Here is a 72,089-nt window from a genome sequence, read left to right as displayed (position 1 = left end):
GGACACACATCACAAAGAAGTTTGTGAGAATGCTTCTGTCTAGTATTTTGTATGACGATATTCCCTTTTCCAACGATATCGTTAAAGCAATCTAAATATCAATTTGCAGAATCCACAAAAATAGAGTTTCAAAGCTGCTCTGTAAAAAGAAAGGTTCCACTCTGTTAGCTGAGTACACACATCACAAACTTCTTTCTGAGAATCCTTCTGTCTCGTTTTTATGGGAAGATATTTACTTTTTCACCGTAGGCATCAAAGCGCTCCAAATGTCCACATCCAGATACTCCAGAAAGAGTGTTTCAAACCTGCTCTATGAAAGGGAGTCTTCAACTCTATGAGTTGAATGCAGACATCAGAAGGGAATTTCTGAGAATGCTGCTGTCTACCTTTTATTTGAATTCCCGCTTCCAACGAAATCCTCCAAGCTATCCAAATATCCACCTGCATTTTCCACAAAAAGAGTGTTTCAAACCTGCTCTATCAATAGAAATGTTCAACTCCTTTGGCTGGGTACACACATCACAAACAAGTTTCTGAGAATGCTTCTGTCTAGTTTTTATGGGTAGACATTCCCTTTTTCACCAAAGGAATCAAAGCGCTCCAAATGTCCACTTCCAGACACTACAAAAAGAGTGTTTCAAACGTGCTCTAAGAAAGCGAATGTTCAACTGTGTGACTTGAATGCAGATATCACAAAGTAGTTTCTGAGAGTGCTTCTGTCTAGATTTTAGATGATGATATTCCCGTTTCCAACGAAATCATTAGAGGTATCCAAATATCCACTTACAGTTTCTACAAAAAGAGTGTTTCCAAACTGCTGCATCAAAAGAGAGGTTCCACTCTGTTAGCTGAGTACACACATCACAAACTTGTTTCTCAGAATCCTTCTGTCTCGTTTTTATGGGAAGATATTTACTTTTTCACCGTAGGCATCAAAGCGCTCCAAATGTACACATCCAGATACTCCAGAAAGAGTGTTTCAAACCTGCTCTATGAAAGGGAATGTTCAACTCTATGAGTTGAATGCAGACATCAGAAAGAAATTTCTGAGAATGCTGCTGTCTACCTTTTATTTGAATTCCCGCTTCCAACGAAATCCTCCAAGCTATCCAAATATCCACTTGCAGATTCCACAAAAAGAGTGTTTCAAAACTGCTCTCTATCAATGGCAAAGTTCAACTCTGTTAGTTGAGGACACATATCACCAACAAGTTTCTGAGAATGCTTCTGGTCTATTTTTTATGGGAAGATATTTCCTTTTTCACCGTAGGCGTCAAGGCGATCGAAATGTCCACTTCCACAAACTACAAAAAGAGTGTTTCAAACCTGCTCTATGAAAGGCCATGTTCATCTCTATGAGTCGAATGGAAATATCCGAAAGAAATTTCTGGGAATGCTGCTGTCTAGTTTTTATACGAATTCCCGCTTCCAACGAAATCCTCAAAGCAATCCAAATATCCACTTGCAGAATCCACAAAAAGAGTGTTTCAAAACTGCTCTATCAATAGAAAGGTTCAACTCTTTTAGTTGAGTACACACATCACAAACAAGTTTCTGAGAATGCTTCTGTCTGGCTTTTATTGGAAGACGTTTCCTTTTCACCAAAGGCATCAAAGCGCTCCAAATGTCCACTTCCAGATTCTTCCAAAAGAGTGTTTGAAACGTGCTCAAAGTAAGGGAATGTTCAACTCTGTGACTTAAATGCAGATATCACCAAGTAGTTTCTAATAGTGCTTCTGTCTACATTTTAGATGATGATATTCCCGTTTCCAACGAAATCGTTAGAGCTATCCAAATATCCAGTTACAGTTTCTACCAAAAGGGTGCTTCCAAATTGCTGCATCAAAAGAAAGGTTCAACTCTGTTAGTTGAGGACACACATCACAAAGAAGTTTGTGAGAATGCTTTCTGTCTAGATTTTGTATGACGATATTCCCTTTTCCAACGATATCATTAAAGCAATCTAAATATCCATTTGCAGAATCCACAAAAATAGAGTTTCAAAGCTGCTCTGTAAAAAGAAAGGTTCCACTCTGTTAGCTGAGTACACACATCACAAACTTGTTTCTCAGAATCCTTCTGTCTAATTTTTATGGGAAGATATTTACTTTTTCACCGTAGGCATCAAAGCGTTCCAAATGTCCACATCCAGATAGTACAGAAAGAGTGTTTCAAACCTGCTCTATGAAAGGGAATGTTCAACTCTATGAGTTGAATGCAAACATCACAAAGAAATTTCTGAGAATGCTGCTGTCTACCTTTCATTTGAATTCCCGCTTCCAACGAAATCCTCCAGGCTATCCAAATATCCACTTGCAGATTCCACAAAAAGAGTGTTTCAAAACTGCTCTATCAATGGCAAGGTTCAACTCTGTCAGTTGAGGATACACATCACAAAAAGTTTCTGAGAATTCTTCTGTCTATTTTTTATGGGAAGATATTTCCTTTTTCACCGTAGTCATCAAGGCGATCGAAATGTCCACTTCCACAAACTACAAAAAGAGTGTTTCAAACCTGCTCTATGAAAGGCCATGTTCATCTCTATGAGTTCAATGGAAATATCAGAAAGAAATTTCTGGGAATGCTGCTGTCTAGATTTTATACGAATTCCTGCTTCCAACGAAATCCTCAAAGCAATCCAAATATCCACTTGCAGAATCCACAAAAAGAGTGTTTCAAAACTGCTCTATCAATAGAAAGGTTCAACTCTTTTAGTTGAGTACACACATCACAAACAAGTTTCTGAGAATGCTTCTGTCTGGCTTTTATTGGAAGACGTTTCCTTTTCACCAAAGGCATCATCAAAGCGCTCCAAATGTCCACTTCCAGATTCTTCCAAAAGAGTGTTTGAAACGTGCTCAAAGTAAGGGAATGTTCAACTCTGTGACTTGAATGCAGATATCACCAAGTAGTTTCTAATAGTGCTTCTGTCTAGATTTTAGATGATGATATTCCCGTTTCCAACGAAATCGTTAGAGCTATCCAAATATCCACTTACAGTTTCTACCAAAAGGGTGTTTCCAAACTGCTGCATCAAAAGAAAGGTTCAACTCTGTTAGTTGAGGACACACATCACAAAGAAGTTTGTGAGAATGCTTCTGTCCAGATTTTGTATGACGATATTCCCTTTTCCAATGATATCGTTAAAGCAATCTAAATATCCATTTGCAGAATCCACAAAAATAGAGTTTCAAAGCTGCTCTGTAAAAAGAAAGGTTCCACTCTGTTAGCTGAGTACACACATCACAAACTTGTTTCTGAGAATCCTTCTGTCTCGTTTTTATGGGAAGATATTTACTTTTTCACCGTAGGCATCAAAGCGCTCCAAATGTCCACATCCAGATACTCCAGAAAGAGCGTTTCAAACCTGCTCTATGAAAGGGAATCTTCAACTCTATGAGTTGAATGCAGACATCAGAAAGAAATTTCTGAGAATGCTGCTGTCTACCTTTTATTTGAACTCCCGCTTCCAACGAAATCCTCCAAGCTATCCAAATATCCACTTGCATTTTCCACAAAAAGAGTGCTTCAAAACTGCTCTATCAATAAATGTTCAACTCCTTTAGCTGGGTGCACACATCACAAACAAGTTTCTGAGAATGCTTCTGTCTACTTTTTAAGGGAAGACGTTTCCTTTTTCACCAAAGGCATCAAAGCGCTCCAAATGTCCACTTCCAGATTCTACAAAAAGAGTGTTTCAAACCTCCTCTAAGTAAGGGAGTTTTCAACTCTGTGACTGGAATGCAGATATCACAAAGTAGATTCTGAGACTGCTTCTGTCTAGATTTTAGATGATGATATTCCCGTTTCCAACGAAATCATTAGAGCTATCCAAATATCCACTTACAGTTTCTACAAAAAGAGTGTTTCCAAACTGCTGCATCAAAACAGAGGTTCCACTCTGTTAGCTGAGTACACACATCACAAACTTGTTTCTCAGAATCCTTCTGTCTCGTTTTTATGGGAAGATATTTACTTTTTCACCGTAGGCATCAAACCGCTCCAAATGTCCACATCCAGATACTACAGAAAGAGTATTTCAAACCTGCCCTATGAAAGGGAATGTTCAACTCTATGAGTTGAATGCAGACATCAGAAAGAAATTTCTGAGAATGCTGCTGTCTACCTTTTATTTGAATTCCCGCTTCCAACGAAATCCTCCAAACTATCCAAATATCCACTTGCAGATTCAGGAAAAAGAGTGTTTCAAAACTGCTCTCTATCAATGGCAAAGTTCAACTCTGTTAGTTGAGGACACATATCACCAACAAGTTTCTGAGAATGCTCTGTCTATTTTTTATGGGAAGATATTTCCTTTTTCACCGTAGGCGTCAAGGCGATCGAAATGTCCACTTCCACAAACTACAAAAAGAGTGTTTCAAACCTGCTCTATGAAAGGCCATGTTCATCTCTATGAGTTGAATGGAAATATCCGAAAGAAATTCTGGGAATGCTGGCTGTCTAGTGTTTATACGAATTCCCGCTTACAACGAAATCCTCAAAGCAATCCAAATATCCACTTGCAGAATCCACAAAAAGAGTGTTTCAAAACTGCTCTATCAATAGAAAGGTTCAACTCTTTTAGTTGAGTACACACATCACGAACAAGTTTCTGAGAATGCTTCTGTCTGGCTTTTATTGGAAGACGTTTCCTTTTCACCAAAGGCATCAAAGCGCTCCAAATGTCCACTTCCAGATTCTTCCAAAAGAGTGTTTCAAACGTGCTCAAAGTAAGGGAATGTTCAACTCTGTGACTTGAATGCAGATATCACCAAGTAGTTTCTAATAGTGCTTCTGTCTAGATTTTAGATGATGATATTCCCGTTTCCAACGGAATCGTTAGAGCTATCCAAATATACAGTTACAGTTTCTACCAAAAGGGTGTTTCCAAATTGCTGCATCAAAAGAAAGGTTCAACTCTGTTAGTTGAGGACACACATCACAAAGAAGTTTGTGAGAATGCTTCTGTCTAGTATTTTGTATGACCATATTCCCTTTCCCAGCGATATCATTAAAGCAATCTAAATATCCATTTGCAGAATCCACAAAAATAGAGTTTCAAAGCTGCTCTGTAAAAAGAAAGGTTCCACTCTGTTAGCTGAGTACACACATCACAAACTTGTTTCTGAGAATCCTTCTGTCTCGTTTTTATGGGAAGATATTTACTTTTTCACCGTAGGCATCAAAGCGCTCCAAATGTCCACATCCAGATACTCCAGAAAGAGTGTTTCAAACCTGCTCTATGAAAGGGAATCTTCAACTCTATGAGTTGAATGCAGACATCAGAAAGAAATTTCTGAGAATGCTGCTGTCTACCTTTTATTTGAATTCCCGCTTCCAACGAAATCCTCCAAGCTATCCAAATATCCACTTGCATTTTCCACAAAAAGAGTGTTTCAAAACTGCTCTATCAATAGAAATGTTCAACTCCTTTAGCTGGGTACACACATCACAAACAAGTTTACTGAGAATGCTTTCTGTCTAGTTTTTATGGGAAGACATTCCCTTTTTCACCAAAGGCATCACAGCGCTCCAAATGTCCACTTCCAGACACTACAAAAAGAGTGTTTCCAACGTGCTCTAAGAAACCGAATGTTCAACTCTGTGACTTGAATGCAGATATCACAAAGTAGTTTCTGAGAGGGCTTCTGTCTAGATTTTAGATGATGATATTCCCGTTTCCAACGAAATCATTAGAGCTATCCAAATATCCACTTACAGTTTCTACAAAAAGAGTGTTTCCAAACTGCTGCATCAAAAGAGGGGTTCCACTCTGTTAGCTGAGTACACACATCACAAACTTGTTTCTCAGAATCCTTCTGTCTCGTTTTTATGGGAAGATTATACTTTTTCACCGTAGGCATCAAAGCGCTCCAAATGTCCACATCCAGATACTCCAGAAAGAGTGTTTCAAACCTGCTCTATGAAAAGGAATCTTCAACTCTATGAGTTGAATGCAGACATCAGAAAGAAATTTCTGAGAATGCTGCTGTCTACCTTTTATTTGAATTCCCGCTTCCAACGAAATCCTCCAAGCTATCCAAATATCCACTTGCAGATTCCACAAAAAGAGTGTTTCAAAACTGCTCTCTATCAATGGCAAAGTTCAACTCTGTTAGTTGAGGACACATATCACCAACAAGTTTCTGAGAATGCTTCTGTCTATTTTTTATGGGAAGATATTTCCTTTTTCACCGTAGGCGTCAAGGCGATCGAAATGTCCACTTCCACAAACTACAAAAAGAGTGTTTCAAACCTGCTCTATGAAAGGCGATGTTCATCTCAATGAGTTGAATGGAAATATCCGAAAGAAATTTCTGGGAATGCTGCTGTCTAGTTTTTATATGAATTCCCGCTTCCAACGAAATCCTCAAAGCAATCCAAATATCCACTTGCAGAATCCACAAAAAGAGTGTTTCAAAACTGCTCTATCAATAGAAAGGTTCAACTCTTTTAGTTGAGTACACACATCACCAACAAGTTTCTGAGAATGCTTCTGTCTGGCTTTTATTGGAAGACGTTTCCTTTTCACCAAAGGCATCAAAACGCTCCAAATGTCCACTTCCAGATTCTTCCAAAAGAGTGTTTCAAACGTGCTCGAAGTAAGGGAATGTTCTACTCTGTGACTTGAATGCAGATATCACCAAGTAGTTTCTAATAGTGCTTCTGTCTAGATTTTAGATGATGATATTCCCGTTTCCAACGAAATCGTTAGAGCTATCCAAATATCCACTTACAGTTTCTACCAAAAGGGTGTTTCCAAATTGCTGCATCAAAAGAAAGGTTCAACTCTGTTAGTTGAGGACACACATCACAAAGAAGTTTGTGAGAATGCTTCTGTCTAGATTTTGTATGACGATATTCCCTTTTCCAACGATATCGTTAAAGCAATCTAAATATCAATTTGCAGAATCCACAAAAATAGAGTTTCAAAGCTGCTCTGTAAAAAGAAAGGTTCCACTCTGTTAGCTGAGTACACATATCACAAACTTGTTTCTGAGAATCCTTCTGTCTCGTTTTTATGGGAAGATATTTACTTTTCCACCGTAGGCATCGAAGCGCTCCAAATGTCCACATCCAGATACTCCAGAACGAGTGTTTCAAACCTGCTCTATGAAAGGGAATCTTCAACTCTATGAGTTGAATGCAGACATCAGAAAGAAATTTCTGAGAATGCTGCTGTCTACCTTTTATTTGAATTCCCGCTTCCAACGAAATCCTCCAAGCTATCCAAATATCCACTTGCATTTTCCACAACAAGAGTGTTTCAAAACTGCTCTATCAATAGAAATGTTCAACTCCTTTGGCTGGGTACACACATCACAAACAAGTTTCTGAGAATGCTTCTGTCTAGTTTTTATGGGAAGACGTTCCCCTTTTTCACCAAAGGCATCAAAGCGCTCCAAATGTCCACTTCCAGACACTACAAAAAGAGTGTTTCAAACGTGCTCTAAGAAAGCGAATGTTCAACTCTGTGACTTGAATGCAGATATCACAAAGTAGTTTCTGAGAGGGCTTCTGTCTAGATTTTAGATGATGATATTCCCGTTTCCAACGAAATCGTTAGAGCTATCCAAATATCCACTTACAGTTTCTACAAAAAGAGTGTTTCCAAACTGCTGCATCAAAAGAAAGGTTCAACTCTGTTAGTTGAGGACACACATCAGAAAGAAGTTTGTGAGAATGCTTCTGTCTAGATTTTGTATGACCATATTCCCTTTTCCAGCGATATCATTAAAGCAATCTAAATATCCATTTGCAGAATCCACAAAAATAGAGTTTCAAAGCTGCTCTGTAAAAAGAAAGGTTCCACTCTGTTAGCTGAGTACACACATCACAAACCTGTTTCTCAGAATCCTTCTGTCTCGTTTTTATGGGAAGATATTTACTTTTCCACCGTAGGCATCAAAGCGCTCCAAATGTCCACATCCAGATACTCCAGAACGAGTGTTTCAAACCTGCTCTATGAAAGAGAATCTTCAACTCTATGAGTTGAATGCAGACATCAGAAAGAAATTTCTGAGAATGCTGCTGTCTACTTTTTATTTGAATCCCCGCTTCCAACGAAATCCTCCAAGCTATCCAAATATCCACCTGCATTTTCCACAAAAAGAGTGTTTCAAAACTGCTCTATCAATAGAAATGTTCAACTCCTTTAGCTGGGTAGACACAGCACAAACAAGTTTCTGAGAATGCTTCTGTCTAGTTTTTATGGGAAGACATTCCCTTTTTCACCAAAGGCATCAAAGCGCTCCAAATGTCCACTTCCAGACACTACAAAAAGAGTGTTTCCAACGTGCTCTAAGAAACCGAATGTTCAACTCTGTGACTTGAATGCAGATATCACAAAGTAGTTTCTGAGAGTGCTTCTGTCTAGATTTAAGATGATGATATTCCCGTTTCCAACGAAATCATTAGAGCTATCCAAATATCCACTTACAGTTTCTACAAAAAGAGTGTTTCCAAACTGCTGCATCAAAAGAGAGGTTCCACTCTGTTAGCTGAGTACACACATCACAAACTTGTTTCTCAGAATCCTTCTGTCTCGTTTTTATGGGAAGATATTTACTTTTTCACCGTAGGCATCAAAGCGCTCCAAATGTCCACATCCAGATACTCCAGAAAGAGTGTTTCAAACCTCCTCTATGAAAGGGAATCTTCAACTCTATGAGTTGAATGCAGACATCAGAAAGAAATTTCTGAGAATGCTGCTGTCTACCTTTTATTTGAATTCCCGCTTCCAACGAAATCCTCCAAGCTATCCAAATATCCACTTGCAGATTCCACAAAAAGAGTGTTTCAAAACTGCTCTCTATCAATGGCAAAGTTCAACTCTGTTAGTTGAGGACACATATCACCAACAAGTTTCTGAGAATGCTTCTGTCTATCTTTTATGGGAAGATATTTCCTTTTTCACCGTAGGCGTCAAGGCGATCGAAATGTCCACTTCCACAAACTACAAAAAGAGTGTTTCAAACCTGCTCTATGAAAGGCCATGTTCATCTCTATGAGTCGAATGGAAATATCCGAAAGAAATTTCTGGGAATGCTGCTGTCTAGTTTTTATACGAATTCCCGCTTCCAACGAAATCCTCAAAGCAATCCAAATATCCACTTGCAGAATCCACAAAAAGAGTGTTTCAAAACTGCTCTATCAATAGAAAGGTTCAACTCTTTTAGTTGAGTACACACATCACAAACAAGTTTCTGAGAATGCTTCTGTCTGGCTTTTATTGGAAGACGTTTCCTTTTCACCAAAGGCATCAAAGCGCTCCAAATGTCCACTTCCAGATTCTTCCAAAAGAGTGTTTGAAACGTGCTCAAAGTAAGGGAATGTTCAACTCTGTGACTTGAATGCAGATATCACCAAGTAGTTTCTAATAGTGCTTCTGTCTAGATTTTAGATGATGATATTCCCGTTTCCAACGAAATCGTTAGAGCTATCCAAATATCCACTTACAGTTGCTACAGAAACAGTGTTTCCAAACTGCTGCATCAAAAGAAAGGTTCAACTCTGTTAGTTGAGGACACACGTCACAAAGAAGTTTGTGAGAATGCTTCTGTCTAGATTTTGTATGACGATATTCCCTTTTCCAACGATATCGTTAAAGCAATCTAAATATCAATTTGCAGAATCCACAAAAATAGAGTTTCAAAGCTGCTCTGTAAAAAGAAAGTTTCCACTCTGTTAGCTGAGTACACACATCACAAACTTGTTTCTGAGAATCCTTCTGTCTCGTTTTTCTGGGAAGATATTTACTTTTTCACCGTAGGCATCAAAGCGCTCCAAATGTCCACATCCAGATACTCCAGAAAGAGTGTTTCAAACCTGCTCTATGAAAGGGAATCTTCAACTACTATGAGTTGAATGCAGACATCAGAAAGAAATTTACTGAGAATGCTGCTGTCTACCTTTTATTTGAATTCCCGCTTCCAACGAAATCCTCCAAGCTATCCAAATATCCACTTGCAGATTCCACAAAAAGAGTGTTTCAAAACTGCTCTCTATCAATGGCAAAGTTCAACTCTGTTAGTTGAGGACACATATCACCAACAAGTTTCTGAGAATGCTTCTGTCTATTTTTTATGGGAAGATATTTCCTTTTTCACCGTAGGCGTCAAGGCGATCGAAATGTCCACTTCCACAAACTACAAAAAGAGTGTTTCAAACCTGCTCTATGAAAGGCCATGTTCATCTCTATGAATCGAATGGAAATATCCGAAAGAAATTTCTGGGAATGCTGCTGTCTAGTTTTTATACGAATTCCCGCTTCCAACGAAATCCTCAAAGCAATCCAAATATCCACTTGCAGAATCCACAAAAAGAGTGTTTCAAAACTGCTCTATCAATAGAAAGGTTCAACTCTTTTAGTTGAGTACACACATCACAAACAAGTTTCTGAGAATGCTTCTGTCTGGCTTTTATTGGAAGACGTTTCCTTTTCACCAAAGGCATCAAAGCGCTCCAAATGTCCACTTCCAGATTCTTCCAAAAGAGTGTTTGAAACGTGCTCAAAGTAAGGGAATGTTCAACTCTGTGACTTGAATGCCGATATCACCAAGTAGTTTCTAATAGTGCTTCTGTCTAGATTTTAGATGATGATATTCCCGTTTCAAATGAAATCGTTAGAGCTATCCAAATATCCACTTACAGTTTCTACAAAAAGAGTGTTTCCAAACTGCTGCATCAAAAGAAATGTTCAACTCTGTTAGTTGAGGACACACATCACAAAGAAGTTTCTGAGAATGCTTCTGTCTAGATTTTGTATGACGATATTCCCTTTTCCAACGATATCGTTAAAGGAATCTAAATATCCATTTGCAGAATCCACAAAAATAGAGTTTCAAAGCTGCTCTGTAAAAAGAAAGGTTCCACTCTGTTAGCTGAGTACACACATCACAAACTTGTTTCTCAGAATCCTTGCTGTCTACCTTTTATTTGAACTCCCGCTTCCAACGAAATCCTCCAAGCTATCCAAATATCCACTTGCATTTTCCACAAAAAGAGTGCTTCAAAACTGCTCTATCAATAAATGTTCAACTCCTTTAGCTGGGTGCACACATCACAAACAAGTTTCTGAGAATGCTTCTGTCTACTTTTTAAGGGAAGACATTTCCTTTTTCACCAAATGCATCAAAGCGCTCCAAATGTCCACTTCCAGATTCTACAAAAAGAGTGTTTCAAACCTGCTCTAAGTAAGGGAGTTTTCAACTCTGTGACTGGAATGCAGATATCACAAAGTAGTTTCTGAGACTGATTCTGTCGAGATTTTAGATGATGATATTCCCGTTTCCAACGAAATCATTAGAGCTATCCAAATATCCACTTACAGTTTCTACAAAAAGAGTGTTTCCAAACTACTGCATCAAAAGAGAGGTTCCACTCTGTTAGCTGAGTACACACATCACAAACTTGTTTCTCAGAATCCTTCTGTCTCGTTTTTATGGGAAGATATTTACTTTTTCACCGTAGGCATCAAAGCGCTCCAAATGTCCACATCCAGATACTACAGAAAGAGTATTTCAAACCTGCCCTATGAAAGGAAATGTTCAACTCTATGAGTTGAATGCAGAGATCAGAAAGAAATTTCTGAGAATGCTGCTGTCTACCTTTTATTTGAATTCCCGCTTCCAACGAAATCCTCCAAGCTATCCAAATATCCACTTGCAGATTCAGGAAAAAGAGTGTTTCAAAACTGCTCTCTATCAATGGCAAAGTTCAACTCTGTTAGTTGAGGACACATATCACCAACAAGTTTCTGAGAATGCTTCTGTCTATTTTTTATGGGAAGATATTTCCTTTTTCACGGTAGGCGTCAAGGCGATCGAAATGTCCACTTCCACAAACTACAAAAAGAGTGTTTCAAACCTGCTCTATGAAAGGCCATGTTAATCTCTATGAGTTGAATGGAAATATCCGAAAGAAATTTCTGGGAATGCTGCTGTCTAGTTTTTATATGAATTCCCGCTTCCAACGAAATCCTCAAAGCAATCCAAATATCCACTTGCAGAATCCACAAAAAGAGTGTTTCAAAACTGCTCTATCAATAGAAAGGTTCAACTCTTTTAGTTGAGTACACACATCACAAACAAGTTTCTGAGAATGCTTCTGTCTGGCTTTTATTGGAAGACGTTTCCTTTTCACCAAAGGCATCAAAGCGCTCCAAATGTCCACTTCCAGATTCTTCCAAAAGAGTGTTTCAAACGTGCTCGAAGTAAGGGAATGTTCTACTCTGTGACTTGAATGCAGATATCACCAAGTAGTTTCTAATAGTGCTTCTGTCTAGATTTTAGGTGATGATATTCCCGTTTCCAACGAAATCGTTAGAGCTATCCAAATATCCAGTTACAGTTTCTACCAAAAGGGTGTTTCCAAATTGCTGCATCAAAAGAAAGGTTCAACTCTGTTAGTTGAGGACACACATCACAAAGAAGTTTGTGAGAATACTTCTGTCTAGGATTTTGTATGACGGTATTCCCTTTTCCAACGATATCGTTAAAGCAATCTAAATATCAATTTGCAGAATCCACAACAATAGAGTTTCAAAGCTGCTCTGTAAAAAGAAAGGTTCCACTCTGTTAGCTGAGTACACACATCACAAACTTGTTTCTGAGAATCCTTCTGTCTCGTTTTTATGGGAAGATATTTACTTTTCCACCGTAGGCATCAAAGCGCTCCAAATATCCACATCCGGATACTCCAGAACGAGTGTTTCAAACCTGCTCTATGAAAGGGAATCTTCAACTCTATGAGTTGAATGCAGACATCAGAAAGAAATTTCTGAGAATGCTCCTGTCTACCTTTTATTTGAATTCCCGCTTCCAACGAAATCCTCCAAGCTATCCAAATATCCACTTGCATTTTCCACAAAAAGAGTGTTTCAAAACTGCTCTATCAATAGAAATGTTCAACTCCTTTAGCTGGGTACACACATCACAAACAAGTTTACTGAGAATGCTTCTGTCTAGTTTTTATGGGTAGACATTCCCTTTTTCACCAAAGGAATCAAAGCGCTCCAAATGTCCACTTCCAGACACTACAAAAAGAGTGTTTCAAACGTGCTCTAAGAAAGCGAATGTTCAACTCTGTGACTTGAATGCAGATATCACAAAGTAGTTTCTGAGAGGGCTTCTGTCTAGATTTTAGATGATGATATTCCCGTTTCCAACGAAATCATTAGAGCTATCCAAATATCCACTTACAGTTTCTACAAAAAGAGTGTTTCCAAACTGCTGCATCAAAAGAGAGGTTCCACTCTGTTAGCTGAGTACACACATCACAAACTTGTTTCTCAGAATCCTTACTGTCTCGTTTTTATGGGAAGATATTTACTTTCTCACCGTAGGCATCAAAGCGCTCCAAATGTCCACATCCAGATACTCCAGAAAGAGTGTTTCAAACCTGCTCTATGAAAGGGAATCTTCAACTCTATGAGTTGAATGCAGACATCAGAAAGAAATTTCTGAGAATGCTGCTGTCTACCTTTTATTTGAATTACCGCTTCCAACGAAATCCTCCAAGCTATCCAAATATCCACTTGCAGATTCCACAAAAAGAGTGTTTCAAAACTGCGCTCTATCAATGGCAAAGTTCAACTCTGTTAGTTGAGGACACATATCACCAACAAGTTTCTGAGAATGCTTCTGTCTATTGTTTATGGGAAGATATTTCCTTTTTCACCGTAGGCGTCAAGGCGATCGAAATGTCCACTTCCACAAACTACAAAAAGAGTGTTTCAAACCTGCTCTATGAAAGGCCATGTTCATCTCTATGAGTTGAATGGAAATATCCGAAAGAAATTTCTGGGAATGCTGCTGTCTAGTGTTTATACGAATTCCCGCTTCCAACGAAATCCTCAAAGCAATCCAAATATCCACTTGCAGAATCCACAAAAAGAGTGTTTCAAAACTGCTCTATCAATAGAAAGGTTCAACTCTTTTAGTTGAGTACACACATCACCAACAAGTTTGCTGAGAATGCTTTCTGTCTGGCTTTTATTGGAAGACGTTTCCTTTTCACCAAAGGCATCAAAGCGCTCCAAATGTCCACTTCCAGATTCTTCCAAAAGAGTGTTTCAAACGTGCTCAAAGTAAGGGAATGTTCAACTCTGTGACTTGAATGCAGATATCACCAAGTAGTTTCTAATAGTGCTTCTGTCTAGCATTTTAGATGATGATATTCCCGTTTCCAACGAAATCGTTAGAGCTATCCAAATATCCACTTACAGTTTCTACAAAAAGAGTGTTTCCAAACTGCTGCATCAAAAGAAAGGTTCAACTCTGTTAGTTGAGGACACACATCACAAAGAAGTTTGTGAGAATGCTTCTGTCTAGATTTTGTATGACCATATTCCCTTTTCCAGCGATATCATTAATGCAATCTAAATATCCATTTGCAGAATCCACAAAAATAGAGTTTCAAAGCTGCTCTGTAAAAAGAAAGGTTCCACTCTGTTAGCTGAGTACACACATCACAAACTTGTTTCTCAGAATCCTGCTGTCTACCTTTTATTTGAATTAACGCTTCCAACGAAATCCTCCAAGCTATCCAAATATCCACTTGCATTTTCCACAAAAAGAGTGTTTCAAAACTGCTCTATCAATAGAAATGTTCAACTCCTTTGGCTGGGTACACACATCACAAACAAGTTTCTGAGAATGCTTCTGTCTAGTTTTTATGGGAAGACGTTCCCTTTTTCACCAAAGCCATCAAAGCGCTCCAAATGTCCACTTCCAGACACTACAAAAAGACTGTTTCAAACGTGCTCTAAGAAAGCGAATGTTCAACTCTGTGACTTGAATGCAGATATCACAAAGTAGTTTCTGAGAGTGCTTCTGTCTAGATTTTAGATGATGATATTCCCGTTTCCAACGAAATCATTAGAGCTATCCAAATATCCACTTACAGTTTCTACAAAAAGAGTGTTTCCAAACTGCTGCATCAAAAGAGTGGTTCCACTCTGTTAGCTGAGTACACACATCACAAACTTGTTTCTCAGAATCCTTCTGTCTCGTTTTTATGGGAAGAGATTTACTTTTTCACCGTAGGCATCAAAGCGCTCCAAATGTCCACATCCAGATACTACAGAAAGAGTATTTCAAACCTGCTCTATGAAAGGGAAGGTTCAACTCTATGAGTTGAATGCAGACATCAGAAAGAAATTTCTGAGAATGCTGCTGTCTACCTTTTATTTGAATTCCCGCTTCCAACGAAATCCTCCAAGCTATCCAAATATCCACTTGCAGATTCCACAAAAAGAGTGTTTCAAAACTGCTCTCTATCAATGGCAAAGTTCAACTCTGTTAGTTGAGGACACATATCACCAACAAGTTTCTGAGAATGCTTCTGTCTATTTTTTATGGGAAGATAATTCCTTTTTCAGCGTAGGCGTCAAGGCGATCGAAATGTCCACTTCCACAAACTACAAAAAGTGTGTTTCAAACCTGCTCTATGAAAGGCCATGTTCATCTCTATGAGTTGAATGGAAATATCCGAAAGAAATTTCTGGGAATGCTGCTGTCTAGTTTTTATACGAATTCCCGCTTCCAACGAAATCCTCAAAGCAATCCAAATATCCACTTGCAGAATCCACAAAAAGAGTGTTTCAAAACTGCTCTATCAATAGAAAGGTTCAACCCTTTTAGTTGAGTACACACATCACAAACAAGTTTCTGAGAATGCTTCTGTCTGGCTTTTATTGGAAGACGTTTCCTTTTCACCAAAGGCATCAAAGCGCTCCAAATGTCCACTTCCAGATTCTTCCAAAAGAGTGTTTGAAACGTGCTCAAAGTAAGGGAATGTTCAACTCTGTGACTTGAATGCAGATATCACCAAGTAGTTTCTAATAGTGCTTCTGTCTAGATTTTAGATGATGATATTCCCGTTTCCAACGAAATCGTTAGAGCTATCCAAATATCCACTTACATTTTCTACAAAAACAGTGTTTCCAAACTGCTGCATCAAAAGAAAAGTTCAACTCTGTTAGTTGAGGACACACATCACAAAGAAGTTTGTGAGAATGCTTCTGTCCAGATTTTGTATGACGATATTCCCTTTTCCAACGATATCGTTAAAGCAATCTAAATATCAATTTCCAGAATCCACAAAAATAGAGTTTCAAAGCTGCTCTGTAAAAAGAAAGGTTCCACTCTGTTAGCTGAGTACACACATCACAAACTTGTTTCTGAGAATCCTTCTGTCTCGTTTTTCTGGGAAGATATTTACTTTTTCACCGTAGGCATCAAAGCGCTCCAAATGTCCACATCCAGATACTCCAGAAAGAGTGTTTCAAACCTGCTCTATGAAAGGGAATCTTCAACTCTGTGAGTTGAATGCAGACATCAGAAAGAAATTTCTGAGAATGCTGCTGTCTACCTTTTATTTGAATTCCCGCTTCCAACGAAATCCTCCAAGCTATCCAAATATCCACTTGCAGATTCCACAAAAAGAGTGTTTCAAAACTGCTCTCTATCAATGGCAAAGTTCAACTCTGTTAGTTGAGGACACATATCACCAACAAGTTTCTGAGAATGCTTCTGTCTATTTTTTATGGGAAGATAATTCCTTTTTCACCGTAGGCGTCAAGGCGATCAAAATGTCCACTTCCACAAACTACAAAAAGAGTGTTTCAAACCTGCTCTATGAAAGGCCATGTTCATCTCTATGAGTCGAATGGAAATATCCGAAAGAAATTTCTGGGAATGCTGCTGTCTAGTTTTTATATGAATTCCCGCTTCCAACGAAATCCTCAAAGCAATCCAAATATCCACTTGCAGAATCCACAAAAAGAGTGTTTCAAAACTGCGCTATCATTAGAAAGGTTCAACTCTTTTAGTTGAGTACACACATCACAAACAAGTTTCTGAGAATGCTTCTGTCTGGCTTTTATTGGAAGACGTTTCCTTTTCACCAAAGGCATCAAAGCGCTCCAAATGTCCACTTCCAGATTCTTCCAAAAGAGTGTTTCAAACGTGCTCAAAGTAAGGGAATGTTCAACTCTTTGACTTGAATGCAGATATCACCAAGTAGTTTCTAATAGTGCTTCTGTCTAGATTTTAGATGATGATATTCCCGTTTCCAACGAAATCGTTAGAGCTATCCAAATATCCACTTACAGTTTCTACAAAAAGAGTGTTTCAAAACTTCTCTATGAAAAGAAAGGTTCTACTCCTTTAGTTGAGGACACACATCACGAGTAAGTTTCTGAGAGTGCTTCTGTCCAGATTTTGTATGACGACATTCCCTTTTCCAACGATATCGTTAAAGCAATCTAAATATCAATTTGCAGAATCCACAAAAATAGAGTTTCAAAGCTGCTCTGTAAAAAGAAAGGTTCCACTCAGTTAGCTGAGTACACACATCACAAACTTGTTTCTGAGAATCCTTCTGTCTCGTTTTTATGGGAAGATATTTACTTTTCCACCGTAGGCATCAAAGCGCTCCAAATGTCCACATCCAGATACTCCAGAACGAGTGTTTCAAACCTGCTCTATGAAAGGGAATCTTCAACTCTATGAGTTGAATGCAGACATCAGAAAGAAATTTCTGAGAATTCTGCTATCTACCTTTTATTTGAATTCCCGCTTCCAACGAAATCCTCCAAGCTATCCAAATATCCACTTGCATTTTCCACAAAAAGAGTGTTTCAAAACTGCTCTATCAATAGAAATGTTCAACTCCTTTAGCTGGGTACACACATCACAAACAAGTTTCTGAGAATGCTTCTGTCTAGTTTTTATGGGAAGACATTCCCTTTTTCACCAAAGGCATCAAAGCGCTCCAAATGTCCACTTCCAGACACTACAAAAAGAGTGTTTCAAACGTGCTCTAAGAAAGCGAATGTTCAACTCTGTGACTTGAATGCAGATATCACAAAGTAGTTTCTGAGAGGGATTCCGTCTAGATTTTAGATGATGATATTCCCATTTCCAACGAAATCATTAGAGCTATCCAAATATCCACTTACAGTTTCTACAAAAAGAGTGTTTCCAAACTGCTGCATCAGAAGAGAGGTTCCACTCTGTTAGCTGAGTACACACATCACAAACTTGTTTCTGAGAATCCTTCTGTCTCGTTTTTCTGGGAAGATATTTACTTTTTCACCGTAGGCATCAAAGCGCTCCAAATGTCCACATCCAGATACTCCAGAAAGAGTGTTTCAAACCTGCTCTATGAAAGGGAATCTTCAACTCTATGAGTTGAATGCAGACATCAGAAAGAAATTTCTGAGAATGCTGCTGTCTAACTTTTATTTGAATTCCCGCTTCCAACGAAATCCTCCAAGCTATCCAAATATCCACTTGCAGATTCAGGAAAAAGAGTGTTTCAAAACTGCTCTCTATCAATGGCAAAGTTCAACTCTGTTAGTTGAGGACACATATCACCAACAAGTTTCTGAGAATGCTTCTGTCTATTTTTTATGGGAAGATATTTCCTTTTTCACCGTAGGCGTCAAGGCGATCGAAATGTCCACTTCCACAAACTACAAAAAGAGTGTTTCAAACCTGCTCTATGAAAGGCCATGTTCATCTCTATGAGTCGAATGGAAATATCCGAAAGAAATTTCTGGGAATGCTGCTGTCTAGTTTTTATACGAATTCCCGCTTCCAACGAAATCCTCAAAGCAATCCAAATATCCACTTGCAGAATCCACAAAAAGAGTGTTTCAAAACTGCTCTATCAATAGAAAGGTTCAACTCTTTTAGTTGAGTACACACATCACAAACAAGTTTCTGAGAATGCTTCTGTCTGGCTTTTATTGGAAGACGTTTCCTTTTCACCAAAGGCATCAAAGCGCTCCAAATGTCCACTTCCAGATTCTTCCAAAAGAGTGTTTCAAACGTGCTCAAAGTAAGGGAATGTTCAACTCTTTGACTTGAATGCAGATATCACCAAGTAGTTTCTAATAGTGCTTCTGTCTACATTTTAGATGATGATATTCCCGTTTCCAACGAAATCGTTAGAGCTATCCAAATATCCAGTTACAGTTTCTACCAAAAGGGTGTTTCCAAATTGCTGCATCAAAAGAAAGGTTCAACTCTGTTAGTTGAGGACACACATCACAAAGAAGTTTGTGAGAATGCTTTCTGTCTAGATTTTGTATGACCATATTCCCTTTTCCAACGATATCGTTAAAGCAATCTAAATATCAATTTGCAGAATCCACAAAAATAGAGTTTCAAAGCTGCTCTGTAAAAAGAAAGGTTCCACTCTGTTAGCTGAGTACACACATCACAAACTTGTTTCTGAGAATCCTTCTGTCTAGTTTTTATGGGAAGATATTTACTTTTCACCGTAGGTATCAAAGCGCCCCAAATGTCCACATCCAGATACTACAGAAAGAGTGTTTCAAACCTGCTCTATGAAAGGGAATCTTCAACTCTATGAGTTGAATGCAGACATCAGAAAGTAATTTCTGAGAATGCTGCTGTCTACCTTTTATTTGAATTCCCGCTTCCAAGGAAATCCTCCAAGCTATCGAAATATCCACTAGCATTTTCCACAAAAAGAGTGTTTCAAAACTGCTCTATCAATAGAAATGTTCAACTCCTTTAGCTGGGTACACACATCACAAACAAGTTTCTGAGAATGCTTCTGTCTAGTTTTTATGGGAAGACGTTCCCTTTTTCACCAAAGGCATCAATGCGCTCCAAATGTCCACTTCCAGACACTACAAAAAGAGTGTTTCCAACGTGCTCTAAGAAAGCGAATGTTCAACTCTGTGACTTGAATGCAGATATCACAAAGTAGTTTCTGAGAGTGCTTCTGTCTAGATTTAGATGATGATATTCCCGTTTCCAACGAAATCATTAGAGCTATCCAAATATCCACTTACAGTTTCTACAAAAAGAGTGTTTCCAAACTGCTGCATCAAAAGAGAGGTTCCACTCTGTTAGCTGAGTACACACATCACAAACTTGTTTCTCAGAATCCTTCTGTCTCGTTTTTATGGGAAGATATTTACTTTTCCACCGTAGGCATCAAAGCGCTCCAAATGTCCACATCCAGATACTCCAGAAAGAGTGTTTCAAACCTGCTCTATGAAAGGGAATCTTCAACTTTATGAGTTGAATGCAGACATCAGAAAGAAATTTCTGAGAATGCTGCTGTCTACCTTTTATTTGAATTCCCGCTTCCAACGAAATCCTCCAAGCTATCCAAATATCCACTTGCAGATTCCACAAAAAGAGTGTTTCAAAACTGCTCTCTATCAATGGCAAAGTTCAACTCTGTTAGTTGAGGACACATATCACCAACAAGTTTCTGAGAATGCTTCTGTCTATTTTTTATGGGAAGATATTTCCTTTTTCACCGTAGGCGTCAAGGCGATCGAAATGTCCACTTCCACAAACTACAAAAAGAGTGTTTCAAACCTGCTCTATGAAAAGCCATGTTCATCTCTATGAGTTGAATGGAAATATCCGAAAGAAATTTCTGGGAATGCTGCTGTCTAGTTTTTATACGAATTCCCGCTTCCAACGAAATCCTCAAAGCAATCCAAATATCCACTTGCAGAATCCACAAAAAGAGTGTTTCAAAACTGCTCTATCAATAGAAAGGTTCAACTCTTTTAGTTGAGTACACACATCACAAACAAGTTTCTGAGAATGCTTCTGTCTGGCTTTTATTGGAAGACGTTTCCTTTTCACCAAAGGCATCAAAGCGCTCCAAATGTCCACTTCCAGATTCTTCCAAAAGAGTGTTTGAAACGTGCTCAAAGTAAGGGAATGTTCAACTCTGTGACTTGAATGCAGATATCACCAAGTAGTTTCTAATAGTGCTTCTGTCTAGATTTTAGATGACGATATTCCCGTTTCCAACGAAATCGTTAGAGCTATCCAAATATCCACTTACAGTTTCTACCAAAAGGGTGTTTCCAAACTGCTGCATCAAAAGAAAGGTTCAACTCTGTTAGTTGAGGACACACATCACAAAGAAGTTTGTGAGAATGCTTCTGTCTAGATTTTGTATGACCATATTCCCTTTCCCAGCGATATCATTAAAGCAATCTAAATATCCATTTGCAGAATCCACAAAAATAGAGTTTCAAAGCTGCTCTGTAAAAAGAAAGGTTCCACTCTGTTAGCTGAGTACACACATCACAAACTTGTTTCTGAGAATCCTTATGTCTCGTTTTTATGGGAAGATACTTACTTTTCCACCGTAGGCATCAAAGCGCTCCAAATGTCCACATCCAGATACTCCAGAACGAGTGTTTCAAACCTGCTCTATGAAAGGGAATCTTCAACTCTATGAGTTGAATGCAGACATCAGAAAGAAATTTCTGAGAATGCTGCTGTCTACCTTTTATTTGAACTCCCGCTTCCAACGAAATCCTCCAAGCTATCCAAATATCCACTTGCATTTTCCACAAAAAGAGTGCTTCAAAACTGCTCTATCAATAGAAATGTTCAACTCCTTTAGCTGGGTGCACACATCACAAACAAGTTTCTGAGAATGCTTCTGTCTAGTTTTTATGGGAAGACGTTCCCTTTTTCACCAAAGGCATCAAAGCGCTCCAAATGTCCACTTCCAGACACTACAAAAAGAGTGTTTCCAGCGTGCTCTAAGAAAGCGAATGTTCAACTCTGTGACTTGAATGCAGATATCACAAAGTAGTTTCTGAGAGGGCTTCTGTCTAGATTTTAGATGATGATATTCCCGTTTCCAACGAAATCATTAGAGCTATCCAAATAACCACTTACAGTTTCTACAAAAAGAGTGTTTCCAAACTGCTGCATCAAAAGAGAGGTTCCACTCTGTTAGCTGAGTACACACATCACAAACTTGTTTCTCAGAATCCTGCTGTCTACCTTTTATTTGAATTCCCGCTTCCAACGAAATCCTCCAAGCTATCCAAATATCCACTTGCATTTTCCACAAAAAGAGTGTTTCAAAACTGCTCTATCAATAGAAATGTTCAACTCCTTTGGCTGGGTACACACATCACAAACAAGTTTCTGAGAATGCTTCTGTCTAGTTTTTATGGGAAGACGTTCCCTTTTTCACCAAAGGCATCAAAGCGCTCCAAATGTCCACTTCCAGACACTACAAAAAGAGTGTTTCCAACGTGCTCTAAGAAAGCGAATGTTCAACTCTGTGACTTGAATGCAGATATCACAAAGTAGTTTCTGAGAGGGCTTTCTGTCTAGATTTTAGATGATGATATTCCCGTTTCCAAAAAAATCTTTAGAGCTATCCAAATATCCACTTACAGTTTCTACAAAAAGAGTGTTTCCAAACTGCTGCATCAAAAGAGAGGTTCCACTCTGTTAGCTGAGTACACACATCACAAACTTGTTTCTCAGACTCCTGCTGTCTACCTTTTATTTGAATTCCCGCTTCCAAGGAAAATCCTCCAAGCTATCGAAATATCCACTAGCATTTTCCACAAAAAGAGTGTTTCAAAACTGCTCTATCAATAGAAACGTTCAACTCCTTTAGCTGGGTACACACATCACAAACAAGTTTCTGAGAATGCTTCTGTCTAGTTTTTATGGGTAGACATTCCCTTTTTCACCAAAGGAATCAAAGCGCTCCAAATGTCCACTTCCAGCCACTACAAAAAGAGTGTTTCAAACGTGCTCTAAGAAAGCGAATGTTCAACTCTGTGACTTGAATGCAGATATCACAAAGTAGTTTCTGAGAGGGCTTCTGTCTAGATTTTAGATGATGATATTCCCGTTTCCAACGAAATCATTAGAGCTATCCAAATATCCACTTACAGTTTCTACAAAAAGAGTGTTTCCAAACTGCTGCATCAAAAGAGAGGTTCCACTCTGTTAGCTGAGTACGCCCATCACAAACTTGTTTCTCAGAATCCTTCTGTCTCGTTATTATGGGAAGATATTTACTTTTCCACCGTAGGCATCAAAGCGCTCCAAATGTCCACATCCAGATACTCCAGAACGAGTGTTTCAAACCTGCTCTATGAAAGGGAATCTTCAACTCTATGAGTTGAATGCAGACATCAGAAAGAAATTTCTGAGAATGCTGCTGTCTACCTTTTATTTGAATTCCCGCTTCCAACGAAATCCTCCAAGCTATCCAAATATCCACTTGCAGATTCCACAAAAAGAGTGTTTCAAAACTGCTCTCTATCAATGGCAAAGTTCAACTCTGTTAGTTGAGGACACATATCACCAACAAGTTTCTGAGAATGCTTCTGTCTATTTTTTATGGGAAGATATTTCCTTTTTCACCGTAGGCGTCAAGGCGATCGAAATGTCCACTTCCACAAACTACAAAAAGAGTGTTTCAAACCTGCTCTATGAAAGGCGATGTTCATCTCTATGAGTTGAATGGAAATATCCGAAAGAAATTTCTGGGAATGCTGGCTGTCTAGTTTTTATATGAATTCCCGCTTCCAACGAAATCCTCAAAGCAATCCAAATATCCACTTGCAGAATCCACAAAAAGAGTGTTTCAAAACTGCTCTATCAATAGAAAGGTTCAACTCTTTTAGTTGAGTACACACATCACCAACAAGTTTCTGAGAATGCTTCTGTCTGGCTTTTATTGGAAGACGTTTCCTTTTCACCAAAGGCATCAAAGCGCTCCAAATGTCCACTTCCAGATTCTTCCAAAAGAGTGTTTCAAACGTGCTCGAAGTAAGGGAATGTTCTACTCTGTGACTTGAATGCAGATAACACCAAGTAGTTTCTAATAGTGCTTCTGTCTAGATTTTAGATGATGATATTCCCGTTTCCAACGAAATCGTTAGAGCTATCCAAATATCCACTTACAGTTTCTACCAAAAGGGTGTTTCCAAATTGCTGCATCAAAAGAAAGGTTCAACTCTGTTAGTTGAGGACACACATCACAAAGAAGTTTGTGAGAATGCTTCTGTCTAGATTTTGTATGAAGATATTCCCTTTTCCAACGATATCGTTAAAGCAATCTAAATATCCATTTGCAGAATCCACAAAAATAGAGTTTCAAAGCTGCTCTGTAAAAAGAAAGGTTCCACTCTGTTAGCTGAGTACACACATCACAAACTTGTTTCTCAGAATCCTTCTGTCTCGTTTTTATGGGAAGATATTTACTTTTCCACCGTAGGCATCAAAGCGCTCCAAATGTCCACATCCAGATACTCCAGAAAGAGTGTTTCAAACCTGCTCTATGAAACGGAATCTTCAACTCTATGAGTTGAATGCAGACATCAGAAAGAAATTTCTGAGAATGCTGCTGTCTACCTTTTATTTGAATTCCCGCTTCCAACAAAAACCTCCAAGCTATCCAAATATCCACTTGCAGATTCCACAAAAAGAGTGTTTCAAAACTGCTCTATCAATAGAAATGTTCAACTCCTTTCGCTGGGTACACACATCACAAACAAGTTTCTGAGAATGCTTCTGTCTAGTTTTTATGGGTAGACATTCCCTTTTTCACCAAAGGAATCAAAGCGCTCCAAATGTCCACTTCCAGACACTACAAAAAGAGTGTTTCAAACGTGCTCTAAGAAAGCGAATGTTCAACTCTGTGACTTGAATGCAGATATCACACAGTGGTTTCTGAGAGTGCTTCTGTCTAGATTTTAGATGATGATATTCCCGTTTCCAACGAAATCATTAGAGCTATCCAAATATCCACTTACAGTTTCTACAAAAAGAGTGTTTCCAAACTGCTGCATCAGAAAAGAGGTTCCACTCTGTTAGCTGAGTACACACATCACAAACTTGTTTCTGAGAATCCTTTCTGTCTCGTTTTTATGGGAAGATATTTACTTTTTCACCGTAGGCATCAAAGCGCTCCAAATGTCCACATCCAGATACTCCAGAAAGAGTGTTTCAAACCTGCTCTATGAAAGGGAATCTTCAACTCTATGAGTTGAATGCAGACATCAGAAAGAAATTTCTGAGAATGCTGCTGTCTACCTTTTATTTGAATTCCCGCTTCCAACGAAATCCTCCAAGCTATCCAAATATCCACTTGCAGATTCCACAAAAAGAGTGTTTCAAAACTGCTCTCTATCAATGGCAAAGTTCAACTCTGTTAGTTGAGGACACATATCACCAACAAGTTTATGAGAATGCTTCTGTCTATTTTTTATGGGAAGATATTTCCTTTTTCACCGTAGGCGTCAAGGCGATCGAAATGTCCACTTCCACAAACTACAAAAAGAGTGTTTCAAACCTGCTCTATGAAAGGCCATGTTCATCTCTATGAGTCGAATGGAAATATCCGAAAGAAATTTCTGGGAATGCTGCTGTCTAGTTTTTATACGAATTCCCGCTTCCAACGAAATCCTCAAAGCAATCCAAATATCCACTTGCAGAATCCACAAAAAGAGTGTTTCAAAACTGCTCTATCAATAGAAAGGTTCAACTCTTTTAGTTGAGTACACACATCACAAACAAGTTTCTGAGAATGCTTCTGTCTGGCTTTTATTGGAAGACGTTTCCTTTTCACCAAAGGCATCAAAGCGCTCCAAATGTCCACTTCCAGATTCTTCCAAAAGAGTGTTTGAAACGTGCTCAAAGTAAGGGAATGTTCAACTCTGTGACTTGAATGCAGATATCACCAAGTAGTTTCTAATAGTGCTTCTGTCTAGATTTTAGATGACGATATTCCCGTTTCCAACGAAATCGTTAGAGCTATCCAAATATCCACTTACAGTTGCTACAAAAACAGTGTTTCCAAACTGCTGCATCAAAAGAAAGGTTCAACTCTGTTAGTTGAGGACACACGTCACAAAGAAGTTTGTGAGAATGCTTCTGTCTAGATTTTGTATGACGATATTCCCTTTTCCAACGATATCGTTAAAGCAATCTAAATATCAATTTGCAGAATCCACAAAAGTAGAGTTTCAAAGCTGCTCTGTAAAAAGAAAGGTTCCACTCTGTTAGCTGAGTATACACATCACAAACTTGTTTCTGAGAATCCTTCTGTCTCGTTTTTATGGGAAGATATTTACTTTTTCACCGTAGGCATCAAAGCGCTCCAAATGTCCACATCCAGATACTCCAGAGTGTTTCAAACCTGCTCTATGAAAGGGAATCTTCAACTCTATGAGTTGAATGCAGACATCAGAAAGAAATTTCTGAGAATGCTGCTGTCTACCTTTTATTTGAATTCCCGCTTCCAACGAAATCCTCCAAGCTATCCAAATATCCACTTGCAGATTCCACAAAAAGAGTGTTTCAAAACTGCTCTCTATCAATGGCAAAGTTCAACTCTGTTAGTTGAGGACACATATCACCAACAAGTTTCTGAGAATGCTTCTGTCTATTTTTTATGGGAAGATATTTCCTTTTTCACCGTAGGCGTCAAGGCGATCGAAATGTCCACTTCCACAAACTACAAAAAGAGTGTTTCAAACCTGCTCTATGAAAGGCCATGTTCATCTCTATGAGTCGAATGGAAATATCCGAAAAAATTTCTGGGAATGCTGCTGTCTAGTTTTTATACGAATTCCCGCTTCCAACGAAATCCTCAAAGCAATCCAAATATCCACTTGCAGAATCCACAAAAAGAGTGTTTCAAAACTGCTCTATCAATAGAAAGGTTCAACTCTTTTAGTTGAGTACACACATCACAAACAAGTTTCTGAGAATGCTTCTGTCTGGCTTTTATTGGAAGACGTTTCCTTTTCACCAAAGGCATCAAAGCGCTGCAAATGTCCACTTCCAGATTCTTCCAAAAGAGTGTTTCAAACGTGCTCAAAGTAAGGGAATGCTCAACTCTGTGACTTGAATGCAGATATCAACAAGTAGTTTCTAATAGTGCTTCTGTCTACATTTTAGATGATGATATTCCCGTTTCCAACGAAATCGTTAGAGCTATCCAAATATCCAGTTACAGTTTCTACCAAAAGGGTGCTTCCAAATTGCTGCATCAAAAGACAGGTTCAACTCTGTTAGTTGAGGACACACATCACAAAGAAGTTTGTGAGAATGCTTCTGTCTAGATTTTGTATGACGATATTCCCTTTTCCAACGATATCATTAAAGCAATCTAAATATCCATTTGCAGAATCCACAAAAATAGAGTTTCAAAGCTGCTCTGTAAAAAGAAAGGTTCCACTCTGTTAGCTGAGTACACACATCACAAACTTGTTTCTCAGAATCCTTCTGTCTCGTTTTTATGGGAAGATATTTACTTTTTACCGTAGGCATCAAAGCGCTCCAAATGTCCACATCCAGATACTCCAGAAAGAGTGTTTCAAACCTGCTCTATGAAAGGGAATCTTCAACTCTATGAGTTGAATGCAGACATCAGAAAGAAATTTCTGAGAATGCTGCTGTCTACCTTTAATTTGAATTCCCGCTTCCAACGAAATCCTCCAAGCTATCCAAATATCCACTTGCAGATTCCACAAAAAGAGTGTTTCAAAACTGCTCTCTATCAATGGCAAAGTTCAACTCTGTTAGTTGAGGACACATATCACCAACAAGTTTCTGAGAATGCTTATCTGTCTATTTTTTATGGGAAGATATTTCCTTTTTCACCGTAGGCGTCAAGGCGATCGAAATGTCCACTTCCACAAACTACAAAAAGAGTGTTTCAAACCTGCTCTATGAAAGGCCATGTTCATCTCTATGAGTTGAATGGAAATATCCGAAAGAAATTTCTGGGAATGCTGCTGTCTAGTTTTTATATGAATTCCCGCTTCCAACGAAATCCTCAAAGCAATCCAAATATCCACTTGCAGAATCCACAAAAAGAGTGTTGCAAAACTGCTCTATCAATAGAAAGGTTCAACTCTTTTAGTTGAGTACACACATCACAAACAAGTTTCTGAGAATGCTTCTGTCTGGCTTTTATTGGAAGACGTTTCCTTTTCACCAAAGGCATCAAAGCGCTCCAAATGTCCACTTCCAGATTCTTCCAAAAGAGTGTTTGAAACGTGCTCAAAGTAAGGGAATGTTCAACTCTGTGACTTGAATGCAGATATCACCAAGTAGTTTCTAATAGTGCTTCTGTCTAGATTTTAGATGATGATATTCCCGTTTCCAACGAAATCGTTAGAGCTATCCAAATATCCACTTACAGTTTCTACCAAAAGGGTGTTTCCAAATTGCTGCATCAAAAGAAAGGTTCAACTCTGTTAGTTGAGGACACACATCACAAAGAAGTTTGTGAGAATGCTTCTGTCTAGATTTTAGATGATGATATTCCCGTTTCCAACGAAATCGTTAGAGCTATCCAAATATCCACTTACAGTTTCTACAAAAAGAGTGTTTCCAAACTGCTGGATCAAAAGAGAGGTTCCACTCTGTTAGCTGAGTACACACATCACAAACTTGTTTCTCAGAATCCTGCTGTCTACCTTTTATTTGAATTCCCGCTTCCAACGAAATCCTCCAAGCTATCCAAATATCCACTTGCAGATTCCACAAAAAGAGTGTTTCAAAACTGCTCTCTATCAATGGCAAAGTTCAACTCTGTTAGTTGAGGACACATATCACCAACAAGTTTCTGAGAATGCTCTGTCTATTGTTTATGGGAAGATATTTCCTTTTTCACCGTAGGCGTCAAGGCGATCGAAATGTCCACTTCCACAAACTACAAAAAGAGTGTTTCAAACCTGCTCTATGAAAGGCGATGTTCATCTCTATGAGTTGAATGGAAATATCCGAAAGAAATTTCTGGGAATGCTGGCTGTCTAGTTTTTATATGAATTCCCGCTTCCAACGAAATCCTCAAAGCAATCCAAATATCCACTTGCAGAATCCAGAAAAAGAGTGTTTCAAAACTGCTCTATCAATAGAAAGGTTCAACTCTTTTAGTTGAGTACACACATCACGAACAAGTTTCTGAGAATGCTTCTGTCTGGCTTTTATTGGAAGACGTTTCCTTTTCACCAAAGGCATCAAAGCGCTCCAAATGTCCACTTCCAGATTCTTCCAAAAGAGTGTTTCAAACGTGCTCGAAGTAAGGGAATGTTCTACTCTGTGATTTGAATGCAGATATCACCAAGTAGTTTCTAATAGTGCTTCTGCCTACATTTTAGATGATGATATTCCCTTTTCCAACGAAATCGTTAGAGCTATCCAAATATCCAGTTACAGTTTCTACCAAAAGGGTGTTTCCAAATTGCTGCATCAAAAGAAAGGTTCAACTCTGTTAGTTGAGGACACACATCACAAAGAAGTTTGTGAGAATGCTTCTGTCTAGATTTTGTATGACGGTATTCCCTTTTCCAACGATATCGTTAAAGCAATCTAAATATCAATTTGCAGAATCCACAACAATAGAGTTTCAAAGCTGCTCTGTAAAAAGAAAGGTTCCACTGTGTTAGCTGAGTACACACATTACAAACTTGTTTCTGAGAATCCTTCTGTCTCGTTTTTATGGGAAGATATTTACTTTTTAACCGTAGGCATCAAAGCGCTCCAAATGTCCACATCCAGATACTCCAGAAAGAGTGTTTCAAACCTGCTCTATGAAAGGGAATCTTCAACTCTATGAGTTGAATGCAGACATCAGAAAGAAATTTCTGAGAATGCTGCTGTCTACCTTTTATTTGAATTCCCTCTTCCAACGAAATCCTCCAAGCTATCCAAATATCCACTTGCATTTTCCACAAAAAGAGTGTTTCAAAACTGCTCTATCAATAGAAATGTTCAACTCCTTTAGCTGGGTACACACATCACAAACAAGTTTCTGAGAATGCTTCTGTCTAGTTTTTATGGGAAGACATTCCCTTTTTCACCAAAGGCATCAAAGCGCTCCAAATGTCCACTTCCAGACACTACAAAAAGAGGGTTTCAAACGTGCTCTAAGAAAGCGAATATTCAACTCTGTGACTTGAATGCAGATATCACAAAGTAGTTTCTGAGAGGGCTTCTGTCTAGATTTTAGATGATGATATTCCCGTTTCCAACGAAATCATTAGAGCTATCCAAATATCCCCTTACAGTTTCTACAAAAAGAGTGTTTCCAAACTGCTGCATCAAAAGAGAGGTTCCACTCTGTTAGCTGAGTACACACATCACAAACTTGTTTCTCAGAATCCTTCTGTCTCGTTTTTATGGGAAGATATTTACTTTTTCACCGTAGGCATCAAAGCGCTCCAAATGTCCACATCCAGACACTCCAGAAAGAGTGTTTCAAACCTGCTCTATGAAAGGGAATCTTCAACTCTATGAGTTGAATGCAGACATCAGAAAGAAATTTCTGAGAATGCTGCTGTCTACCTTTTATTTGAATTCCCGCTTCCAACGAAATCCTCCAAGCTATCCAAATATCCACTTGCAGATTCCACAAAAAGAGTGTTTCAAAACTGCTCTCTATCAATGGCAAAGTTCAACTCTGTTAGTTGAGGACACATATCACCAACAAGTTTCTGAGAATGCTCCTGTCTATTTTTTATGGGAAGATATTTCCTTTTTCACCGTAGGCGTCAAGGCGATCGAAATGTCCACTTCCACAAACTACAAAAAGAGTGTTTCAAACCTGCTCTATGAAAGGCCATGTTCATCTCTATGAGTTGAATGGAAATATCCGAAAGAAATTTCTGGGAATGCTGCTGTCTAGTTTTTATACGAATTCCCGCTTCCAACGAAATCCTCAAAGCAATCTAAATATCCACTTGCAGAATCCACAAAAAGAGTGTTTCAAAACTGCTCTATCAATAGAAAGGTTCAACTCTTTTAGTTGAGTACACACATCACAAACAAGTTTCTGAGAATGCTTCTGTCTGGCTTTTATTGGAAGACGTTTCCTTTTCACCAAAGGCATCAAAGCGCTCCAAATGTCCACTTCCAGATTCTTCCAAAAGAGTGTTTGAAACGTGCTCAAAGTAAGGGAATGTTCAACTCTGTGACTTGAATGCAGATATCACCAAGTAGTTTCTAATAGTGCTTCTGTCTAGATTTTAGATGATGATATTCCCGTTTCCAACGAAATCGTTAGAGCTATCCAAATATCCCCTTACAGTTTCTACAAAAAGAGTGTTTCCAAACTGCTGCATCAAAAGAAAGGTTCAACTCTGTTAGTTGAGGACACACATCACAAAGAAGTTTGTGAGAATGCTTCTGTCTAGATTTTGTATGAAGATATTCCCTTTTCCAACGATATTGTTAAATCAACCCAAATATCAATTTGCAGAATCCACAGAAATAGAGTTTCAAAGCTGCTCTTTAAAAAGAAAGGATCCACTCTGTTAGCTGAGTACACACATCACAAACTTGTTTCTGAGAATCCTTCTGTCTCGTTTTTATGGGAAGATATTTACCTTTTCACCGTAGGCATCAAAGCGCTCCATATGTCCACATCCAGATACTCCACAAAGAGTGTTTCAAACCTGCTCTATGAAAGGGAATCTTCAACTCTATGAGTTGAATGCAGACATCAGAAAGAAATTTCTGAGAATGCTGCTGTCTACCTTTTATTTGAATTCCCGCTTCCAACGAAATCCTCCAAGCTATCCAAATATCCACCTGCATTTTCCACAACAAGAGTGTTTCAAAACTGCTCTATCAATAGAAATCTTCAACTCCTTTGGCTGGGTACACACATCACAAACAAGTTTCTGAGAATGCTTCTGTCTAGTTTTTATGGGAAGACGTTCCCTTTTTCACCAAAGGCATCAAAGCGCTCCAAATGTCCACTTCCAGACACTACAAAAAGAGTGTTTCAAACGTGCTCTTAGAAAGCGAATGTTCAACTCTGTGACTTGAATGCAGATATCACAAAGTAGTTTCTGAGAGGGCTTCTGTCTAGATTTTAGATGATGATATTCCCGTTTCCAACGAAATCATTAGAGCTATCCAAATATCCACTTACAGTTTCTACAAAAAGAGTGTTTCCAAACTGCTGCATGAAAAGAGAGGTTCCACTCTGTTAGCTGAGAACACACATCACAAACTTGTTTCTGAGAATCCTTCTGTCTAGCTTTTATGGGAAGATATTTACTTTTCCACCGTAGGCATCAAAGCGTTCCAAATGTCCACATCTAGATAGTACAGAAAGAGTGTTTCAAACCTGCTCTATGAAAGGGAATGTTCAACTCTATGAGTTGAATGCAAACATCACAAAGAAATTTCTGAGAATGCTGCTGTCTACCTTTTATTTGAATTCCCGCTTCCAACGAAATCCTCCAGGCTATCCAAATATCCACTTGCAGATTCCACAAAAACAGTGTTTCTAAACTGCTCTATCAATGGCAAGGTTCAACTCTGTCAGTTGAGGATACACATCACAAACAAGTTTCTGAGAATTCTTCTGTCTATTTTTTATGGGAAGATATTTCCTTTTTCACCGTAGGCGTCAAGGCGATCGAAATGTCCACTTCCACAAACTACAAAAAGAGTGTTTCAAACCTGCTCTATGAAAGGCCATGTTCATCTCTATGAGTCGAATGGAAATATCCGAAAGAAATTTCTGGGAATGCTGCTGTCTAGTTTTTATACGAATTCCCGCTTCCAACGAAATCCTCAAAGCAATCCAAATATCCACTTGCAGAATCCACAAAAAGAGTGTTTCAAAACTGCTCTATCAATAGAAAGGTTCAACTCTTTTAGTTGAGTACACACATCACAAACAAGTTTCTGAGAATGCTTCTGTCTGGCTTTTTTTGGAAGACGTTTCCCTTTTCACCAAAGGCATCAAAGCGCTCCAAATGTCCACTTCCAGATTCTTCCAAAAGAGTGTTTGAAACGTGCTCAAAGTAAGGGAATGTTCAACTCTGTGACTTGAATGCAGATATCACCAAGTAGTTTCTAATAGTGCTTCTGTCTAGATTTTAGATGATGATATTCCCGTTTCCAACGAAATCGTTAGAGCTATCCAAATATCCACTTACAGTTGCTACAAAAACAGTGTTTCCAAACTGCTGCATCAAAAGAAAGGTTCAACTCTGTTAGTTGAGGACACACATCACAAAGAAGTTTGTGAGAATGCTTCTGTCTAGATTTTGTATGACGATATTCCCTTTTCCAACGATATCGTTAAAGCAATCTAAATATCAATTTGCAGAATCCACAAAAACAGAGTTTCAAAGCTGCTCTGTAAAAAGAAAGGTTCCACTCTGTTAGCTGAGTACACACATCACAAACTTGTTTCTGAGAATCCTTCTGTTTCGTTTTTATGGGAAGATATTTACTTTTCCACCGTAGGCATCAAAGCGCTCCAAATGTCCACATCCAGATACTCCAGAACGAGTGTTTCAAACCTGCTCTATGAAAGGGAATCTTCAACTCTATGAGTTGAATGCAGACATCAGAAAGAAATTTCTGAGAATGCTGCTGTCTACCTTTTATTTGAATTCCCGCTTCCAACGAAATCCTCCAAGCTATCCAAATATCCACCTGCATTTTCCACAACAAGAGTGTTTCAAAACTGCTCTATCAATAGAAATGTTCAACTCCTTTTGCTGGGTACACACATCACAAACAAGTTTCTGAGAATGCTTCTGTCTAGTTTTTATGGGAAGACATTCCCTTTTTCACCAAAGGCATCAAAGCGCTCCAAATGTCCACTTCCTGACACTACGAAAAGAGTGTTTCAAACGTGCTCTAGGAAACCGAATGTTCAACTCTGTTACTTGAATGCAGATATCACAAAGTAGTTTCTGAGAGGGCTTCTGTCTAGGTTTTAGATGATGATATTCCCGTTTCCAACGAAATCATTAGAGCTATCCAAATATCCACTTACAGTTTCCACAAAAAGAGTGTTTCCAAACTGCTGCATCAAAAGAGAGGTTCCACTCTGTTAGCTGAGTACACACATCACAAACTTGTTTCTGAGAATCCTTCTGTCTCGTTTTTATGGGAAGATATTTACTTTTTCACCGTAGGCATCAAAGCGCTCCAAATGTCCACATCCAGATACTCCAGAAAGAGTGTTTCAAACCTGCTCTATGAAAGGGAATCTTCAACTCTATGAGTTGAATGCAGACATCAGAAAGAAATTTCTCAGAATGCTGCTGTCTAGCTTTTATTTGAATTCCCGCTTCCAACGAAAAACTCCAAGCTATCCAAATATCCACTTGCAGATTCCACAAAAAGAGTGTTTCAAAACTGCTCTATCAATAGAAATGTTCAACTCCTTTCGCTGGGTACACAGATCACAAACAAGTTTCTGAGAATGCTTCTGTCTAGTTTTTATGGGAAGACATTCCCTTTTTCACCAAAGGCATCAAAGCGCTCCAAATGTCCACTTCCAGACACTACAAAAAGAGTGTTTCCAACGTGCTCTACGAAAGCGAATGTTCAACTCTGTGACTTGAATGCAGATATCACAAAGTAGTTTCTGAGAGGGCTTCTGTCTAGATTTTAGATGATGATATTCCCGTTTCCAACGAAATCATTAGAGCTATCCAAATATCCACTTACAGTTTCTACAAAAAGAGTGTTTCCAAACTGCTGGATCAAAAGAGAGGTTCCACTCTGTTAGCTGAGTACACACATCACAAACTTGTTTCTCAGAATCCTTCTGTCTCGTTTTTCTGGGAAGATATTTACTTTTTCACCGTAGGCATCAAAGCGCTCCAAATGTCCACATCCAGATACTCCAGAAAGAGTGTTTCAAACCTGCTCTATGAAAGGGAATCTTCAACTCTATGAGTTGAATGCAGACATCAGAAAGAAATTTCTGAGAATGCTGCTGTCTACCTTTTATTTGAATTCCCGCTTCCAACGAAATCCTCCAAGCTATCCAAATATCCACTTGCAGATTCCACAAAAAGAGTGTTTCAAAACTGCTCTCTATCAATGGCAAAGTTCAACTCTGTTAGTTGAGGACACATATCACCAACAAGTTTCTGAGAATGCTCTGTCTATTGTTTATGGGAAGATATTTCCTTTTTCACCGTAGGCGTCAAGGCGATCGAAATGTCCACTTCCACAAACTACAAAAAGAGTGTTTCAAACCTGCTCTATGAAAGGCCATGTTCATCTCTATGAGTTGAATGGAAATATCCGAAAGAAATTTCTGGGAATGCTGGCTGTCTAGTTTTTATACGAATTCCCGCTTCCAACGAAATCCTCAAAGCAATCCAAATATCCACTTGCAGAATCCACAAAAAGAGTGTTTCAAAACTGCTCTATCAATAGAAAGGTTCAACTCTTTTAGTTGAGTACACACATCACAAACAAGTTTCTGAGAATGCTTCTGTCTGGCTTTTATTGGAAGACGTTTCCTTTTCACCAAAGGCATCAAAGCGCTCCAAATGTCCACTTCCAGATTCTTCCAAAAGAGTGTTTGAAACGTGCTCAAAGTAAGGGAATGTTCAACTCTGTGACTTGAATGCAGATATCACCAAGTAGTTTCTAATAGTGCTTCTGTCTAGATTTTAGATGATGATATTCCCGTTTCCAACGAAATCGTTAGAGCTATCCAAATATCCACTTACAGTTTCTACAAAAAGAGTGTTTCCAAACTGATGCATCAAAAGAAAGGTTCAACTCTGTTAGTTGAGGACACACATCACAAAGAAGTTTGTGAGAATGCTTCTCTCTAGATTTTGTATGAAGATATTCCCTTTTCCAAAGATATCGTTAAATCAACCCAAATATCAATTTGCAGAATCCACAGAAATAGAGTTTCAAAGCTGCTCTGTAAAAAGAAAGGATCCACTCTGTTAGCTGAGTACACACATCACAAACATGTTTCTGAGAATCCTTCTGTCTCGTTTTTATGGGAAGATATTTACTTTTCCACCGTAGGCATCAAAGCGCTCCAAATGTCCACATCCAGATACTCCAGAACGAGTGTTTCAAACCTGCTCTATGAAAGGGAATCTTCAACTCTATGAGTTGAATGCAGACATCAGAAAGAAATTTCTGGGAATGCTGCTGTCTAGTTTTTATATGAATTCCCGCTTCCAACGAAATCCTCCAAGCTATCCAAATATCCACCTGCATTTTCCACAAAAAGAGTGTTTCAAAACTGCTCTATCAATAGAAATGTTCAACTCCTTTGGCTGGGTACACACATCACAAACAAGTTTCTGAGAATGCTTCTGTCTATTTTTTATGGGAAGATATTTCCTTTTTCACCGTAGGCGTCAAGGCGATCGAAATGTCCACTTCCACAAACTACAAAAAGAGTGTTTCAAACCTGCTCTATGAAAGGCCATGTTCATCTCTATGAGTCGAATGGAAATATCCGAAAGAAATTTCTGGGAATGCTGCTGTCTAGTTTTTATATGAATTCCCGCTTCCAACGAAATCCTCAAAGCAATCCAAATATCCACTTGCAGAATCCACAAAAAGAGTGTTTCAAAACTGCTCTATCAATAGAAAGGTTCAACTCTTTTAGTTGAGTACACACATCACAAACAAGTTTCTGAGAATGCTTCTGTCTGTCTTTTATTGGAAGACGTTTCCTTTTCACCAAAGGCATCAAAGCGCTCCAAATGTCCACTTCCAGATTCTTCCAAAAGAGTGTTTCAAACGTGCTCGAAGTAAGGGAATGTTCTACTCTGTGACTTGAATGCAGATATCACCAAGTAGTTTCTAATAGTGCTTCTGTGTATACGTTAGATGAAGATATTCCCGTTTCCAACGATATCGTTAGACCTACCCAAATATCCACTTACAGTTTCTACAAAAAGAGTGTTTCCAAACTGCTGCATCAACAGAAAGTTTCAACTCTGTTAGTTGAGGACACACATCACAAAGAAGTTTCTGAGAAAGCTTCTGTCTAGATTTTGTATGATGATATTCCCTTTTCCAACGATATCGTTAAAGCAATCTAAATATCAATTTGCAGAATCCACAAAAATAGAGTTTCAAAGCTGCTCTGTAAAAAGAAAGGTTCCACTCTGCTAGCTGAGTACACACATCACAAACTTGTTTCTGAGAATCCTGCTGTCTACCTTTTATTTGAATTCCCGCTTCCAACGAAATCCTCCAAGCTATCCAAATATCCACTTGCAGATTCCACAAAAAGAGTGTTTCAAAACTGCTCTCTATCAATGGCAAAGTTCAACTCTGTTAGTTGAGGACACATATCACCAACAAGTTTCTGAGAATGCTTCTGTCTATTTTTTATGGGAAGATATTTCCTTTTTCACCGTAGGCGTCAAGGCGATCGAAATGTCCACTTCCACAAACTACAAAAAGAGTGTTTCAATATGAAAGGCCATGTTCATCTCTATGAGTTGAATGGAAATATCCGAAAGAAATTTCTGGGAATGCTGCTGTCTAGTGTTTATACGAATTCCCGCTTCCAACGAAATCCTCAAAGCAATCCAAATATCCACTTGCAGAATCCACAAAAAGAGTGTTTCAAAACTGCTCTATCAATAGAAAGGTTCAACTCTTTTAGTTGAGTACACACATCACGAACAAGTTTCTGAGAATGCTTCTGTCTGGCATTTATTGGAAGACGTTTCCTTTTCACCAAAGGCATCAAAGCGCTCCAAATGTCCACTTCCAGATTCTTCCAAAAGAGTGTTTCAAACGTGGTCGAAGTAAGGGAATGTTCAACTCTGTGACTTGAATGCAGATATCACCAAGTAGTTTCTAATAGTGCTTCTGTCTAGATTTTAGATGATGATATTCCCGTTTCCAATGAAATCGTTAGAGCTATCCAAATATCCACTTACAGTTTCTACCAAAAGGGTGTTTCCAAATTGCTGCATCAAAAGAAAGGTTCAACTCTGTTAGTTGAGGACACACATCACAAAGAAGTTTGTGAGAATGCTTCTGTCTAGATTTTGTATGACGATATTCCCTTTTCCAACGATATCGTTAAAGCAATCTAAATATCAATTTGCAGAATCCACAAAAATAGAGTTTCAAAGCTGCTCTGTAAAAAGAAAGGTTCCACTCTGTTAGCTGAGTACACACATCACAGACTTGTTTCTCAGAATCCTTCTGTCTCGTTTTTATGGGAAGATATTTACTTTTTCACCGTAGGCATCAAAGCGCTGCAAATGTCCACATCCAGATACTCCAGAAAGAGTGTTTCAAACCTGCTCTATGAAAGGGAATCTTCAACTCTATGAGTTGAATGCAGACATCAGAAAGAAATTTCTGAGAATGCTGCTGTCTACCTTTTATTTGAATTCCCGCTTCCAACGAAAACCTCCAAGCTATCCAAATATCCACTTGCAGATTCCACAAAAAGAGTGTTTCAAAACTGCTCTATCAATAGAAATGTTCAACTCCTTTCGCTGGGTACACACATCAAAAACAAGTTTCTGAGAAAGCTTCTGTCTAGTTTTTATGGGAAGACGTTCCCTTTTTCACCAAAGGCATCAAAGCGCTCCAAATGTCCACTTCCAGACACTACAAAAAGAGTGTTTCAAACGTGCTCTAAGAAACCGAATGTTCAACTCTGTGAGTTGAATGCAGATATCACAAAGTAGTTTCTGAGAGGGCTTCTGTCTAGATATTAGATGATGATATTCCCGTTTCCAACGAAATCATTAGAGCTATCCAAATATCCACTTACAGTTTCTACAAAAAGAGTGTTTCCAAACTGCTGCATCAAAAGAGAGGTTCCACTCTGTTAGCTGAGTACACACATCACAAACTTGTTTCTCAGAATCCTTCTGTCTCGTTTTTATGGGAAGATATTTACTTTTTCACCGTAGGCATCCAAGCGCTCCAAATGTCCACATCCAGATACTCCAGAAAGAGTGTTTCAAACCTGCTCTAAGAAAGGGAATCTTCAACTCTATGAGTTGAATGCAGACATCAGAAAGAAATTTCTGAGAATGCTGCTGTCTACCTTTTATTTGAATTCCCGCTTCCAACGAAATCCTCCAAGCTATCCAAATATCCACTTGCAGATTCCACAAAAAGAGTGTTTCAAAACTGCTCTCTATCAATGGCAAAGATCAACTCTGTTAGTTGAGGACACATATCACCAACAAGTTTCTGAGAATGCTTCTGTCTATTTTTTATGAGAAGATATTTCCTTTTTCACCATAGGCATCAGGGCGATCGAAATGTCCACTTCCACAAACTACAAAAAGAGTGTTTCAAACCTGCTCTATGAAAGGCCATGTTCATCTCTATGAGTTGAATGGAAATATCCGAAAGAAATTTCTGGAAATGCTGCTGTCTAGTTTTTATATGAATTCCCGCTTCCAACGAAATCCTCAAAGCAATCCAAATATCCACTTGCAGAATCCACAAAAAGAGTGTTTCAAAACTGCTCTATCAATAGAAAGGTTCAACTCTTTTAGTTGAGTACACACATCACCAACAAGTTTCTGAGAATGCTTCTGTCTGGCTTTTATTGGAAGACGTTTCCTTTTCACCAAAGGCATCAAAGCGCTCCAAATGTCCACTTCCAGATTCTTCCAAAAGAGTGTTTCAAACGTGCTCGAAGTAAGGGAATGTTCTACTCTGTGACTTGAATGCAGATATCACCAAGTAGTTTCTAATAGTGCTTCTGTCTAGATTTTAGATGATGATATTCCCGTTTCCAACAAAATCGTTAGAGCTATCCAAATATCCAGTTACAGTTTCTACCAAAAGGGTGTTTCCAAATTGCTGCATCAAAAGAAAGGTTCAACTCTGTTAGTTGAGGACACACATCACAAAGAAGTTTGTGAGAATGCTTCTGTCTAGCATTTTGTATGACGATATTCCCTTTTCCAACGATATCGTTAAAGCAATCTAAATATCCATTTGCAGAATCCACAAAAATAGAGTTTCAAAGCTGCTCTGTAAAAAGAAAGGTTCCACTCTGTTAGCTGAGTACACACATCACAAACTTGTTTCTCAGAATCCTTCTGTCTCGTTTTTATGGGAAGATATTTACTTTTCCACCGTAGGCATCAAAGCGCTCCAAATGTCCACATCCAGATACTCCAGAACGAGTGTTTCAAACCTGCTCTATGAAAGGGAATCTTCAACCTCTATGAGTTGAATGCAGACATCAGAAAGAAATTTCTGAGAATGCTGCTGTCTACCTTTTATTTGAATTCCCGCGTCCAACGAAATCCTCCAAGCTATCCAAATATCCACTTGCATTTTCCACAAAAAGAGTGTTTCAAAACTGCTCTATCAATAGAAATGTTCAACTCCTTTGGCTGGGTACACACATCACAAACAAGTTTCTGAGAATGCTTCTGTCTAGTTTTTATGGGAAGACGTTCCCTTTTTCACCAAAGGCATCAAAGCGCTCCAAATGTCCACTTCCAGACACTACAAAAAGAGTGTTTCCAACGTGCTCTAAGAAAGCGAATGTTCAACTCTGTGACTTGAATGCAGATATCACAAAGTAGTTTCTGAGAGGGCTTCTGTCTAGATTTTAGATGATGATATTCCCGTTTCCAACGGAATCATTAGAGCTATCCAAATATCCACTTACAGTTTCTACAAAAAGAGTGTTTCCAAACTGCTGCATCAAAAGAGAGGTTCCACTCTGTTAGCTGAGTACACACATCACAAACTTGTTTCTCAGAATCCTTCTGTCTCGTTTTTATGGGAAGATATTTACTTTTTCACCGTAGGCATCAAAGCGCTCCAAATGTCCACATCCAGATACTCCAGAAAGAGTGTTTCAAACCTGCTCTATGAAAGGGAATGTTCAACTCTATGAGTTGAATGCAGACATCAGAAAGAAATTTCTGAGAATGCTGCTGTCTACCTTTTATTTGAATTCCCGCTTCCAACGAAATCCTCCAAGCTATCCAAATATCCACTTGCAGATTCCACAAAAAGAGTGTTTCAAAACTGCTCTCTATCAATGGCAAAGTTCAACTCTGTTAGTTGAGGACACATATCACCAAGAAGTTTCTGAGAATGCTTCTGTCTATTTTTTATGGGAAGATATTTCCTTTTTCACCGTAGGCGTCAAGGCGATCGAAATGTCCACTTCCACAAACTACAAAAAGAGTGTTTCAAACCTGCTCTATGAAAGGCCATGTTCATCTCTATGATTTGAATGGAAATATCCGAAAGAAATTTCTGGGAATGCTGCTGTCTAGTGTTTATACGAATTCCCGCTTCCAACGAAATCCTCAAAGCAATCCAAATATCCACTTGCAGAATCCACAAAAAGAGTGTTTCAAAACTGCTCTATCAATAGAAAGGTTCAACTCTTTTAGTTGAGTACACACATCACGAACAAGTTTCTGAGAATGCTTCTGTCTGGCTTTTATTGGAAGACGTTTCCTTTTCACCAAAGGCATCAAAGCGCTCCAAATGTCCACTTCCAGATTCTTCCAAAAGAGTGTTTCAAACGTGCTCAAAGTAAGGGAATGTTCAACTCTGTGACTTGAATGCAGATATCACCAAGTAGTTTCTAATAGTGCTTCTGTCTAGATTTTAGATGATGATATTCCCGTTTCCAATGAAATCGTTAAATCTATCCAAATATCCACTTACAGTTTCTACAAAAAGAGTGTTTCCAAACTGCTGCATCAAAAGGAAGGTTCAACTCTGTTAGTTGAGGACACACATCACAAAGATGTTTGTGAGAATGCTTCTGTCTAGATTTTGTATGACCATATTCCCTTTTCCAACGATATCGTTAAAGAAATCTAAATATCAATTTGCAGAATCCACAAAAATAGAGTTTCAAAGCTGCTCTGTAAAAAGAAAGGTTCCGCTCTGTTAGCTGAGTACACACATCACAAACTTGTTTCTGAGAATCCTTCTGTCTCGTTTTTATGGGAAGATATATACTTTTCCACCGTAGGCATCAAAGCGCTCCAAATGTCCACATCTAGATACTCCAGAACGAGTGTTTCAAACCTGCTCTATGAAAGGGAATCTTCAACTCTATGAGTTGAATGCAGACATCAGAAAGAAATTTCTGAGAATGCTGCTGTCTACCTTTTATTTGAATTCCCGCTTCCAACGAAAACCTCCAAGCTATCCAAATATCCACTTGCAGATTCCACAAAAAGAGTGTTTCAAAACTGCTCTATCAATAGAAATGTTCAACTCCTTTCGCTGGGTACACACATCACAAACAAGTTTCTGAGAAAGCTTCTGTCTAGTTTTTATGGGTAGACATTCCCTTTTTCACCAAAGGCAATCAAAGCGCTCCAAATGTCCACTTCCAGACACTACAAAAAGAGTGTTTCAAACGTGCTCTAAGAAAGCGAATGTTCAACTCTGTGACTTGAATGCAGATATCACAAAGTAGTTTCTGAGAGTGCTTCTGTCTAGATTTTAGATGATGATATTCCCGTTTCCAACGAAATCATTAGAGCTATCCAAATATCCACTTACAGTTTCTACAAAAAGAGTGTTTCCAAACTGCTGCATCAAAAGAGAGGTTCCACTCTGTTAGCTGAGTACACACATCACAAACTTGTTTCTGAGAATCCTTCTGTCTCGTTTTTATGGGAAGATATTTACTTTTTCACCGTAGGCATCAAAGCGCTCCAAATGTCCTCATCCAGATACTCCAGAAAGAGTGTTTCAAACCTGCTCTATGAAAGGGAATCTTCAACTCTATGAGTTGAATGCAGACATCAGAAAGAAATTTCTGAGAATGCTGCTGTCTACCTTTTATTTGAATTCCCGCTTCCAACGAAATCCTCCAAGCTATCCAAATATCCACTTGCAGATTCCACAAAAAGAGTGTTTCAAAACTGCTCTCTATCAATGGCAAAGTTCAACTCTGTTAGTTGAGGACACATATCACCAACAAGTTTCTGAGAATGCTTCTGTCTATTTTTTATGGGAAGATATTTCCTTTTTCACCGTAGGCGTCAAGGCGATCGAAATGTCCACTTCCACAAACTATAAAAAGAGTGTTTCAAACCTGCTCTATGAAAGGCCATGTTCATCTCTATGAGTTGAATGGAAATATCCGAAAGAAATTTCTGGGAATGCTGCTGTCTAGTGTTTATACGAATTCCCGCTTCCAACGAAATCCTCAAAGCAATCCAAATATCCACTTGCAGAATCCACAAAAAGAGTGTTTCAAAACTGCTCTATCAATAGAAAGGTTCAACTCTTTTAGTTGAGTACACACATCACGAACAAGTTTCTGAGAATGCTTCTGTCTGGCTTTTATTGGAAGACGTTTCCTTTTCACCAAAGGCATCAAAGCGCTCCAAATGTCCACTTCCAGATTCTTCCAAAAGAGTGTTTCAAACGTGCTCGAAGTAAGGGAATGTTCAACTCTGTGACTTGAATGCAGATATCACCAAGTAGTTTCTAATAGTGCTTCTGTCTACATTTTAGATGATGATATTCCCGTTTCCAACGAAATCGTTAGAGCTATCCAAATATCCAGTTACAGTTTCTACCAAAAGGGTGTTTCCAAATTGCTGCATCAAAAGAAAGGTTCAACTCTGTTAGTTGAGGACACACATCACAAAGAAGTTTGTGAGAATGCTTCTGTCTAGATTTTGTATGACGGTATTCCCTTTTCCAACGATATCGTTAAAGCAATCTAAATATCAATTTGCAGAATCCACAACAATAGAGTTTCAAAGCTGCTCTGTAAAAAGAAAGGTTCCACTCTGTTAGCTGAGTACACACATCACAAACTTGTTTCTGAGAATCCTTCTGTCTCGTTTTTATGGGAAGATATTTACTTTTCCACCGTAGGCATCAAAGCGCTCCAAATGTCCACATCCGGATACTCCAGAACGAGTGTTTCAAACCTGCTCTATGAAAGGGAATCTTCAACTATATGAGTTGAATGCAGACATCAGAAAGAAATTTCTGAGAATGCTGCTGTCTAACTTTTATTTGAATTCCCGCTTCCAACGAAATCCTCCAAGCTATCCAAATATCCACCTGCATTTTCCACAAAAAGAGTGTTTCAAAACTGCTCTATCAATAGAAATGTTCAACTCCTTTGGGTGGGTACACACATCACAAACAAGTTTCTGAGAATGCTTCTGTCTAGTTTTTATGGGTAGACATTCCCTTTTTCACCAAAGGAATCAAAGCGCTCCAAATGTCCACTTCCAGACACTACAAAAAGAGTGTTTCCAACGTGCTCTAAGAAAGCGAATGTTCAACTCTGTGACTTGAATGCAGATATCACAAAGTAGTTTCTGAGAGGGCTTCTGTCTAGATTTTAGATGATGATATTCCCGTTTCCAACGAAATCATTAGAGCTATCCAAATATCCACTTACAGTTTCTACAAAAAGAGTTTTTCCAAACTGCTGCATCAAAAGAGAGGTTCCACTCTGTTAGCTGAGTACGCCCATCACAAACTTGTTTCTCAGAATCCTTCTGTCTCGTTTTTATGGGAAGATATTTACTTTTTCACCGTAGGCATCCAAGCGCTCCAAATGTCCACATCCAGATACTCCAGAAAGAGTGTTTCAAACCTGCTTTATGAAAGGGAGTCTTCAACTCTATGAGTTGAATGCAGACATCAGAAGGAAATTTCTGAGAATGCTGCTGTCTACCTTTTATTTGAATTCCCGCTTCCAACGAAATCCTCCAAGCTATCCAAATATCCACTTGCATTTTCCACAAAAAGAGTGTTTAAAAACTGCTCTATCAATAGAAATGTTCAACTCCTTTAGCTGGGTACACACATCACAAACAAGTTTCTGAGAATGCTTCTGTCTAGTTTTTATGGGAAGACATTCCCTTTTTCACCAAAGCCATCAAAGCGCTCCAAATGTCCACTTCCAGACACTACAAAAAGAGTGTTTCAAACGTGCTCTAAGAAAGCGAATGTTCAACTCTGTGACTTGAATGCAGATATCACAAAGTAGTTTCTGAGAGGGCTTCTGTCTAGATTTTAGATGATGATATTCCCGTTTCCAACGAAATCATTAGAGCTATCCAAATATCCACTTACAGTTTCTACAAAAAGAGTATTTCCAAACTGCTGCATCAAAAGAGAGGTTCCACTCTGTTAGCTGAGTACACACATCACAAACTTGTTTCTCAGAATCCTCTGTCTCGTTTTTCTGGGAAGATATTTACTTTTTCACCGTAGGCATCAAAGCGCTCCAAATGTCCACATCCAGATACTCCAGAAAGAGTGTTTCAAACCTGCTCTATGAAAGGGAATCTTCAACTCTATGAGTTGAATGCAGACATCAGAAAGAAATTTCTGAGAATGCTGCTGTCTACCTTTTATTTGAATTCCCGCTTCCAACGAAATCCTCCAAGCTATCCAAATATCCACTTGCAGATTCCACAAAAAGAGTGTTTCAAAACTGCTCTCTATCAATGGCAAAGTTCAACTCTGTTAGTTGAGGACACATATCACCAACAAGTTTCTGAGAATGCTTCTGTCTATTTTTTATGGGAAGATATTTCCTTTTTCACCGTAGGCGTCAAAGCGATCGAAATGTCCACTTCCACAAACTACAAAAAGAGTGTTTCAATATGAAAGGCCATGTTCATCTCTATGAGTTGAATGGAAATATCCAAAAGAAATTTCTGGGAATGCTGCTGTCTAGTGTTTATACGAATTCCCGCTTCCAACGAAATCCTCAAAGCAATCCAAATATCCACTTGCAGAATCCACAAAAAGAGTGTTTCTAAACTGCTCTATCAATAGAAAGGTTCAACTCTTTTAGTTGAGTACACACATCACGAATAAGTTTCTGAGAATGCTTCTGTCTGGCTTTTATTGGAAGACGTTTCCTTTTCACCAAAGGCATCAAAGCGCTCCAAATGTCCACTTCCAGATTCTTCCAAAAGAGTGTTTCAAACGTGCTCGAAGTAAGGGAATGTTCTACTCTGTGACTTGAATGCAGATATCACCAAGTAGTTTCTAATAGTGCTTCTGTCTAGATTTTAGATGATGATATTCCCGTTTCCAACGAAATCGTTAGAGCTATCCAAATATCCAGTTACAGTTTCTACCAAAAGGGTGTTTCCAAATTGCTGCATCAAAAGAAAGGTTCAACTCTGTTAGTTGAGGACACACATCACAAAGAAGTTTGTGAGAATGCTTCTCTCTAGATTTTGTATGAAGATATTCCCTTTTCCAACGATATCGTTAAATCAACCCAAATATCAATTTGCAGAATCCACAGATATAGAGTTTCAAAGCTGCTCTGTAAAAAGAAAGGATCCACTCTGTTAGCTGAGTACACACATCACAAACTTGTTTCTGAGAATCCTGCTGTCTACCTTTTATTTGAATTCCCGCTTCCAACGAAATCCTCCAAGCTATCCAAATATCCACCTGCATTTTCCACAACAAGAGTGTTTCAAAACTGCTCTATCAATAGAAATGTTCAACTCCTTTGGCTGGGTACACACATCACAAACAACTTTCTGAGAATGCTTCTGTCTAGTTTTTATGGGAAGACATTCCCTTTTTCACCAAAGACATCAAAGCGCTCCAAATGTCCACTTCCAGACACCACAAAAAGAGTGTTTCAAACGTGCTCTAAGAAAGCGAATGTTCAACTCTGTGACTTGAATGCAGATATCACAAAGTAGTTTCTGAGAGGGCTTCTGTCTAGATTTTATATGATGATATTCCCGTTTCCAACGAAATCATTAGAGCTATCCAAATATCCACTTACAGTTTCTACAAAAAGAGTGTTTCCAAACTGCTGCATCAAAAGAGAGGTTCCACTCTGTTAGCTGAGTACACACATCACAAACTTGTTTCTCAGAATCCTTCTGTCTCGTTTTTATGGGAAGATATTTACTTTCTCACCGTAGGCATCAAAGCGCTCCAAATGTCCACATCCAGATACTCGAGAAAGAGTGTTTCAAACCTGCTCTATGAAAGGGAATCTTCAACTCTATGAGTTGAATGCAGACATCAGAAAGAAATTTCTGAGAATGCTGCTGTCTACCTTTTATTTGAATTCCCGCTTCCAACGAAATCCTCCAAGCTATCCAAATATCCACTTGCAGATTCCACAGAAGGAGTGTTTCAAAACTGCTCTCTATCAATGGCAAAGTTCAACTCTGTTAGTTGAGGACACATATCACCAACAAGTTTCTGAGAATGCTTCTGTCTATTTTTTATGGGAAGATATTTCCTTTTTCACCGTAGGCGTCAAGGCGATCGAAATGTCCACTTCCACAAACTACAAAAAGAGTGTTTCAAACCTGCTCTATGAAAGGCCATGTTCATCTCTATGAGTTGAATGGATATATCGGAAAGAAATTTCTGGGAATGCTGCTGTCTAGTTTTTATACGAATTCCCGCTTCCAACGAAATCCTCAAAGCAATCCAAATATCCACTTGCAGAATCCACAAAAAGAGTGTTTCAAAACTGCTCTATCAATAGAAAGGTTCAACTCTTTTAGTTGAGTACACACATCACAAACAAGTTTCTGAGAATGCTTCTGTCTGGCTTTTATTGGAAGACGTTTCCTTTTCACCAAAGGCATCAAAGCACTCCAAATGTCCACTTCCAGATTCTTCCAAAAGAGTGTTTGAAACGTGCTCAAAGTAAGGGAATGTTCAACTCTGTGACTTGAATGCAGATATCACCAAGTAGTTTCTAATAGTGCTTCTGTCTAGATTTTAGATGATGATATTCCCGTTTCCAACGAAATCGTTAGAGCTATCCAAATATCCACTTACAGTTGCTACAAAAAGAGTGTTTCCAAACTGCTGCATCAAAAGAAAGGTTCAACTCTGTTAGTTGAGGACACACGTCACAAAGAAGTTTGTGAGAATGCTTCTGTCCAGATTTTGTATGACGATATTCCCATTTCCAACGATATCGTTAAAGCAATCTAAATATCAATTTGCAGAATCCACAAAAATAGAGTTTCAAAGCTGCTCTGTAAAAAGAAAGGTTCCACTCTGTTAGCTGAGTACACACATCACAAACTTGTTTCTCAGAATCCTTCTGTCTCGTTTTTATGGGAAGATATTTACTTTTTCACCGTAGGCATCGCTCCAAATGTCCACATCCAGATACTCCAGAAAGACTGTTTCAAACCTGCTCTATGAAAGGGAATCTTCAACTCTATGAGTTGAATGCAGACATCAGAAAGAAATTTCTGAGAATGCTGCTGTCTACCTTTTATTTGAATTCCCGCTTCCAACGAAATCCTCCAAGCTATCCAAATATCCACTTGCATTTTCCACCAAAAGAGTGTTTCAAAACTGCTCTATCAATAGAAATGTTCAAATCCTTTAGCTGGGTACACACATCACAAACAAGTTTCTGAGAATGCTTCTGTCTAGTTTTTATGGGTAGACATTCCCTTTTTCACAAAAGGAATCAAAGCGCTCCAAATGTCCACTTCCAGACACTACAAAAAGAGTGTTTCAAACGTGCTCTAAGAAAGCGAATGTTCAACTCTGTGACTTGAATGCAGATATCACAAAGTAGTTTCTGAGAGGGCTTCTGTCTAGACTTTAAATGATGATATTCCCGTTTCCAACGAAATCATTAGAGCTATCCAAATATCCACTTACAGTTTCTACAAAAAGAGTGTTTCCAAACTGCTGCATCAAAAGAGAGGTTCCACTCTGTTAGCTGAGTACACACATCACAAACTTGTTTCTCAGAATCCTTCTGTCTCGTTTTTATGGGAAGATATTTACTTTTTCACCGTAGGCATCAAAGCGCTCCAAATGTCCACATCCAGATACCCCAGAAAGAGTGTTTCAAACCTGCTCTATGAAAGGGAATCTTCAACTCTATGAGTTGAATGCAGACATCAGAAAGAAATTTCTGAGAATGCTGCTGTCTACCTTTTATTTGAATTCTCACTTCCAACGAAATCCTCCAAGCTATCCAAATATCCACTTGCATTTTCCACAAAAAGAGTGTTTCAAAACTGCTCTCTATCAATGGCAAAGTTCAACTCTGTTAGTTGAGGACACATATCACCAACAAGTTTCTGAGAATGCTTCTGTCTATTTTTTATGGGAAGATATTTCCTTTTTCACCGTAGGCGTCAAGGCGATCGAAATGTCCACTTCCACAAACTACAAAAAGAGTGTTTCAAACCTGCTCTATTAAAGGCCATGTTCATCTCTATGAGTTGAATGGAAATATCCGAAAGAAATTTCTGGGAATGCTGCTGTCTAGTGTTTATACGAATTCCCGCTTCCAACGAAATCCTCAAAGCAATCCAAATATCCACTTGCAGAATCCACAAAAAGAGTGTTTCAAAACTGCTCTATCAATAGAAAGGTTCAACTCTTTTAGTTGAGTACACACATCACGAACAAGTTTCTGAGAATGCTTCTGTCTGGCTTTTATTGGAAGACGTTTCCTTTTCACCAAAGGCATCAAAAGGCTCCAAATGTCCACTTCCAGATTCTTCCAAAAGAGTGTTTCAAACGTGCTCGAAGTAAGGGAATGTTCAACTCTGTGACTTGAATGCAGATATCACCAAGTAGTTTCTAATAGTGCTTCTGTCTAGATTTTAGATGATGATATTCCCGTTTCCAACGAAATCATTAGAGCTATCCAAATATGCAGTTACAGTTTCTACCAAAAGGGTGTTTCCAAATTGCTGCATCAAAAGAAAGGTTCAACTCTGTTAGTTGAGGACACACATCACAAAGAAGTTTGTGAGAATGCTTCTGTCTAGATTTTGTATGACGATATTCCCTTTTCCAACGATATCGTTAAAGCAATCTAAATATCAATTTGCAGAATCCACAAAAATAGAGTTTCAAAGCTGCTCTGTGAAAAGAAAGGTTCCACTCTGTTAGCTGAGTACACACATCACAAACTTGTTTCTCAGAATCCTTCTGTCTCGTTTTTATGGGAAGATATTTACTTTTCCACCGTAGGCATCAAAGCGCTCCAAATGTCCACATCCAGATACTCCAGAACGAGTGTTTCAAACCTGCTCTATGAAAGGGAATCTTCAACTCTATCAGTTGAATGCAGACATCAGAAAGAAATTTCTGAGAATGCTGCTGTCTACCTTTTATTTGAATTCCCGCTTCCAACGAAATCCTCCAAGCTATCCAAATATCCACTTGCATTTTCCACAACAAGAGTGTTTCAAAACTGCTCTATCAATAGAAATGTTCAACTCCCTTTGGCTGGGTACACACATCACAAACAAGTTTCTGAGAATGCTTCTGTGTAGTTTTTATGGGTAGACATTCCCTTTTTCACCAAAGGAATCAAAGCGCTCCAAATGTCCACTTCCAGACACTACAAAAAGAGTGTTTCAAACGTGCTCTAAGAAAGCGAATGTTCAACTCTGTGACTTGAATGCAGATATCACAAAGTAGTTTCTGAGAGGGCTTCTGTCTAGACTTTAGATGATGATATTCCCGTTTCCAACGAAATCATTAGAGCTATCCAAATATCCACTTACAGTTTCTACAAAAAGAGTGTTTCCAAACTGCTGCATCAAAAGAGAGGTTCCACTCTGTTAGCTGAGTACACACATCACAAACTTGTTTCTCAGAATCCTTCTGTCTCGTTTTTATGGGAAGATATTTACTTTTTCACCGTAGGCATCAAAGCGTTCCAAATGTCCACATCCAGATAGTGCAGAAAGAGTGTTTCAAGCCTGCTCTATGAAAGGGAATGTTCAACTCTATGAGTTGAATGCAAACATCACAAAGAAATTTCTGAGAATGCTGCTGTCTACCTTTTATTTGAACTCCCGCTTCCAACGAAATCCTCCAAACTATCCAAATATCCACTTGCATTTTCCACAAAAAGAGTGCTTCAAAACTGCTCTATCAATAAATGTTCAACTCCTTTAGCTGGGTGCACACATCACAAACAAGTTTCTGAGAATGCTTCTGTCTAGTTTTTATGGGAAGACATTTCCTTTTTCACCAAAGGCATCAAAGAGCTCCAAATGTCCACTTCCAGATACTACAAAAAGAGTGTTTCAAAAGTGCTCTAAGAAACCGAATGTTCAACTCTGTGACTTGAATGCAGATATCAAAAAGTAGTTTCTGAGAGTGCTTCTGTCTAGATTTTAGATGATGATATTCCCGTTTCCAACGAAATCATCAGAGCTATCCAAATATCCACTTACAGTTTCTACAAAAAGAGTGTTTCCAAACTGCTGCATCAAAACAGAGGTTCCACTCTGTTAGCTGAGTACACACATCACAAACTAGTTTCTCAGAATCCTTCTGTCTCGTTTTTATGGGAAGATATTTACTTTTTCACCATAGGTATCAAAGCGCTCCAAATGTCCACATCCAGATACTCCAGAAAGAGTGTTTCAAACCTGCTCTATGAAAGGGAATCTTCAACTCTATGAGTTGAATGCAGACATCAGAAAGAAATTTCTGAGAATGCTGCTGTCTACCTTTTATTTGAATTCCCGCTTCCAACGAAATCCTCCAAGCTATCCAAATATCCACTTGCAGATTCCACAAAAAGAGTGTTTCAAAACTGCTCTCTATCAATGGCAAAGTTCAACTCTGTTAGTTGAGGACACATATCACCAACAAGTTTCTGAGAATGCTTCTGTCTATTTTTCATGGGAAGATATTTCCTTTTTCACCGTAGGCGTCAAGGCGATCGAAATGTCCACTTCCACAAACTACAAAAAGAGTGTTTCAATATGAAAGGCCATGTTCATCTCTATGAGTTGAATGGAAATATCCGAAAGAAATTTCTGGGAATGCTGCTGTCTACCTTTTATTTGAATTCCCGCTTCCAACGAAATCCTCCAAGCTATCCAAATATCCACCTGCATTTTCCACAAAAAGAGCGTTTCAAAACTGCTCTATCAATAGAAATGTTCAACTCCTTTGGCTGGGTACACACATCACAAACAAGTTTGCTGAGAATGCTTTCTGTCTAGTTTTTATGGGAAGACATTCCCTTTTTCACCAAAGGCATCAAAGCGCTCCAAATGTCCACTTCCAGACACTACAAAAAGAGTGTTTCCAACGTGCTCTAAGAAAGCGAATCTTCAACTCTGTGACTTGAATGCAGATATCACAAAGTAGTTTCTAATAGTGCTTCTGTCTAGCATTTTAGATGATGATATTCCCGTTTCCAACGAAATCGTTAGAGCTATCCAAATATCCACTTACAGTTTCTACAAAAAGAGTGTTTCCAAACTGCTGCATCAAAAGAAAGGTTCAACTCTGTTAGTTGAGGACACACGTCACAAAGAAGTTTGTGAGAATGCTTCTGTCCAGATTTTGTATGACAATATTCCCTTTTCCAACGATATCGTTAAAGCAATCTAAATATCAATTTGCAGAATCCACAAAAATAGAGTTTCAAAGCTGCTCTGTAAAAAGAAAGGTTCCACTCTGTTAGCTGAGTACACACATCACAAACTTGTTTCTCAGAATCCTTCTGTCTCGTTTTTCTGGGAAGATATTTACTTTTTCACCGTAGGCATCAAAGCGCTCCAAATGTACACATCCAGATACTCCAGAAAGAGTGTTTCAAACCTGCTCTATGAAAGGGAATCTTCAACTCTATGAGTTGAATGCAGACATCAGAAAGAAATTTCTGAGAATGCTGCTGTCTACCTTTTATTTGAATTCCCGCTTCCAACGAAATCCTCCAAGCTATCCAAATATCCACTTGCATTTTCCACAAAAAGAGTGTTTCAAAACTGCTCTATCAATAGAAATGTTCAACTCCATTAGCTGGGTACACACATCACAAACAAGTTTCTGAGAATGCTTCTGTCTAGTTTTTATGGGAAGACATTCCCTTTTTCACCAAAGGCATCAAAGCGCTCCAAATGTCCACTTCCAGACACTACAAAAAGAGTGTTTCAAACGTGCTCTAAGAAACCGAATGTTCAACTCTGTGACTTGAATGCAGATATCACAAAGTAGTTTCTGAGAGGGCTTCTGTCTAGATTTTAGATGATGATATTCCCGTTTCCAACGAAATCATTACAGCTATCCAAATATCCACTTACAGTTTCTACAAAAAGAGTGTTTCCAAACTGCTGCATCAAAAGAGAGGTTCCACTCTGTTAGCTGAGTACACACATCACAAACTTTTTTCTCAGAATCCTTCTGTCTCGTTTTTATGGGAAGATTATACTTTTTCACCGTAGGCATCAAAGCGCTCCAAATGTCCACATCCAGATACTCCAGAAAGAGTGTTTCAAACCTGCTCTATGAAAGGGAATCTTCAACTCTATGAGTTGAATGCAGACATCAGAAAGAAATTTCTGAGAATGCTGCTGTCTACCTTTTATTTGAATTCCCGCTTCCAACGAAATCCTCCAAGCTATCCAAATATCCACTTGCAGATTCCACAAAAAGAGTGTTTCAAAACTGCTCTCTATCAATGGCAAAGTTCAACTCTGTTAGTTGAGGACACATATCACCAACAAGTTTCTGAGAATGCTTCTGTCTATTTTTCATGGGAAGATATTTCCTTTTTCACCGTAGGCGTCAAGGCGATCGAAATGTCCACTTCCACAAACTACAAAAAGAGTGTTTCAAACCTGCTCTATGAAAGGCCATGTTCATCTCTATGAGTTGAATGGAAATATCCGAAAGAAATTTCTGGGAATGCTGCTGTCTAGTGTTTATACGAATTCCCGCTTCCAACGAAATCCTCAAAGCAATCCAAATATCCACTTGCAGAATCCACAAAAAGAGTGTTTCAAAACTGCTCTATCAATAGAAAGGTTCAACTCTTTTAGTTGAGTACACACATCACCAACAAGTTTCTGAGAATGCTTCTGTCTGGCTTTTATTGGAAGACGTTTCCTTTTCACCAAAGGCATCAAAGCGCTCCAAATGTCCACTTCCAGATTCTTCCAAAAGAGTGTTTCAAACGTGCTCAAAGTAAGGGAATGTTCAACTCTGTGACTTGAATGCAGATATCACCAAGTAGTTTCTAATAGTGCTTCTGTCTAGATTTTAGATGATGATATTCCCGTTTCCAAGGAAATCGTTAGAGCTATCCAAATATCCAGTTACAGTTTCTACCAAAAGGGTGTTTCCAAATTGCTGCATCAAAAGAAAGGTTCAACTCTGTTAGTTGAGGACACACATCACAAAGAAGTTTGTGAGAATGCTTCTGTCTAGATTTTGTATGACCATATTCCCTTTTCCAGCGATATCATTAAAGCAATCTAAATATCCATTTGCAGAATCCACAAAAATAGAGTTTCAAAGCTGCTCTGTAAAAAGAAAGGTTCCACTCTGTTAGCTGAGTACACACATCACAAACTTGTTTGCTCAGAATACCTTCTGTCTCGTTTTTATGGGAAGATATTTACTTTTCCACCGTAGGCATCAAAGCGCTCCAAATGTCCACATCCATATACTCCAGAACGAGTGTTTCAAACCTACTCAATGAAAGGGAATCTTCAACTCTATGAGTTGAATGCAGACATCAGAAAGAAATTTCTGAGAATGCTGCTGTCTACCTTTTATTTGAATTCCCGCTTCCAACGAAATCCTCCAAGCTATCCAAATATCCACTTGCATTTTCCACAAAAAGAGTGTTTCAAAACTGCTCTATCAATAGAAATGTTCAACTCCATTAGCTGGGTACACACATCACAAACAAGTTTCCTGAGAATGCTTCTGTCTAGTTTTTATGGGAAGACATTCCCTTTTTCACCAAAGGCATCAGAGCGCTCCAAAGGTCCACTTTCAGACACTACAAAAAGAGTGTTTCAAACGTGCTCTAAGAAAGCGAATGTTCAACTCTGTGACTTGAATGCAGATATCACAAAGTAGTTTCTGAGAGGGCTTCTGTCTAGATTTTAGATGATGATATTCCCGTTTCCAATGAAATCATTAGAGCTATCCAAATATCCACTTACAGTTTCTACAAAAAGAGAGTTTCCAAAGTGCTGCATCAAAAGAGAGGTTCCACTCTGTTAGCTGAGGACACACATCACAAACATGTTTCTGAGAATCCTTCTGTCTAGCTTTTATGGGAAGATATTTTCTTTTTCACCATAGGCATCAAAGCGTTCCCAATGTCCACATCCAGATAGTACAGAAAGAGTGTTTCAAACCTGCTCTATGAAAGGGAATGTTCAACTCTATGAGTTGAATGCAAACATCACAAAGAAATTTCTGAGAATGCTGCTGTCTACCTTTCATTTGAATTCCCGCTTCCAACGAAATCCTCCAGGCTATCCAAATATCCACATGCAGATTCCACAAAAAGAGTGTTTCTAAACTGCTCTATCAATGGCAAGGTTCACCTCTGTCAGTTGAGGATTCACATCACAAACAAGTTTCTGAGAATTCTTCTGTCTATTTTTTATGGGAAGATATTTCCTTTTTCGCCGTAGGCGTCAAGGCGATCGAAATGTCCACTTCCACAAACTACAAAAAGAGTGTTTCAAACCTGCTCTATGAAAGGCCATGTTCATCTCTATGAGTCGAATGGAAATATCCGAAAGAAATTTCTGGGAATGCTGCTGTCTAGTTGTTATACGAATTCCCGCTTCCAACGAAATCCTCAAAGCAATCCAAATATCCACTTGCAGAATCCACAAAAAGAGTGTTTCAAAACTGCTCTATCAATAGAAAGGTTCAACTCTTTTAGTTGAGTACACACGTCAAGAACAAGTTTCTGAGAATGCTTCTGTCTGGCTTTTATTGGAAGACGTTTCCTTTTCACCAAAGGCATCAAAGCGCTCCAAATGTCCACTTCCAGATTCTTCCAAAAGAGTGTTTCAAACGTGCTCAAAGTAAGGGAATGTTCAACTCTTTGACTTGAATGCAGATATCACCAAGTAGTTTCTAATAGTGCTTCTGTCTAAATTTTAGATGACGATATTCCCGTTTCCAACGAAATCGTTACAGCTATCCAATTATCCACTTACAGTTTCTACAAAAAGAGTGTTTCCAAACTGCTGCATCAAAAGAAAGGTTCAACTCTGTTAGTTGAGGACACACATCACAAAGAAGTTTGTGAGAATGCTTCTGTCCAGATTTTGTATGACGATATTCCCTTTTCCAACGATATCATTAAAGCAATCTAAATATCCATTTGCAGAATCCACAAAAATAGAGTTTCAAAGCTGCTCTGTAAAAAGAAAGGTTCCACTCTGTTAGCTGAGTACACACATCACAAACTTGTCTCTCAGAATCCTTCTGTCTCGTTTTTATGGGAAGATATTTACTTTTTCACCGTAGGAATCAAAGCGCTCCAAATGTCCACATCCAGATACTCCAGAAAGAGTGTTTCAAACCTGCTCTATGAAAGGGAATGTTCAACTCTATGAGTTGAATGCAGACATCAGAAAGAAATTTCTGAGAATGCTGCTGTCTACCTTTTATTTGAATTCCCGCTTCCAACGAAATCCTCCAAGCTATCCAAATATCCACCTGCATTTTCCACAAAAAGAGTGTTTCGAAACTGCTCTATCAATAGAAATGTTCAACTCCTTTAGCTGGGTACACACATCACAAACAAGTTTCTGAGAATGCTTCTGTCTAGTTTTTATGGGAAGACATTCCCTTTTTCACCAAAGGCATCAAAGCGCTCCAAATGTCCACTTCCAGACACTACAAAAAGAGTGTTTCCAACGTGCTCTAAGAAAGCGAATGTTCAACTCTGTGACTTCAATGCAGATATCACAAAGTAGTTTCTGAGAGGGCTTCTGTCTAGATTTTAGATGATGATATTACCGTTTCCAAAGAAATCATTAGAGCTATCCAAATATCCACTTACAGTTTCTACAAAAAGAGTGTTTCCAAACTGCTGCATCAAAAGAGAGGTTCCACTCTGTTAGCTGAGTACACACATCACAAACTTGTTTCTCAGAATCCTTCTGTCTCGTTTTTATGGGAAGATATTTACTTTTTCACCGTAGGCATAAAAGCGCTCCAAATGTCCACATCCAGATACTCCAGAAAGAGTGTTTCAAACCTGCTCTATGAAAGGGAATGTTCAACTCTATGAGTTGAATGCAGACATCAGAAAGAAATTTCTGAGAATGCTGCTGTCTTTTATTTGAATTCCCGCTTCCAACGAAATCCTCCAAGCTATCCAAATATCCACTTGCAGATTCCACAAAAAGAGTGTTTCAAAACTGCTCTCTATCAATGGCAAAGTTCAACTCTGTTAGTTGAGGACACATATCACCAACAAGTTTCTGAGAATGCTTCTGTCTATTTTTTATGGGAAGATATTTCCTTTTTCACCGTAGGCGTCAAGGCGATCGAAATGTCCACTTCCACAAACTACAAAAAGAGTGTTTCAAACCTGCTCTATGAAAGGCCATGTTCATCTCTATGAGTTGAATGGAAATATCCGAAAGAAATTTCTGGGAATGCTGCTGTCTAGTGTTTATACGAATTCCCGCTTCCAACGAAATCCTCAAAGCAATCCAAATATCCACTTGCAGAATCCACAAAAAGAGTGTTTCAAAACTGCTCTATCAATAGAAAGGTTCAACTCTTTTAGTTGAGTACACACATCACGAACAAGTTTCTCAGAATGCTTCTGTCTGGCTTTTATTGGAAGACGTTTCCTTTTCACCAAAGGCATCAAAGCGCTCCAAATGTCCACTTCCAGATTCTTCCAAAAGAGTGTTTCAAACGTGCTCCAAGTAAGGGAATGTTCAACTCTGTGACTTGAATGCAGATATCACCAAGTAGTTTCTAATAGTGCTTCTGCCTACATTTTAGATGATGATATTCCCGTTTCCAACGAAATCGTTAGAGCTATCCAAATATCCAGTTACAGTTTCTACCAAAAGGGTGTTTCCAAATTGCTGCATCAAAAGAAAGGTTCAACTCTGTTAGTTGAGGACACACATCACAAAGAAGTTTGTGAGAATGCTTCTGTCTAGGTTTTGTATGACGATATTCCCTTTTCCAACGATATCGTTAAAGCAATCTAAATATCAATTTGCAGAATCCACAAAAATAGAGTTTCAAAGCTGCTCTGTAAAAAGAAAGGTTCCACTTCTGTTAGCTGAGTACACACATCACAAACTTGTTTCTCAGAATCCTTTCTGTCTCGTTTTTATGGGAAGATATTTACTTTTCCACCGTAGGCATCAAAGCGCTCCAAATGTCCACATCCAGATACTCCAGAACGAGTGTTTCAAACCTACTCTATGAAAGGGAATCTTCAACTCTATGAGTTGAATGCAGACATCAGAAAGAAATTTCTGAGAATGCTGCTGTCTACCTTTTATTTGAATTCCCGCTTCCAACGAAATCCTCCAAGCTATCCAAATATCCACTTGCATTTTCCACAACAAGAGTGTTTCAAAACTGCTCTATCAATAGAAATGTTCAACTCCTTTGGCTGGGTACACACATCACAAACAAGTTTCTGAGAATGCTTCTGTCTAGTTTTTATGGGAAGACGTTCCCTTTTTCACCAAAGGCATCAAAGCGCTCCAAATCTCCACTTCCAGACACTACAAAAAGAGTGTTTCAAACGTGCTCTAAGAAAGCGAATGTTCAACTCTGTGACTTGAATGCAGATATCACAAAGTAGTTTCTGAGAGGGCTTCTGTCTAGATTTTAGATGATGATATTCCCGTTTCCAACGGAATCATTAGAGCTATCCAAATATCCACTTACAGTTTCTACAAAAAGAGTGTTTCCAAACTGCTGCATCAAAAGAGAGGTTCCAGTCTGTTAGCTGAGTACACACATCACAAACTTGTTTCTCAGAATCCTTCTGTCTCGTTTTTATGGGAAGATATTTACTTTTTCACCGTAGGCATCAAAGCGCTCCAAATGTCCACATCCAGATACTCCAGAAAGAGTGTTTCAAACGTGCTCTATGAAAGGGAATCTTCAACTCTATGAGTTGAATGCAGACATCAGAAAGAAATTTCTGAGAATGCTGCTGTCTACCTTTTATTTGAATTCCCGCTTCCAACGAAATCCTCCAAGCTATCCAAATATCCACTTGCAGATTCCACAAAAAGAGTGTTTCAAAACTGCTCTCTGTCAATGGCAAAGTTCAACTCTGTTAGTTGAGGACACATATCACCAACAAGTTTCTGAGAATGCTTCTGTCTATTTTTTATGGGAAGATATTTCCTTTTTCACCGTAGGCGTCAAGGCGATCGAAATGTCCACTTCCACAAACTACAAAAAGAGTGTTTCAAACCTGCTCTATGAAAGGCCATGTTCATCTCTATGAGTCGAATGGAAATATCCGAAAGAAATTTCTGGGAATGCTGCTGTCTAGTGTTTATACGAATTCCCGCTTCCAACGAAATCCTCAAAGCAATCCAAATATCCACTTGCAGAATTCACAAAAAGAGTGTTTCAAAACTGCACTATCAATAGAAAGGTTCAACTCTTTTAGTTGAGTACACACATCACGAACAAGTTTCTGAGAATGCTTCTGTCTGGCTTTTTTTGGAAGACGTTTCCTTTTCACCAAAGGCATCAAAGCGCTCCAAATGTCCACTTCCAGATTCTTCCAAAAGAGTGTTTGAAACGTGCTCAAAGTAAGGGAATGTTCAACTCTGTGACTTGAATGCAGATATCACCAAGTAGTTTCTAATAGTGCTTCTGTCTAGATTTTAGATGATGATATTCCCGTTTCCAACGAAATCGTTAGAGCTATCCAAATATCCACTTACAGTTGCTACAAAAACAGTGTTTCCAAACTGCTGCATCAAAAGAAAGGTTCAACTCTGTTAGTTGAGGACACACATCACAAAGAAGTTTGTGAGAATGCTTCTGTCTAGATTTTGTATGACCATATTCCCTTTTCCAGCGATATCATTAAAGCAATCTAAATATCCATTTGCAGAATCCACAAAAATAGAGTTTCAAAGCTGCTCTGTAAAAAGAAAGGTTCCACTCTGTTAGCTGAGTACACACATCACAAACTTGTTTCTCAGAATCCTTCTCTGTCTCGTTTTTCTGGGAAGATATTTACTTTTTCACCGTAGGCATCAAAGCGCTCCAAATGTCCACATCCAGAAACTCCAGAAAGAGTGTTTCAAACCTGCTCTATGAAAGGGAATCTTCAACTCTATGAGTTGAATGCAGACATCAGAAAGAAATTTCTGAGAATGCTGCTGTCTACCTTTTATTTGAATTCCCGCTTCCAACGAAATCCTCCAAGCTATCCAAATATCCACTTGCAGATTCCACAAAAAGAGTGTTTCAAAACTGCTCTCTATCAATGGCAAAGTTCAACTCTGTTAGTTGAGGACACATATCACCAACAAGTTTCTGAGAATGCTTCTTCAATTTTTTATGGGAAGACATTTCCTTTTTCACCGTAGGCGTCAAGGCGATCGAAATGTCCACTTCCACAAACTACAAAAAGAGTGTTTCAAACCTGCTCTATGAAAGGCCATGTTCATCTCTATGAGTCGAATGGAAATATCCGAAAGAAATTTCTGGGAATGCTGCTGTCTAGTTTTTATACGAATTCCCGCTTCCAACGAAATCCTCAAAGCAATCCAAATATCCACTTGCAGAATCCACAAAAAGAGTGTTTCAAAACTGCTCTATCAATAGAAAGGTTCAACTCTTTTAGTTGAGTACACACATCACAAACAAGTTTCTGAGAATGCTTCTGTCTGGCTTTTATTGGAAGACGTTTCCTTTTCACCAAAGGCATCAAAGCGCTCCAAATGTCCACTTCCAGATTCTTCTAAAAGAGTGTTTGAAACGTGCTCAAAGTAAGGGAATGTTCAACTCTGTGACTTGAATGCAGATATCACCAAGTAGTTTCTAATAGTGCTTCTGTCTAGAATTTAGATGATGATATTCCCGTTTCCAACGAAATCGTTAGAGCTATCCAAATATCCACTTACAGTTGCTACAAAAACAGTGTTTCCAAACTGCTGCATCAAAAGAAAGGTTCAACTCTGTTAGTTGAGGACACACGTCACAAAGAAGTTTGTGAGAATGCTTCTGTCCGTTTTTGTATGACGATATTCCCTTTTCCAACGATATCGTTAAAGCAATCTAAATATCCATTTGCAGAATCCACAAAAATAGAGTTTCAAAGCTGCTCTGTAAAAAGAAAGGTTCCACTCTGTTAGCTGAGTACACACATCACAAACTTGTCTCTCAGAATCCTTCTGTCTCGTTTTTATGGGAAGATATTTACTTTTTCACCGTAGGCATCAAAGCGCTCCAAATGTCCACATCCAGATACTCCAGAAAGAGTGTTTCAAACCTGCTCTATGAAAGGGAATCTTCAACTCTATGAGTTGAATGCAGACATCAGAAAGAAATTTCTGAGAATACTGCTGTCTACCTTTTATTTGAATTCCCGCTTCCAACGAAATCCTCCAAGCTATCCAAATATCCACCTGCATTTTCCACAACAAGAGTGTTTCAAAACTGCTCTATCAATAGAAATGTTCAACTCCTTTGTCTGGGTACACACATCACAAACAAGTTTCTGAGAATGCTTCTGTCTAGTTTTTATGGGAAGACATTCCCTTTTTCACCAAAGGCATCAAAGCACTCCAAATGTCCACTTCCAGACACTACAAAAAGAGTGTTTCCAACGTGCTCTAAGAAAGTGAATGTTCAACTCTGTGACTTGAATGCAGATATCACAAAGTAGTTTCTGAGAGGGCTTCTGTCTAGATTTTAGATGATGATAATCCCGTTTCCAACAAAATCATTAGGGCTTCCAAATATCCACTTACAGTTTCTACAAAAAGAGTGTTTCCAAACTGCTGCATCAAAAGAGAGGTTCCACTCTGTTAGCTGAGTACACACATCACAAATTTGTTTCTCAGAATCCTGCTGTCTACCTTTTATTTGAATTCCCGCTTCCAACGAAATCCTCCAAGCTATCCAAATATCCACTTGCAGATTCCACAAAAAGAGTGTTTCAAAACTGCTCTCTATCAATGGCAAAGTTCAACTCTGTTAGTTGAGGACACATATCACCAACAAGTTTCTGAGAATGCTTCTGTCTATTTTTTATGGGAAGATATTTCCTTTTTCACCGTAGGCGTCAAGGCGATCGAAATGTCCACTTCCACAAACTACAAAAAGAGTGTTTCAAACCTGCTCTATGAAAGGCCATGTTCATCTCTGTGAGTCGAATGGAAATATCCGAAAGAAATTTCTGGGAATGCTGCTGTCTAGTTTTTATACGAATTCCCGCTTCCAACGAAATCCTCAAAGCAATCCAAATATCCACTTGCAGAATCCACAAAAAGAGTGTTTCAAAACTGCTCTATCAATAGAAAGGTTCAACTCTTTTAGTTGAGTACACACATCACAAACAAGTTTCTGAGAATGCTTCTGTCTGGCTTTTATGGGAAGACGTTTCCTTTTCACCAAAGGCATCAAAGCGCTCCAAATGTCCACTTCCAGATTCTTCCAAAAGAGTGTTTGAAACGTGCTCAAAGTAAGGGAATGTTCAACTCTGTGACTTGAATGCAGATATCACCAAGTAGTTTCTAATAGTGCTTCTGTGTATACTTCAGATGAAGATATTCCCGTTTCCAACGATATCGTTAGACCTACCCAAATATCCACTTACAGTTTCTACAAAAAGAGTGTTTCCAAAGTGCTGCATCTAAAGAAAGGTTCAAATCTGTGAGTTGAGGACACACATCACAAAGAAGTTTCTGAGAAAGCTTCTGTCTAGATTTTGTATGACGATATTCCCTTTTCCAACGATATCGTTAAAGCAATCTAAATATCCATTTGCAGAATCCACAAAAATAGAGTTTCAAAGCTGCTCTGTAAAAAGAAAGGTTCCACTCTGTTAGCTGAGTACACACATCACAAACTTGTTTCTCAGAATCCTTCTCTGTCTCGTTTTTATGGGAAGATATTTACTTTTTCACCGTAGGCATCAAAGCGCTCGAAATGTCCACATCCAGATACTCCAGAAAGAGTGTTTCAAACCTGCTCTATGAAAGGGAATCTTCAACTCTATGAGTTGAATGCAGACATCAGAAAGAAATTTCTGAGAATGCTGCTGTCTACCTTTTATTTGAATTCCCGCTTCCAACGAAATCCTCCAAGCTATTCAAATATCCACCTGCATTTTCCACAACAAGAGTGTTTCAAAACTGCTCTATCAATAGAAATGTTCAACTCCTTTGGCTGGGTACACACATCACAAACAAGTTTCTGAGAATGCTTCTGTCTAGTTTTTATGGGAAGACATTCCCTTTTTCACCAAAGACATCAAAGCGCTCCAAATGTCCACTTCCAGACACTACAAAAAGAGTGTTTCAAACGTGCTCTAAGAAAGCGAATGTTCAACTCTGTGACTTGAATGCAGATATCACAAAGTAGTTTCTGAGAGGGCTTCTGTCTAGATTTTAGATGATGATATTCCCGTTTCCAACGAAATCATTAGAGCTATCCAAATATCCACTTACAGTTTTTACAAAAAGAGTGTTTCCAAACTGCTGCATCAAAAGAGAGGTTCCACTCTGTTAGCTGAGTACACACATCACAAACTTGTTTCTGAGAATCCTTCTGTCTCGTTTTTATGGGAAGATATTTACTTTTTCACCGTAGGCATCAAAGCGCTCCAAATGTCCACATCCAGATACTCCAGAAAGAGTGTTTCAAACCTGCTCTATGAAAGGAAATCTTCAACTCTATGAGTTGAATGCAGACATCAGAAAGAAATTTCTGAGAATGCTGCTGTCTACCTTTTATTTGAATTCCCGCTTCCTACGAAATCCTCCAAGCTATCCAAATATCCACTTGCAGATTCCACAAAAAGAGTGTTTCAAAACTGCTCTCTATCAATGGCAAAGTTCAACTCTGTTAGTTGAGGACACATATCACCAACAAGTTTCTGAGAATGCTTCTGTCTATTTTTTATGGGAAGATATTTCCTTTTTCACCGTAGGCGTCAAGGCGATCGAAATGTCCACTTCCACAAACTACAAAAAGAGTGTTTCAAACCTGCTCTATGAAAGGCCATGTTCATCTCTATGAGTTGAATGGAAATATCCGAAAGAAATTTCTGGGAATGCTGTTGTCTAGTGTTTATACGAATTCCCGCTTCCAACGAAATCCTCAAAGCAATCCAAATATCCACTTGCAGAATCCACAAAAAGAGTGTTTCAAAACTGCTCTATCAATAGAAAGGTTCAACTCTTTTAGTTGAGTACACACATCACGAACAAGTTTCTGAGAATGCTTCTGTCTGGCTTTTATTGGAAGACGTTTCCTTTTCACCAAAGGCATCAAAGCGCTCCAAATGTCCACTTCCAGATTCTTCCAAAAGAGTGTTTCAAACGTGCTCAAAGTAAGGGAATGTTCAACTCTGTGACTTGAATGCAGATATCACCAAGTAGTTTCTAATAGTGCTTCTGTCTAGATTTCAGATGATGATATTCCCGTTTCCAACGAAATCGTTAGAGCTAAGCAAATATCCAGTTACAGTTTCTACCAAAAGGGTGTTTCCAAATTGCTGCATCAAAAGAAAGGTTCAACTCTGTTAGTTGAGGACACACATCACAAAGAAGTTTGTGAGAATGCTTCTGTCTAGATTTTGTATGACGATATTCCCTTTTCCAACAATATCGTTAAAGCAATCTAAATATCAATTTGCAGAATCCACAAAAATAGAGTTTCAAAGCTGCTCTGTAAAAATAAAGGTTCCACTCTGTTAGCTGAGTACACACATCACAAACTTGTTTCTGAGAATCCTTCTGTCTCGTTTTTATGGGAAGATATTTACTTTTCCACCGTAGGCATCAAAGCGCTCCAAATGTCCACATCCAGATACCCCAGAACGAGTGTTTCAAACCTGCTCTATGAAAGGGAATCTTCAACTCTATGAGTTGAATGCAGACATCAGAAAGAAATTTCTGAGAATGCTGCTGTCTACCTTTTATTTGAATTCCCGCTTCCAACGAAATCCTCCAAGCTATCCAAATATCCACCTGCATTTTCCACAACAAGAGTGTTCCAAAACTGCTCTATCAATAGAAATGTTCAACTCCTTTGGCTGGGTACACACATCACAAACAAGTTTCTGAGAATGCTTCTGTCTAGTTTTTATGGGAAGACGTTCCCTTTTTCACCAAAGGCATCAAAGCGCTCCAAATGTCCACTTCCAGACACTACAAAAAGAGTGTTTCAAACGTGCTCTAAGAAAGCGAATGTTCAACTCTGTGACTTGAATGCAGATATCACAAAGTAGTTTCTGAGAGTGCTTCTGTCTAGATTTTAGATGATGATATTCCCGTTTCCAAAGAAATCATTAGAGCTATCCAAATATCCACTTACAGTTTCTACAAAAAGAGTGTTTCCAAACTGCTGCATCAAAAGAGAGGTTCCACTCTGTTAGCCGAGTACACACATCACAAACTTGTTTCTCAGAATCCTTCTGTCTCGTTTTTATGGGAAGATATTTACTTTTCCACCGTAGGCATCAAAGCGCTCCAAATGTCCACATCCAGATACTCCAGAAAGAGTGTTTCAAACCTGCTCTATGAAAGGGAATCTTCAACTCTATGAGTTGAATGCAGACATCAGAAAGAAATTTCTGAGAATGCTGCTGTCTATCTTTTATTTGAATTCCCGCTTCCAACGAAATCCTCCAAGCTATCCAAATATCCACTTGCAGATTCCACAAAAAGAGTGTTTCAAAACTGCTCTCTATCAATGGCAAAGTTCAACTCTGTTAGTTGAGGACACATATCACCAACAAGTTTCTGAGAATGCTTCTGTCTATTTTTTATGGGAAGATATTTCCTTTTTCAGCGTAGGCGTCAAGGCGATCGAAATGTCCACTTCCACAAACTACAAAAAGAGTGTTTCAAACCTGCTCTATGAAAGGCCATGTTCATCTCTATGAGTTGAATGGAAATATCCGAAAGAAATTTCTGGGAATGCTGCTGTCTAGTTTTTATACGAATTCCCGCTTCCAACGAAATCCTCAACGCAATCCAAATATCCACTTGCAGAATCCACAAAAAGAGTGTTTCAAAACTGCTCTATCAATAGAAAGGTTCAACTCTTTTAGTTGAGTACACACATCACAAACAAGTTTCTGAGAATGCTTCTGTCTGGCTTTTATTGGAAGACGTTTCCTTTTCACCAAAGGCATCAAAGCGCTCCAAATGTCCACTTCCAGATTCTTCCAAAAGAGTGTTTCAAACGTGCTCGAAGTAAGGGAATGTTCAACTCTGTGACTTGAATGCAGATATCACCAAGTAGTTTCTAATAGTGCTTCTGTCTAGATTTTAGATGATGATATTCCCGTTTCCAACGAAATCGTTAGAGCTATCCAAATATCCAGTTACAGTTTCTATCAAAAGGGTGCTTCCAAATTGCTGCATCAAAAGAAAGGTTCAACTCTGTTAGTTGAGGACACACATCACAAAGAAGTTTGTGAGAATGCTTCTGTCTAGATTTTGTATGACGGTATTCCCTTTTCCAACGATATCGTTAAAGCAATCTAAATATCAATTTGCAGAATCCACAACAATAGAGTTTCAAAGCTGCTCTGTAAAAAGAAAGGTTCCACTCTGTTAGCTGAGTACACACATCACAAACTTGTTTCTGAGAATCCTTCTGTCTCGTTTTTATGGGAAGATATTTACTTTTTCACCGTAGGCATCAAAGCGCTCCAAATGTCCACATACAGATACTCCAGAAAGAGTGTTTCAAACCTGCTCTATGAAAGGGAATCTTCAACTCTATGAGTTGAATGCAGACATCAGAAAGAAATTTCTGAGAATGCTGCTGTCTACCTTTTATTTGAACTCCCGCTTCCAACGAAATCCTCCAAGCTATCCAAATATCCACTTGCATTTTCCACAAAAAGAGTGCTTCAAAACTGCTCTATCAATAGAAATGTTCAACTCCTTTAGCTGGGTGCACACATCACAAACAAGTTTCTGAGAATGCTTCTGTCTACTTTTTAAGGGAAGACATTTCCTTTTTCACCAAAGGCATCAAAGCGCTCCAAATGTCCACTTCCAGATTCTACAAAAAGAGTGTTTCAAACCTGCTCTAAGTAAGAGAGTTTTCAACTATGTGACTGGAATGCAGATATCACAAAGTAGTTTCTGAGACTGCTTCTGTCTCGATTTTAGATGATATTCCCGTTTCCAACGAAATCATTAGAGCTATCCAAATATCCACTTACAGTTTCTACAAAAAGAGTGTTTCCAAACTGCTGCATCAAAAGAGAGGTTCCACTCTGTTAGCTGAGTACACACATCACAAACTTGTTTCTGAGAATCCTTCTGTCTCGTTTTTATGGGAAGATTATACTTTTTCACCGTAGGCATCAAAGCGCTCCAAATGTCCACATCCAGATACTACAGAAAGAGTGTTTCAAACCTGCTCTATGAAAGGGAATCTTCAACTCTATGAGTTGAATGCAGACATCAGAAAGAAATTTCTCAGAATGCTGCTGTCTACCTTTTATTTGAATTCCCGCTTCCAACGAAATCCTCCAAGCTATCCAAATATCCACTTGCAGATTCCACAAAAAGAGTGTTTCAAAACTGCTCTCTATCAATGGCAAAGTTCAACTCTGTTAGTTGAGGACACATATCACCAACAAGTTTCTGAGAATGCTTCTGTCTATTTTTTATGGGAAGATATTTCCTTTTTCACCGTAGGCGTCAAGGCGATCGAAATGTCCACTTCCACAAACTACAAAAAGAGTGTTTCAAACTTGCTCTATGAAAGGCCATGTTCATTTCTATGAGTCGAATGGAAATATCCGAAAGAAATTTCTGGGAATGCTGCTGTCTAGTTTTTATACGAATTCCCGCTTCCAACGAAATCCTCAAAGCAATCCAAATATCCACTTGCAGAATCCACAAAAAGAGTGTTTCAAAACTGCTCTATCAATAGAAAGGTTCAACTCTTTTAGTTGAGTACACACATCACAAACAAGTTTCTGAGAATGCTTCTGTCTGGCTTTTATTGGAAGACGTTTCCTTTTCACCAAAGGCATCAAAGCGCTCCAAATGTCCACTTCCAGATTCTTCCAAAAGAGTGTTTCAAACGTGCTCAAAGTAAGGGAATGTTCAACTCTTTGACTTTAATGCAGATATCACCAAGTAGTTTCTAATAGTGCTTCTGTGTATACTTTAGATGAAGATATTCCCGTTTCCAACGATATCGTTAGACCTACCCAAATATCCACTTACAGTTTCTACAAAAAGAGTGTTTCCAAACTGCTGCATCTAAAGAAAGGTTCAACTCTGTTACTTGAGGACACACATCACAACGAAGTTTCTGAGAAAGCTTCTGTCCAGATTTTGTATGACAATATTCCCTTTTCCAACGATATCGTTAAAGCAATCTAAATATCAATTTGCAGAATCCACAAAAATAGAGTTTGAAAGCTGCTCTGTAAAAAGAAAGGTTCCACTCTGTTAGCTGAGTACACACATCACAAACTTGTTTCTGAGAATCCTTCTGTCTAGTTTTTATGGGAAGATATTTACTTTTTCACCGTAGATATCAAAGCGCTCCAAATGTCCACATCCAGATACTACAGAAAGAGTGTTTCAAACCTGCTCTATGAAAGGGAATCTTCAACTCTATGAGTTGAATGCAGACATCAGAAAGTAATTTCTGAGAATGCTGCTGTCTACCTTTTATTTGAATTCCCGCTTCCAACGAAATCCTCCAAGCTATCCAAATATCCACCTGCATTTTCCACAAAACGAGTGTTTCAAAACTGCTCTATCAATAGAAATGTTCAACTCCTTTGGCTGGGTACACACATCACAAACAAGTTTCTGAGAATGCTTCTGTCTAGTTTTTATGGGAAGACGTTCCCTTTTTCACCAAAGGCATCAAAGCGCTCCAAATGTCCACTTCCAGACACTACAAAAAGAGTGTTTCCAACGTGCTCTAAGAAAGCGAATGTTCAACTCTGTGACTTGAATGCACATATCACAAAGTAGTTTCTGAGAGTGCTTCTGTCTAGATTTTAGATGATGATATTCCCGTTTCCAACGAAATGATTAGAGCTATCCAAATATCCACTTACAGTTTCTACAAAAAGAGTGTTTCCAAACTGCTGCATCAAAAGAGAGGTTCCACTCTGTTAGCTGAGTACACACATCACAAACTTGTTTCTCAGAATCCTTCTGTCTCCTTTTTATGGGAAGATATTTACTTTTTCACCGTAGGCATCAAAGCGCTCCAAATGTCCACATCCAGATACTCCAGAAAGAGTGTTTCAAACCTGCTCTATGAAAGGGAATCTTCAACTCTATGAGTTGAATGCAGACATCAGAAAGATATTTCTGAGAATGCTGCTGTCTACCTTTTATTTGAATTCCCGCTTCCAACGAAATCCTCCAAGCTATCCAAATATCCACTTGCAGATTCCACACAAAGAGTGTTTTAAAACTGCTCTCTATCAATGGCAAAGTTCAACTCTGTTAGTTGAGGACACATATCACCAACAAGTTTCTGAGAATGCTTCTGTCTATTTTTTATGGGAAGATATTTCCTTTTTCACCGTAGGCGTCAAGGCGATCAAAATGTCCACTTCCACAAACTACAAAAAGAGTGTTTCAAACCTGCTCTATGAAAGGCCATGTTCATCTCTATGAGTCGAATGGAAATATCCGAAAGAAATTTCTGGGAATGCTGCTGTCTAGTTTTTATACGAATTCCCGCTTCCAACGAAATCCTCAAAGCAATCCAAATATCCACTTGCAGAATCCACAAAAAGAGTGTTTCAAAACTGCTCTATCAATAGAAAGGTTCAACTCTTTTAGTTGAGTACACACATCACAAACAAGTTTCTGAGAATGCTTCTGTCTGGCTTTTATTGGAAGACGTTTCCTTTTCACCAAAGGCATCAAAGCGCTCCAAATGTCCACTTCCAGATTCTTCCAAAAGAGTGTTTCAAACGTGCTCAAAGTAAGGGAATGTTCAACTCTGTGACTTGAATGCAGATATCACCAAGTAGTTTCTAATAGTGCTTTCTGTCTAGATTTTAGATGATCATATTCCCGTTTCCAACGAAATCGTTAGAGCTATCCAAATATCCAGTTACAGTTTCTACCAAAAGGGTGTTTCCAAATTGCTGCATCAAAAGAAAGGTTCAACTCTGTTAGTTGAGGACCCACATCACAAAGAAGTTTGTGAGAATGCTTCTGTCTAGATTTTGTATGACGATATTCCCTTTTCCAACGATATCGTTAAAACAATCTAAATATAAATTTGCAGAATCCACAAAAATACAGTTTCAAAGCTGCTCTGTAAAAAGAAAGGTTCCACTCTTTTGGCTGAGTACACACATCAAAAACTTGTTTCTGAGAATCCTTCTGTCTCGTTTTTATGGGAAGATATTTACTTTTTCACCGTAGGCATCAAAGCGCTCCAAATGTCCACATCCAGATACTCCAGAAAGAGTGTTTCAAACCTGCTCTATGAAAGGGAATCTTCAACTCTACGAGTTGAATGCAGACATCAGAAAGAAATTTCTGAGAATGCTGCTGTCTACCTTTTATTTGAATTCCCGCTTCCAACGATATCCTCCAAGCTATCCAAATATCCACTTGCATTTTCCACAAAAAGAGTGTTTCAAAACTGCTCTATCAATAGAAATGTTCAACTCCTTTGGCTGGGTACACACATCACAAACAAGTTTCTGAGAATGCTTCTGTCTAGTTTTTATGGGAAGACATTCACTTTTTCACCAAAGGCATCAAAGCGCTCCAAATGTCCACTTCCAGACACTACAAAAAGAGTGTTTCAAACGTGCTCTAAGAAAGCGAATGTTCAACTCTGTGACTTGAATGCAGATATCACAAAGTAGTTTCTGAGAGGGCTTCTGTCTAGATTTTAGATGATGATATTCCCGTTTCCAACGAAATCATTACAGCTATCCAAATATCCACTTATAGTTTCTACAAAAAGAGTGTTTCCAAACTGCTGCATCAAAAGAGAGGTTCCACACTCTTAGCTGAGTACACACATCACAAACTTGTTTCTCAGAATCCTTCTTCAATTTTTTATGGGAAGACATTTCCTTTTTCACCGTAGGCGTCAAAGCGCTCCAAATGTCCACATCCAGATAGTACAGAAAGAGTGTTTCAAACCTGCTCTATTAAAGGGAATGTTCAACTCTATGAGTTGAATGCAAACATCAGAAAGAAATTTCTGAGAATGCTGCTGTCTACCTTTTATTTGAATTCCCGCTTCCAACGAAATCCTCCAAACTATCCAAATATCCACTCGCAGATTCCACAAAAAGAGTGTTTCAAAACTGCTCTCTATCAATGGCAAAGTTCAACTCTGTTAGTTGAGGACACATATCACCAACAAGTTTCTGAGAATGCTTCTGTCTATTTTTTATGGGAAGATATTTCCTTTTTCAGCGTAGGCGTCAAGGCGATCGAAATGTCCACTTCCACAAACTACAAAAAGAGTGTTTCAAACCTGCTCTATGAAAGGCCATGTTCATCTCTATGAGTTGAATGGAAATATCCGAAAGAAATTTCTGGGAATGCTGCTGTCTAGTTTTTATACGAATTCCCGCTTCCAACGAAATCCTCAAAGCAATCCAAATATCCACTTGCAGAATCCACAAAAAGAGTGTTTCAAAACTACACTATTAATAGAAAGGTTCAACTCTTTTAATTGAGTACACACATCACAAACAAGTTTCTGAGAATGCTTCTGTCTGGCTTTTATTGGAAGACGTTTCCTTTTCACCAAAGGCATCAAAGCGCTCCAAATGTCCACTTCCAGATTCTTCCAAAAGAGTGTTTCAAACGTGGTCGAAGTAAGGGAATGTTCAACTCTGTGACTTGAATGCAGGTATCACCAAGTAGTTTCTAATAGTGCTTCTGTCTAGATTTTAGATGATGATATTCCCGTTTCCAACGAAATCATTAGAGCTATCCAAATATCCACTTACAGTTTCTACAAAAAGAGTGTTTCCAAACCGCTGCATCAAAAGAAAGGTTCAACTCTGATAGTTGAGGACACACATCACAAAGAAGTTTGTGAGAATGCTTCTGTCCAGATTTTGTATGACGATATTCCCTTTTCCAACGATATCGTTAAAGCAATCTAAATATCCATTTGCAGAATCCACAAAAATAGAGTTTCAAAGCTGCTCTGTAAAAAGAAAGGTTCCACTCAGTTAGCTGAGTACACACATCACAAACTTGTTTCTGAGAATCCTTCTGTCTCGTTTTTATGGGAAGATATTTACTTTTTCACCGTAGGCATCAAAGCGCTCCAAATGTCCACATCCAGATACTCCAGAAAGAGTTTTTCAAACCTGCTCTATGAAAGGGAATCTTCAACTCTATGAGTTGAATGCAGACATCAGAAAGAAATTTCTGAGAATGCTGCTGTCTACCTTTTATTTGAATTCCCGCTTCCAACGAAATCCTCCAAGCTATCCAAATATCCACCTGCATTTTCCACAAAAAGAGTGTTTCAAAACTGCTCTATCAATAGAAATGTTCAACTCCTTTTTTCTGGGTACACACATCACAAACAAGTTTCTGAGAATGCTTCTGT

At 38.6% G+C, this 72,089-nt stretch overlaps 1 annotated feature.

Moving 5' to 3' along the window:
* Positions 1-72,089: part of a centromere (Linear centromere model derived predominantly from reads generated in PMID: 17803354. This region does not represent an actual centromere sequence, as long-range ordering of repeats and unmapped WGS contigs is not provided by the model. For details of model production, see http://arxiv.org/abs/1307.0035.) that runs on past both edges of the window.

This window comes from Homo sapiens, chromosome 21 (genome assembly GCF_000001405.40).
Source record: "Homo sapiens chromosome 21, GRCh38.p14 Primary Assembly".
Lineage (NCBI taxonomy): Eukaryota > Metazoa > Chordata > Mammalia > Primates > Hominidae > Homo > Homo sapiens.
Note: the sequence above shows the minus strand (reverse complement) of the source record. Positions and strands in the feature narration are given on the sequence as shown.